The 72,089-nt window shown below is 35.0% G+C and overlaps 1 long non-coding RNA gene across 2 annotated transcripts; it reads right to left on the bottom strand.

Annotated features, from left to right (window-relative positions):
* Positions 1 to 38,496: 38,496 nt before the first annotated feature.
* LOC142528084 (uncharacterized) lies at positions 38,497 to 53,773 on the bottom strand. 2 transcript variants are annotated; one of them, XR_012815604.1, is made up of 3 exons: positions 53,395 to 53,773; positions 52,882 to 52,951; positions 38,497 to 39,252 (listed from the first exon to the last, which is right to left on the bottom strand). It is a non-coding gene; the product is annotated as an uncharacterized LOC142528084 (long non-coding RNA). The 2 variants fall into 2 exon arrangements; XR_012815603.1 differs by lacking the exon at positions 38,497 to 39,252 and adding an exon at positions 48,854 to 52,799.
* Between the last annotated feature and the right edge of the window lie 18,316 nt (positions 53,774 to 72,089).

Below are 72,089 nucleotides of genomic sequence, written 5' to 3'. Positions count from 1 at the left end.
AAACTGATGAAATATCATCGAGTTGGAATTTTATCCACCAAGAATGTTTTCGTTGGGGATTCTCGTATATAAGAATAGTATCACATGCCAAAATATAATCATGATAATTGAACATATTCGGCATTGCCTGAAAAGTGTTCAATTGCCGAGCTTGGCCGAGAGGTAATGCCCAATTAGCTGCTAGAATAATTTTCTTAATAATCATTTTAGAAAAGGCAAAATCTCGATTGCGATCCATATGTTGAATCTCAACAGAGCCAGTTTCAACTAAAATTGTTTCAAAATATTCTCTGGTTTACTTCCCAATATAGTTGTAGATCTTTAATCAAATAGCTTTGAGCTATATGGATAGTGATAGACCTTTTAATTCTTTATCTATGGGACAACAATTAAGAGATTCTGAAAATAAGTAAGGATATTTTAATTCTTCTTTAGATCCTTTTAATGCAAATATTGCATTATTATAATAATGAATATCATATGCAGGTAGGATCCTCAGCAAATTCTTTAATATGATCAAATTTTTCTTCTTCAATATTCATTTTAGGTTGAGGAATATTTGTGCTTTTTTTAAAGGGTGGTTTATTCATTGGCTTTTTGCCTGTTGCTGGCCTCATTAGGACTGTCTTCCAAGGTTGATCCTTGCAAAAATTCTCTGGTTAGAAAATCAGGTAAAGAATTAGATTTTCTAGAGATATGTTCGATATCAAAGTCAAAACATGATAATATAGCTTGCCATCTAGCAAATATTTGTTTAGATGCTATTATTTTAATGTCTTTTAGAAGAATATCTTTGGCAGATTTGCAATCAACTCTCAATAAAAACTTTTATTTAAAATATCACTTTAAAATTTTGTAATACATTTAACAATTGAAAGAATTTCTTTCTTTATTGTAGAATAATTCTTTTGTGTATCATTTCAAGTTTCAGAGGTGTATCCAACAAGAATTTCTTTAGATTTAATATCTGTTTTTTGTTTAAGTATACCTCCATATCCATTATCAGAGACGTCTGTTTCAACTATTTTGAATGCTTCTGGATTAGCAATAGATAAACAAGGGAGTTCTTTAACTCTTTCTTTTATTTTTTTATATTGCTAACGTATGATTATTAGTCCATGGTTGATGGTTTTTTTTCAACCTTTGAAACAATAATTTACAGTCTTGAGCGAGATCTTTATAAAAATCTCCTATGTAATTAAGACTACCAAGAAATCTTTGTAATTCATTTATATCAGTGATTTTATCAGGAATTTATCAGCAAAAACAATTTCTCTTTATATAGGAATCAATATTCCATTTTTTTTATAAGATCAATATTCCATTTTCAATGTAATGTCCTAAGAATTTTATCTTGGTTTGGAAAGGTTTTACTTTTTTCTGATTTACTGCTAAACCAGCTTTTTTAGTGGCTTGAATAAATATATTAAGATGTTTAAGATGCTGATAAATATTATCAAAATAAATAAGGACATTATCTATATAGACTATAATATAATTTATATATGAATTATAAATTTCATTAATTATATTTTGAAATTCCATTGGAGCATTTTTTAATTCAAATGGCATTACATTCCATTCGTAATGTCAAAATGGTACAGTAAAAGCTGTTTTATATTTATCTTCTTCTTTTAGAAGAATTTGATAAAACCCTGATTTTAATCGAAAGAAGAAAATACTTTTCCTTTAAATAATCTATTTACTAGATCTCTTTTATTTGGTAATGGATGTTTTATCTATTTTAATGTTTCATTAAGTGGTTTATAATTAATAACAAGTCTACGAGCTCCTCTTTCTATCTCTGCTGCATTTTCTACATAAAATGCTGGACAACTCCAAGGACTATGACTTGGTCTGATCAATTATTTTTTAAGAAGACTATCAATTTCTTCTTTACAATAGTTTAAAAGTCTAGATCCCATTGCAATAGGTCTTGCTTTTGTAGGAATTTTATATTCCGTAAAATTGTCTGTATAAGGTAAACCTACTTGATGTTTTTTTTTTTGCACATATTTCTTTAAATATAATTTCTGAAATAATTTTTATTTTTTCTTGAATTTTCTCAGAATTTATTTTTTCTTTAATATTTTTAAAGAGAATTTCATCTTTTAAAGAAGTAACAAATTTTTTTTATTGATTACTATTTTTTGTAAAATATTAATAGATTTTGATACTGGTATAGTTGTGAAAGGGAAAAATAAATCATTTCCTTTAATATTGGTATATAATCCTTTTTCATTAATTTTATTAATCAGAAACAACATTTGGAAAAAAATGTGTTCCTAATATAACAGGAGTAGAAATATTTTTAATAAGAATGAAAGTAGTATTAAGACAAACTCTAGAATTACATATTGCCACATCAGACAATTTGTATAACCATAAGAGGTTGCTTATTAGCAGCTGTTATAAATTGAGTAGTCTTTTATAGTATTTAGAAGGAACAATTCCTTCACTGATGCAATTTACATCAGCTCCTGTATCTAAAAGTGCTTCAATAGTAATTTTAAATTTTTTATTAACAATAAGTGCTACTTTTGAGCACCACTTTTGAGAAATAATTTGATCAATTTTATTGACTCATATCATTTGATTTATTTTATTATTGTCTTCTGGTAAAATACTTTCATCTTCTTTTTCGTCTGAAGTGGAATCTTTATCCCAACTATGATTGTTATTAATACTAAGATTATTTAATCTTTCTTTTAAATATTTTATCTCAGGTTTTATCTGATCTATTTCTCTTTTTAATTCTGAGATAGTGGGTTATCTTTCTTTTTGTTTTGCTTTTTCTAATATTTTATTATAAGAATATAATTCATTTTCTTGTACCGTGTTTTGTACAAGTTTAGTAGGCTTATGATTTGCCATATTTAGATAATGTTCTATAGTTTTTCTTTTTCGATAGAATCTTTTATTTGATCTATAATATCTAAAATGAAAGTTTTTTCATTTGATATAACATTTATTTGTAATCCCATAAAATTTATGAGACATGTGTCATAATCACAATTTGGATCACATATTTTATTTTCTGATATTTCAGAATCATTATCTGAACTATTATTAGAGTATTCAGATATATCTTCATCAATAATGTTAATATATAAATCTTTCGGCTTTAGATTTTCTTCTTTATAAGAAGAATATTTATTAATGATTCTTTTAAATAATTATTTATATTGTTATTATTAATATTTTTCTTGACATAACACTTATTAGCTTTATGTCCAATTTTTCCACATTTCCAGCATACTAGCACTTTATTTGAATCATTATTTTTTATAGTCAGTTTAGACCTTTTCTTAAAAAAATTTTAGATTTATTTTTATCTTTTATATAATGTTTTTCTTTTTTAAAGGAAATCTTTTTCTTTTCTTCTCCCTTTTAGGATATTTTATTGGTTGAAAACCAATTTGTTCACAAAAATCACCGATAATATTTCGATTTTATTCCTTTTGCATATCAAGTTGTCTTTTTAATTTGATATCATTGCAAAGAGTTATTTCTTATGCAGTTATTTTTGCGGATAAATCTCCATAAGTATGTAAACTCCAATCCACAGAGTTTGTTGGATATTTAGATTTTAATATATTTTTAACTCTTTCAGCGAAAAGATCTGGAAGTCCAGAAATAAATTTTTCTTCCAAAAATTTGCATTGCAATCATTTCTGGTTAAAACTTTTGTTAAAAACATCTATATATCATCGGAATTCAGATAGTGTTGGACATCTCAAGTTCATTAATTGTTCCTGAGATCTAACTAATTGAAGCTCATTAGCTCCAATAAAATTAGATAGAATAGTATAAGTACGTGTATTAATTGCATATGACTCTTCTCTTCCATTAAGATCAATTATAGAGGAGTTAAAGATTTTATTCTTTGCATCTTTTGAAAGATAAAAATCCCACCAACCTTGAATTTGGCCAGTTAAACCAGTAATAATGGCTTGAGCAATTTGCCTATCATTATTGCCTTTTATTTTTGCGGCAGAAGAGTATCTTAACATTTGTTTAATAACAGTTTTTATCTGATATTCAGATTTTCCATCAATATTCTATTCAGTAATGGCTTCTCCATTAATATGAACGTAATCTTTCTTTTCTTCTATTTGAAGATCAATTGGTGTTGTATTTTTATAAAAAGATTTTACATTTGACACATTATGCATTTTATTAATTTGCATTTCATCCTCTGACGAACTTGAAAAGTTTTCAAGTTGTTCAGCTTTGGTAATTGCCGAAATAGAACCCTTTTCTTTTATATTGATTTTTTGTAATCTGTCTATTAGACCTTCCATAAAATCTTCATCATTTTTGAACTTAAAATAAATTTTTCTCTTTTAAAATTAGGAGGAGGTTTTATCTTAAAGAAAGTTCTTGAACTTTCACCACTAGAAGTTTCTTGTTTAGATTTTTATAAAATCTCTTCTATTACAGTAGTTTGATTTATTAAAGAATGTAAAGTAAGATTGGTAAAATTATTTTGCTGAATTATATGGTCGAAATTACCATTTCCTAATTCAAATTTTATAGGAGCAGCGTAAATTTCTTTATTACCCTTTTTAATTTGTAAAGTAGTGAATAGAGGATGAATTTCAAAATATTCTTCTCCAGTTTCATGAACATATAATTTATATGTTGATTCAAGAGTATTTATAAAAAATTCATTTGTAAATTTTGGAAATATTTTATTTCTTGCTGAAAAATCTAAATATAATTTAGTTTCTTCAACCCATTCGGTATATCTTAAAGAATATAAAGTTTGTTGTTTTGGGTTTAAACAACTTAAAAACCATTTTTTCTTATTTAGATTTTTAATCTTATCTAAACTTTTCTGAATAAGATTATTATTATTAATAACCATAACATTATAACCCATATCAGAAAAAGTAGGGGAATTAGAAGTTCTATTATTAACAGAATAACTTCTTTGAAATCGAGAGTACTAGATTCAGGAAGATCAACCTTGTATTCAGGTTGAGATATATTATCATTAATTTTTTGAAGACCAGAGATAGTAAATTTTTGAAAATCAGATATAGAAGAAGTAGAATTTCTACTTTCTTCAAAAAGTTTAATTCTTAAATGTTTTTGGGATGAGAATTTTATTTCAACATCACCATCAATATATTGAACTATACTTTCTAGTTTTCTAGATTCTTCTTTAATAGAAGGAGCAATATTCTACATTTTTCAGATTTCTGGCAGAGTAACTTGACTCCAATTAATTGTTTTAGGAATCATAATATTACTTTTATTAATATCGGTTATAAAAAGAGTAGTTTCTCCTCTTTTTGAACTAATTTGATTAGTATTAATTCTAAAATTAGAAATAGTTGAATTCATTACTTTATAACAAATTCTATATAATAGAACAACATTTTCTGTTCCATCTATCATATCAAAGCCTTCAGTCTTTATGTTCAAAGTAAGTGCTTTTATGATATTTGGATCAGAAAGAGAGATTGGAATATTAGGAAAACAACTAAAATGTATTGGTCCTTCGCATAATGAGGACTCTATTATTCCTAATAAGGAATCTTCAAATTTATTATGTCTTTGATCTCGTACAATTATTAAGGCTGAAGTATTTAATCCTAATCTTGTAATAGGTTTTAAACCTACTTGAATCATCCCTAGATGCATAAATTTGTAAGATTGCTTGAGAATATCAACAAGTCTTTGAGATAATAAACTAAATGAATCATATCCTCCTTTTAGAGGAATTGCTTGGGTAAGGTAGGAGTAAATCCTTGACAGTATCTACTTAATTCTTGAATGGATAAAATAATATGATCTTTTACTAAGAATAAATCTTCAAGTAATACTAAGAACAAAGAATATTGGGGATCGATAAGGAGTTTAGAGGGGCGAGGGATGAATAAACTCTTTCCTTTGTTTGAAGATTTTGCAAAGGGTGCTAGAATCCTGTTAGACGATTATAGCTGGTCTTGTTCGAATGTAAATCCAGCAGATCACAATAAGTGCGGAAACGATCCAATGGAGTAAGATGAGAAATAATAAAACAGTAAGCAGTAGAACAGTGGTTGTTTCTGGAAGTTCGAAGATAAAATCTTCTATGTCTCCCCTTCTTCTGTTTCCAAAAGGTATCACTAAAAGACTTTGGATATTACAGTACAACACTTGTACACACCTACTTCAGTAAGGCTTACTCTTAGCCTACTGAAACTATTAGTTACACAACTCCGTAAAAACAAAAACAACAAAGTTCTGGAAAAGACTCTTTTCCAGTTTACAAACTCTTCTCAATGATATAGTAAAGTGTTTAGTTTGAAGAGAGTTATGAAACAGTAACAACACAAAATGATCTCAGAAGATCGGATATGAATAATAAAGCGTGTGCTGCTTTTCTGTATGTTGAGCTTTGAAGATAAGTAGTTTATGAAAGCTCAAAACTCACGTTGGAATAATCGTTGCGTTGATAATGATAATAACGTTGTTTTCTATAAAGGATTTATCTTCGTATATATAGAAAGCTTGAGTCCAACGTAAACAAAACGACTTCTTTTGACTTATGATAGAATCAGCTTTATCACCTAAAAAGGATCCTGCAGAAAGCTTTCAGAATAATCAGTCTTTGCTTTATACCAAAATTGGTAAGGCGTATTAAATAACTTTGTACATCATTAATGGTGCAATTAATGCTAGTACTAAGTAAAGTAACGATAACATTTAAGATTGTAACGATCAAGTAAAAGACGTCAAATTACTTCTACTTATGCTAAGTTCTGCTTATAAAGCTACGTTCTGCTTCTGTTTTTCTAAGCTGATATGTGGGGCCCTTAGCTCCTAATCGTTATTACAATGCAATCTGATTAGGGTTAACTAATTACAGCGGAAAACGAGTTTAAATTTTCTTTACAATGAGCCCAAATCATTTTATTTGAATACTAAAAATAGTATTTAGTCTCACGTCATAAACATGCCCACACGTAATCATAACCAATCATATACAAACAACTCATATCCTCGGGACATGCCCCGGTATATAGATACATATACATATATACTGGGAACAAGACATAAACATAAAACCTCAGCCCAAACTGCGGCTCCCTCCAGAAGTACCCTCTCCGGTCTCCTGATATCCTGGAGTACCTGCCATTGTCCACACACAAAGACAACAACAGCCCCCCTTGGGGGTGAGCAAAGCTCCGTATGAAACAACCATCATATATACCACAAGTATCTAAACAATGATATATGGTATGCAATGCATGTATGTCGTGGAGGTATCAGGTCAAATGCCCATCCACTGATCACATGTCAGAATCAAACGAATCGCTATCAAATCAATGCTCGAGCTGGCACACCGGCCTCAATAAGGGATACTCGTATGATAGCGTCGACAAAGCGCCATCAAATCCCAAATCTCATATCCAATCATCGGGGCCACAATTGTCTATGTTTTACGGGTCATATAATACCAACATAGCAATTGTGTTCACAAACCCCAGAATCCAATCAAATCATATCAGGGTATCCAAGGATCATAGCTCAACGTGCATGTCATGTATCGATGTATGCATCAAACGATGTGTGTTAAGAAAACATTTATTTTATACATCGATATCTCAATCTCAATGTCATGTATGCCACATCAATCAACAAATAAGGCATATAGACATGTATTCTCATTCCAATCAATCAAATCAATCCGACATATATCATATAATACAGATACCTGTCGTATGTTACCCGGTCGCAACATACCTCAATTCTTCGTTTCCAATTGATGTAGCTTTAGATATCAGTATAATAAGCTATCTACATCAATAACATATTCATTCCAATCAATAACATAATCCAAAATCATTAATATGAGTTTTAAATATCTTTTGAAACTTTGAAAATTCATATTAAATCCAAATCATAACATAATTCAATTCCGACTTCGAATACGAGTTTCTTGTCGGTTATTCTACCACATAAAGGAATTTCGACTTCAAATACATGCTATTTCAGCATTTTCATATTTAGAACTGCTGAAACTAGAAGAAATTTACCTCAAATCGAAGACCTCGTGTCAACGATCCCAGATCTGAAGTCGATTCGTCGATTGGATAAACCGATAAGTCACACGGCCGAAAAGAAAAATCAAAATTATTATTATTCTCGCCTCTCTCTTCAAACTTTCAGTTAATGAATTACGTTCATTCACTGAAAGTTTGCATTTATCCTTTTTTTTATTTTTTTTAATATTATATTATATTATATTAATAATATAATATAATATATACTATTTAAAATTTTAACGCCGGTATACGTCTTTGGACCAGTCAAACGATCCAATTTTTCAAAACTCAAACTATGTCTTTGAGTTTTCTACGTTATATCCAAATCTCAAACCATTTGAACTTCATATGACCAAGATATGTCATATTTTATTCTTAAAAATTAATTCATTATTTTTCAACTTATTGACGAAAATGCCATCAAAATAAATTGAATATTTTTCAACTTATTTACCAAAATGCCATCAAAGCTATTTTATTTTCGGGGTCTCACATTTCTCCCCAACTTAAAAGATTTCGTCCTCGAAATCTCAAACATCTCTATATACATAACATTGGCAAACATATAATATGTCACCACTTATAGTACATATCAAAACTAAAATCAGTAAATGGATCACTATTCATCGAATACAATGGAATAGATGACATAGAATCAAACAAATGCGGATACGAATCTCGCATCTTGCTTTCCAATTCCTACGTTGATTCTTCAACACCATGCCGTGTCCATTGCACTCGAACTAGAGGAATCGATTTATTTCGCAATATCTTTTCCTTTCGATCCATAATACGAACAGGTTGTTCGACATAGGAAAGAGAAGGATCAAGTTCAACCTCATCAGGTGCAAGTACATGTGATGGATCTGGTTCATATTTCCTCAGCATAGAAACATGAAACACATCATGAATAGCAGATAGAGCTGGTGGCAATGTCAATCGATACGCAAGATCACCAACTCGATCCAGAATCTCGTATGGACCAACATAACGAGGAGATAATTTCCCTCGCATGCCAAATCAAACAGTGCCTCTAAAGGGAGATATTTTCAAAAATACTCTGTCACCTTTCTGGAATTCCAAGGGTCGTCTTCGTTTATTCGCATAACTCGTTTGACGATCATGAGCAGCTTTCATTCGCTGCCGAATTAACTGAACCATATCATTCATTTCCTGTATCATTTCAGGTCCAGTCAATTGTCTCTCACCAATCTCATCCCAGAATAACGGTGATCTACATCGTCTCCCATATAGAGCTTCAAACGGTGCCATACCAATACTCGTCTGAAAGCTATTATTATAAGAAAATTCAACCAATGGTAAGGCATCTTGCCATCCCATTCTGAAGTCCATCACAACAGCACGCAACATATCCTCTAACGTTTGAATCGTACGCTCAGTTTGGCCATCAGTTTGAGGATGATAGGCAGTACTCATAGCCAAACGTGTACCCATCGCTTCCTGAAAACTACCCCAGAATTTAGAAGCAAACATGGGATCACGATCAGATACAATTGAGACTGGCACACCATGCAGCCTCATAACATTCTCAATGTATAATTGGGTCATTCTCTTATAAGGATAAGTCCGTTCATACGAAATAAAATGTGCAGATTACGAAAGCCGATCAATAATCACCCAAATAGCATCACAGCCCTTGGGAGAACGAGGTAAATGAGTCACAAAATCCATAGCAATATGTTCCCAATTCCATTTCTGGATTTCAAGACTATGGAGTAATCCTCCAGGTTTCATTCTCTCGGCTTTTACTTGCTGGCAGACAAGACATTTAGAAATAAACTCAGCAATGTCCTTCTTCATACGTTTCCACCAGAATTGAGGTCTCAATGTCAAATACATCTTCCGACCTCCAGGGTGAATACTGTATTTGCTACAATGTGCTTCACGAAGAAGGGCAGATTTCAAATCAGAATCATCAGGAACTACCAGCCGACCATTAAGTTAAAAAGAACCATCAGAAGAAATCTGGAATCCAGGCTGATGTCTAGCAGATACAAGCTCTTTTGACTTTTGGATCTGAGCATCGCTTCGTTGGGCCTTTCTTATTTTAGATATCAAGTTCGGCTCAATTTGCAATGCAGAGACAGTGACAGAATTCCAATTCGAGTGAAAAGTCCAGCCAGAAGTACATATATCCTCATGTACCTTGGCGACACAAACAGAAGCTAGAACAGAATCGTAAACTTTCCGACTAAGGGCATCCGCAGTAACATTCACCTGATACAGGGTGATATTGAATCTCACAATCAAAATCCTTCAGGAGATCCATCCACCTGCGTTGCCTCATATTCAAATCAGATTGAGAAAAGAGGTATTTCAGACTTTTATGGTCCGAATATATAACAAACTTTTCTCCGTACAAATAATGGCGCCAGATCTTCAATGCAAACACAATGGCGGCCAATTCAAGATCATGAACAGGATAACGTGTTTCATGAGATTTCAATTGACGAGACGCATAAGCAACCACTTTGCCATGTTGCATCAGAACACAGCCCAAACCTTTACCAGACGCATCTGTACATACCACAAATCCTCCGGTACCTGAGGGAATAGTAAGAACAGGTGCTGTGTTCAATCTCGTCTTCAATTCAAGAAAACTAGCTTCACATTCATCTGACCAAATGAATCGCTGATTCTTCTGTGTCAGTTGAGTAATAGGTTTAGCTATTTTCGAAAATCCCTCAATAAAACGTCGATAATAGCCAGCTAAACCCATGAAGCTACGGATCTCAGGAACATTCGTAGGTCTCGGCCAATTCAATACGGCTTCAACCTTAGCAGGATCAACAGATATGCCATTTCTCGAAATGACGTGGCCTAAAAATATCACTTTGTCCATCCAAAATTCACATTTGGACAATTTAGCAGATAAATGACTAGTACGAAGAGTTTGAAGTACCAGTCTCAGATGTTCAGCATGCTCCTTTTTCGATTTCGAATACACAAGAATATCATCAATAAATACAATAACGAATCGATCAAGATAATCTCGAAAGACACGATTCATTAGATCCATAAAGACAGCAGGAGCATTCGTGAGACCAAAAGGCATAACCAAAAATTCATAATGGCCATACCTCGTACGGAAAGCAGTTTTGAGCACATCTTCGTCTCGAACTCGTACTTGATGATACCCAGAACGAAGATCAATCTTCGAGTATACAGAAGTACCCTGAAGCTGATCAAATAAGTCATCAATACGGGGAAGTGGGTACTTATTTTTCACAGTAGCCCGATTCAATTGCCTATAATCGATACACATTCGCATCGTACCATCTTTCTTTCGAACAAATAAAACCGGAGCTCCCCAAGGTGATACACTCGGTCGAATATATTCCTTATCGAGAAGATCCTGTAATTGTTCTTTCAATTCTTTCAATTCCAGAGGTGCCATGCGATATGGAGCTTTAGATATGGGAGCAGTCCCTGGCATAAGATCAATACTAAAATCAACTTCTCGATGAGGAGGAAAATCAGGAATCTCATCGGGAAATACATCTGGGAATTGTTTCGCAACAGGAATCTCAGATAAAGAAGACTCCTTCTTCGAAATATCAATAGCGTAGATAAGATAACCCTCATCTCCGCTAATCAACAATCGGGACATTTCCAAGGAAGATACCAATGGAATTTTGGCTTGGGAACCCTTGCCATAAAAATTCCACTTGGTTCCATCAATCGGTCGAAATCGAACTACTCCATGACCGCAATCCACAGTAGCTTGATTCGTCATCAAGATATCCATGCCAACAATACAATCAAAGTCGTGCATTGGGAGGACAATCAAATTCAGAAATATCACATTATCCTCGTATATCAATACACAATTATGCACAACTTGTTCAGACAAAATAATCTTCCCTGCTGGCGTGGCTATCAACAAAATATCATACAACGGGGTACACTCAATATCGTGAGATGCAACAAATGCATGAGATATGAATGAATGAGATGCTCATGTATCAAATAAAACACGTGCAGGATAATCGCAAAGCGTGAAAATACCTGCAATCACGCCACCAGGAGCTTCTCTCGCATGATCCTCGGTCATGGCATACACTCTCACTTGAGGAGAAACTTGGGCACTCTGACCACCCGGTCCTCGATATCGTGGGACACTCGACTGCTGAAAAGATGGAACAGAAACATTAGGTCTCATCATACTGGGGCCACTTCTAAATCCTTGCTGGGGTTGGGAAGAAGTCGTACCCCTGTTCGGACACACTCGAGAGAAATGGTCTTCCTACCCACATTGATAATAAGTACCAAACATACCTCGACACAGCTCGATAGTATGTTTACCCCCACAATGACTACAGTAAGGAGCAATCACAGGACTCCCTCTCTGTGATCCACTCGAACTCGAAGAAGACGAAGAAGCAGAACCAGTCTTCTTAAACTTCTTACCTCTCGGCCGCAAAGTAGGCTGCTGGGCTGACACTGGTGGTGGAGGAGTATACTGTGGACCTCCCCGCCTAAGTCCAGCCTCGGCTGCCTTAGCTCGTTCAACTGCCTCTGCGTAGCTGGTAGGCAATCCAGAAACAACATAAGTATATATAGCAGGATGAAACCATTCACAAACCTGTTATATTTTGCCTTCGCATTCCCAGCTACGTGAGGTGCATACTTCAACAAAGTAGAAAACTTTGAAGCAAACTCTGCAACAGTCATTGTTCCCTGCTGCAGACTATTGAATTCATTATCCTGGGCAGTATAATAAGAAGAAGGGGAATACTGCTCCAAAAATTGGGCCTTGAAGACATCCCAGGTGACTTCATTCCCGGATTCCTTCAATCCAAACTCAGCGGCTTCCCACCAAGATTTTGCTCGGTCTTTCAACTGATTGAGAGCAAGTTTCAGTCTCCGAGCCTTGGAATATTCAACAATATTAAACAAATGCTCGATATCCTTTAAAGCCTCTGCTTTTTCTGCACTCTCAGTGCCAAAGAACCTCGGTGGTTTCAGATCCTGGAATCGAGCCATCACTACATCCATGGACAATCCTTCAAATTGCCCAACTATTCTCTCAGTACTGCTACTCGCAGTTTCATTTGTGGGATCCATCTACAAATCAAATAATGAATATCACAAATCAATATCAATTTCACATCATCATCATCTCATATCATCAATCTCATCAGATACTTACTCGAATCAAATCAAATAGGAGCAAGTAATACAAATAATTCAAACACAAGCGCACAATTCATTTGTGCCTATTCAAGTGTACACAAGACTCAATCGAGCATTCCCAGCTATGCTCTGATACCACTCCGTGTGGGGCCCTTAGCTCCTAATCGTTATTACAATGCAATCTGATTAGGGTTAACTAATTACAGCGGAAAACGAGTTTAAATTCTCTTTACAATGAGCCCAAATCATTTTATTTGAATACTAAAAATAGTATTTAGTCTCACGTCATAAACATGCCCACACGTAATCATAATCAATCATATACAAACAACTCATATCCTCGGGACATGCCCCGATATATAGATACATATACATATATACTGGGAACAAGATATAAACATAAAACCTCAGCCCAAACTGTGGCTCCCTCTAGAAGTACCCTCTCCGGTCTCCTGATATCCTGGAGTACCTGCCATTGTCCACACACAAAGACAACAACAGCCCCCCTTGGGAGTGAACAAAGCTCCGTATGGAACAACTATCATATATAGCACAAGTATCTAAACAATGATATATGGTATGCAATGCATGTATGTCGTGGAGGTATCAGGTCAAATGCCCATCCACTGAGCACATGTCAGAATCAAACGAATCGCTATCAAATCAATGCTCGAGCTGGCACACCTGGCCTCAATAAGGGATACTCGTATGATAGCGTCGACAAAGCGCCATCAAATCCCAAATCTCATATCCAATCATCGGGGCCACAATTGTCTATGCTTTATGGGTCATATAATACCAACATAGCAATTGTGTTCACAAACCCCAGAATCCAATCAAATCATATCAGGGTATCCAAGGATCATAGCTCAACGTGCATGTCATGTATCGATGTATGCATCAAACGATGTGTGTTAACAAAACATTTATTTTATACATCGATATCTCAATCTCAATGTCATGTATGCTACATCAATCAACAAATAAGGCATATAGACATGTATTCTCATTCCAATCAATCAAATCAATCCGACATATATCATATAATACAGATACCTATCGTATGTTACCAGGTCGAAACATACCTCAATTATTCGTTTCCAATTGATGTAGCTTTAGATATCAGTACAATAAGCTATCTACATCAATAACATATTCATTCCAATCAATAACATAATCCAAAATCATTAATATGAGTTTCAAATATCTTTTGAAACTTTGAAAATTCATATTAAATTCCAAATCATAACATAATTCAATTCCGACTTCGAATACGAGTTTCTTGTCGGTTATTCTACCACATAAAGGAATTTCGACTTCAAATACATGCTATTTCAGCACTTTCATATTTAGAACTGCTGAAACTAGAAGAAATTTACCTCAAATCGAAGACCTCGTGTCAACGATCCCAGATATGAAGTCGGTTCGTCGATTGGATAAACCGATGAGTCGCACGGCCGAAAAGAAAAATCAAAATGATTATTATTCTGGCCTCTCTCTTCAAACTTTCAGTGAATGAATTACGTTCATTCACTGAAAGTTTGCATTTATCCTTTTTTTTATTTTTTTTATTTTTTTTAATATTATATTATATTATATTAATAATATAATATAAAATATACTATTTAAAATTTTAACGCCGGTATACGTCTTTGGACCAGTCAAACGATCCAATTTTCCAAAACTCAAAACATGAAACTTCTATGTCTTTGAGTTTTCTACGTTATATCCAAATCTCAAACCATTTGGACTTCATATGACCAAGATATGTCATATTTTATTCTTAAAAATTAATTCATTATTTTTCAACTTATTGACGAAAATGCCATCAAAATAAATTGAATATTTTTCAACTTATTTACTAAAATGCCATCAAAGCTATTTTATTTTCGGGGTCTCACATGATAAGTACTCGAAGAGTACTGTTTTTGTTAATGCGATACTAGAGCTTCTGCTTTTATATAGTCTTCTGATTTAGCTATCGTGACCTACTGGTTTTGACTCTCATCACCACAATTAAATCTAACAATTTTACCCTTTGCGGTGATGCCAAAACCTAGATGTTAGTATCGAAGAATATGAAAGCAAATAGCAAATAAGATAATCGATAAACAAACAAACAGTAAAACATAGTTCAAAAGAATTTAATCAACAGTTCTAATGTCACTGAACATTTTTTTCTCATCCTGAGAATCTTGGTTTCTGAAGGAGGATTCTGCATGATGTCTTCCAGATCTGTCTTCTTCTCTGCCTTCTGCTTCCCCCTTTTTGGCATCATTGGCTTGAACACGAGTGAGTAAGTCATCCACTCGACCAGTAAGAGTAAGAATGCCATTATTCAGCATATCCAGAAATGGTGCCTGATTCGAAACTCGTTCATTTAGATCAAGAATAGATTGAGATTGAGACTCAATCTTGGCATCAATAGTTACAAGTTTCGAGTCCAAGGCTTTTACTTTGGAAACTGATTGAATAGCCGAATCATGATCAGAGACAGTTTTAATATGTCAGATTGACAAGCAAGATGCTGGCGTGACTTGAGACAACATTTTGTCTGAAAAGGCTAGTTTCGACATGTAGTTTGGCCAAAGATTCTGCCGTGCGAGTGACTTCTTTTGAGATGCAGTCACGGAAGAATTTGGTGGCACTAACCTCACCAACACGTTCAAAAGACAACTGTTTAACAATCTCTTACAGATTATAAAGATTTCTCCTCAGAATATCTATCTCGAATTCAAGATCAAACTATGTTTCTGCTGGGGACGGTGTCCTTTCGAGCATACGCTGTCTGATCTCTGCGAGACAATCGTTGTGAGCAGGAGAATCAGCAGGATGGATAATCAAAGCAGTAAAAGGGGCATCTTCTGGTTGAGCAGTAGAAGGGGCCGTAGTATGTTCTGTAGAAGTGCCTCCAGCAGTAGTTGTTTCTGGAGCTGCTCTCTGATCATGGTTGGGCAGCTTCCGTGGCTTCCAGTTGCTCAGCGGCCGGAATAGATTCAGATTGAACAGTCAAAATAGCTTCCATTTCCGCCTGATGTTCAGCAGAGAATACCTCCAAATTCGGCAGTGATTGAGATGGGGCAGCATCTGATTCTGCCATGGGTTGGTCTGCTGGTCGAGCTTCTAGGTTGGACCACATCATCAGCCTGATCTACTTCTGGTGCAGTAGAGACAGTAAGAGCAATCGATTGAATGACTTCATCAACTGAAGCCAATTCTCGAACAGAAATCAAAGAGGAGGATTGAGTAGGCATCGTCAGGGATGCAAGAGTACTAGAGACCTAAGCTTCTGATGGAGCTGTGGTCCTTTCCTCAACTGGCTCATTCTGAATAAAGTCTGGGATGAAGCCTACTTGATACTATACAGGCTCTCCAAATGCTTGTTCTTGAGCAAGAAATTTCTAATTCATCAATTTCAGTCTATCGGTCAAAATTTGGATCACATTCTGATCCTGAGCAGCAGTAGGAATCATAGAGTCGAAATTAGACTTAAGAGTCTTTAAAGCAGATTCCAGCTTCTGACACTTCAGCTGCTCAAGAATGTAGCTTCGTCTGCTCATTGCCGCAATCACATTTTCGGTCTTGGCAGATTCAAAGACCTTCTTCTCATTTTTCACCATTATCGCATAAACACCTGGTGTTTTCAAATAAGTGATTGGGTGGAGAATTCTGATTTTCGGCCAATCATCAAATAAATTCATGTCTTCACTGGCAGATTTTTCAATCTCCTCCAAGTGAAGATCAATAGCAGTGAGAACATATGACTTGGCGCCAAGAGATTTTGGTTCTGCAACAAATTTACCCTTGCATTTATCTGAAGAGGAGGCAGGCAATACGGATCTAAAGTCAAAAGACCCTGCAGTAGATTCTTGAATAACGACTCCAGACGAGGGTCTGAAAGTCGGAACAGAAGTAGAGGTGGTGGCAGTAGATATGACTGCTGGTTTGGAGACTGGGACATATTCTGGTTGGGATGAGGTGGCTTCTGGAAACACTTGTCTCAAAGAGACAGTGTCTAAATCAACAACAGCTGCTGTTTTCTTGAGGCGGAGAACTGAGCGAGCTTTCTTCTTGCTAGGGGTGGCAAGGAATGATGCTTTGATTGGAGCAGCAGACTCCTCAGATACTGTTTTATCCGAATCAGTAGAGACAACCACTCTTTTTCTCTTGATTTTCTTTTGAGGCACTTGAGCCTCAGTCTGAGCATCGCCAACCTCTTTGTTTAAAGCAACAAACTCGTCTACAGTTGGTTTTGGCCTCAAAGCAAGTACATTGGCAGCATCGGCCATTGTTACAAAAGAAGCATCCTGTTCAGAAGTGTGAGGAAAACCAGCATCATTTAACATCGTGCTGATCTGAACAGCAAAACCAGTAGCATTCCCCACAACCATATCCTTCATGATTCTGAACAAGAATCGACTCCAGTCCACCTTAAAGTCAGAAGTGATAGCTACCATCACTTGTACATTCTCCTTGGCCAGTTTATCAAACGTACCAGCTTTGACCAGAAGTGTTTTTGCCACGATATCGGCAAGCACTTGATATTTCATTTTCAGAAGCTTCTTGAAGCAAGAGGGAGAGAGTTCCTCTCCAGAAGCTGAGAAGGAGGTAAGAGCAGTGGACATCTCCTCCTTAGAAATATCAGAAAAGTCAGAGATACCTGAGCATGGGAGAAAGAAAGTCGATCCCAATAGTACAACATCAATGGAGATAATGCACCTCCTTGGGAATAAATGATTTTCCCTTCCTCGACGGTTGCTTTGGCGTAGAAATCCAAGAGAGTAGTCTTGTATATGATAGCAAATGCTTCCAAAAACCTTCGGAGACCATATTTTTCAATTGCTTTGAACATCTTAACAAGATTCTCGTCTTTGATGGTCAGAACCGATGCAAAGTTGACTTAATAAGCATTTAGAGTGTAAGCTCCAACCATTTCTGCAAGCAAAAAGAATTCGGAGTATATTCTGTAGTAGATGAATGCGAGAGAAAGCAATAGCTAGTAAGCAAAAGTCTGAAATCATAAAAAGGTGAAATGAGATCGAAAATGCGGTTAATAATCAAAATGTACATCCGTCAGAGAAACATAAGGATACGTGTCAGTATGTTTGCGGTTAAGTTTTTGAAAGGTTAAACAAAAGTATCAGGTACACCAAAATTTTAAAATAAAATGAAAGAGGCGAACTGTCCAAGCGGTTATTACAGAAAATCAGAAGATGATTTGTCGTCTTATGATAATATCTACTGGAAATCATAAGTTCTTAAATATATCCAGCACTTTTATAAATACCAGCAGACACATTGTTTTATCGAAAGGCAAATCTTCTTCTGCTTATAACATGGCACGGAAACGGAATTATCAGAAAAAAATTCCACCTGAATAAATGCAAATAATAAATAAATATTAAAAGCGAAAATACGAGATCTGAAGGAAAGACATATGACTCTTGATATTCGTGCATGAAATGAACAGTCAAGTGGCTCTTTAGCTTCCCCGTGGCTTACTATAAATATCTGCAAGCTCACAAACTAAGTCATTTACACAAATAACAAATCAAAACAAATTGATGATGCAAAAATTCTCTCGGAGTCTTCTCCAGAGTCTGATTCAGCAGATGAGTTACAAAGACAACTTCCAGCTTCTCATAAGATGATGTCTGAAGACATCTTTTTCCAAGATATGAAGACTTGGAAGAAATATCTCGATCTATAATTTGAGTATTTTCTTGACAGTCTAAGGAATCATCCCGTTCACCAACCACGATCATGCAAAGAGAGGGGGATGATTCCAATAGCTCTTAGTTAGGTTCCTGTTGAAGTTCTCAGTACTGCTGAAATCAACAAATGTAATAGATTAGATAATGTAATGCATCTGGTTGTATGAATGAAATATCTCATTTTGTCATATCTCTTGTTTGTCTACTGCTTTTATTTACTACAAAAAATAAACCAGAAGATAGGAAACAGTAATTAAGATAAATCAATTAAACCGAGAACATTACGAAAATAAGAAAACTTATTCTCAGACAAAGGTTTAGTAAAGATACATGCTGCTTGCTGATCAGTATGGACATATTCCAGACGAATGTCTTTCTTCTGCACATGATCTCTAATAAAATGATGTCTGATGTCAATGTGCTTCATTCTGGAAGAAGTACTAGATTATGCGTAATTGCAATAGCACTGGTATTGTCACAGAATATAGGTGATTCAGAGGCTTAAACTTCATAGTCTTTAAGTTGTTGTTGCATCCACAGTATTTCAGAGCAGCAGCTTCCAGCAGCAAGGTATTCTGCTTCTGCAGTAGACGTAACTATGGAAGTCTGCTTTTTACTGAACCAGGAGTCAACCTATCACCAAGAAATTGACAAAAACCACTTGTGCTTTTTCTATCCAGTTTGAAACCTGCATAGTTAGCATCTGAATGTCCAATAAGATTGAAAGAAGAATCATTAGGATACCATAGGCTGACATTTTGAGTGCCCTTTAAGTATTTCAGAATACGTTTAGCAGCAATGTAATGTGATTGCTTAGGGTTAGATTGAAATCTTGCAAAAATACAAACAGCAAACATAATATCAGGTCTACTGACAGTAAGATATAATAACGAACCAATTAGACCACGATACTGAGTTACCTCTACTAAAATTCCATTTTCATCATTATCAAGTTTAGTAGATGAGCTCGTTGGAGTGTAAGCAGCAGAGCATGTTTACATGCCAAACTTTTTCAGTAGTTCCTTAGTATACTTAGCCTGATTTATGAAGATTCCAGTATCAAGTTGCTTAATCTGCAGCCCTAGGAAAAATGTCAATTCTCCCATCATGCTCATTTCAAATTGTTCCTGCATTAATTTAGAAAACTTTGCACATAATTTGGGGTTAGTTGACCCAAAGATAATGTCATCAACATAAATCTGTACCAACAGAATGTGCTTATTTTTAACTAAAGTGAATAAAGTCTTGTCTACTATGCTGATTGTAAAGTCATGATTGACAAAAAATTGTGAGAGCGTGTCATACCAAGCTCGAGGTGCCTGTTTTAAACCATACATGGCTTTGTGTAATTAAAACACATGATACAGTAAGAAATGATCAATAAAACCTGGAGGTTGTTCAACGTAGACCTTCTTCTTGCAGTAGACCATTTGGGAAGGCACTTTTCACGTCCATCTGAGAAACTTTGAAGTTTTTGAAAGCAGCAAAGGCTAAGAATATTCTGATAATTTCAAGCCTTGCTACTGGCGCATAGGTCTCATCATAGTCTATTCCTTCTTCTTGTCTGAAACCTTGAGCCACCATTCTTGCTTTATTTCTGACAACATTACTTTCTTCATTTAGCTTGTTTCTAAATACCCACCGGGTTCCAATAACAGCTTGATGAGATGGTCTAGCTACAAGAAACCAAACTTCATTTCTTTTAAATTGATTCAGCTCTTCTTGCATAGCTTCAATCCAACTGGGATTGAGAAGAGCTTTTTCAATCTTCTTTGGTTCATCCTGAGAGATAAAAGCAGCATGCATATATTCATTAATCATTTGCCTTCTGGTTCTTAATGGAGCTGATGGATTACCGATGACCAAAGATGGAGGGCGAGATTTTCTCCAAACAAAAGGGTTTAAAGAAATTTCTCCCTGGTTTGATGGATTTGGATCATGCTCAGCTAAAGCAGTAGTAGGTTTTGGAATGTCAACTTCTGGTTCTGGTATGTCCTGTGTCTGAACAATTGGTTATACCAGAGGAATGTCTGGTTCTGAATTTTGAGCATCTTTGACACTTGGTTCTGCATCATCTTCACTATCCAGTTCTAGATGAATCCTGTCTAATCTGTTACTTAGATTTGACACGTTAAAAATTTCAGGAGCACTGCTATCTTCATCAAAAACAACATGAATAGATTATTCAACATTAAGAGTTCTATTATTGAAAATTTTGCATGTTTTGCTTACTGCTGAATATCCAAGAAATAATCTAGCATCTGATTTTTAATCAAATGCAGACAAATGATTTTTACCATTATTGTGCACAAAACATTTGCAACCAAATACATGAAAATAAGATACATTAGGCTTATTCCTTTCCATATATCATATGGAGTCTGATTCTGTCTTTTGTTGATCATGGTTCTGTTTTGTGTGTAACATGCTGTGTTGATTGCTTATGCCCAGAAGCGCTGAGAGATGTCTGCATCTGCTAGCATTGTTCTAGTAGCTTCTTTAAGAGTTCTGTTTCTCCTCTCAGCTACTCCATTTTGTTGAGGCGTTCTGGCAGCTGAATATTCATGATGAATGCAGCTCTATTCATCTAAATATAACTCAAGAATCTTTTTAGTAAATTCAGTGCCCCGATCACTTCTGATTGTAATGACAGAAACTGATTTTTCATTTTGAATCCTTTTCAAAAGCTTGATCAGGAGGCTACTGGTTTGATCTTTTCCAGTAAGAAATATTACCCATGTAATAGCCAATGTTTATCACTAAGGGAGGCAACTAAACATGTAGGAACATTAACATGATCTATGTTCCAAGAAACTTTGTAAGTGTTGCCTTATCTTTTTCCCGTTAATACAGTAAGCTCATCAGCATCTTTAACTGTGCATGTGTGCTTCTGAAAAGCTACTGAATAACCATTATCACCCAGTTGACTAATACTGATTAAATTATAACAAAGATTTTCAACCAAGAGCATCATTTATAGTGATGTTACCATGGATAATTTTACCCTTACCCACGGTTTTACCTTTTGAGTTGTCCCCAAAAGTTATCTTTGGTCTAGTACAACTCATTATTTCTGAAAGTAGATTCTTTTATCCGGTCATATGTCTGGAACATCCACTGTCCAGATACCATGTGGAGCTGCTGATCTTGGATTTCCTCTCCTGTTCCTGCAAACACAAGTTTTAGTAACGGGTACCCAATCTATTTGGGTTCGAGCCTTATCAGTTCTTTAGGAACCCACATTTGTACAATTCTAGGTGACCTTCTACTTCGGGCATCCACGGGGTGTGTGCAACAGAAGGTCTGTTATCTCCAACATAATGCATCTTAGAATGATGTTATTCCCTTCTGTTTTTTTTGTCTGGTCTGTATCTCTTCTGAAAAGGTCTAGAATTATAGTACTGGTTGTTTCTAACCTTCATCGAGGGTTGTCCTCCTGAGTTGAATCCTCTACTGGATCCATAACTCTGGTGGACTCTTCCCTTAGGTTCAACATAACCCAGACCATAATGCTTTCTTCTGTTCGTCTGATCTACAAACCTTTCAACTCGAACAGTTGGTACTACTGGTTCATTTACCACACTGGATTTAACAAAACGAATGTATTTCCTTTTGCTTGTTTCAAGTTCTGGCTTAGTACTTGTTTCAGAAGTGCTTTCACTATTGCTGAATCTGATACCACTCCTGTCTCCAGATTGCTTCTGCAATTCTTGCATCTTCTCTAATGAAACAGAAGACTTGTTCCATGCATTTACCTGAACCGATAGCTTCTGATTCTCATATCTCATAGTCTGGTAATCTGAATTTACTCTGTCATTCTCAGTCTTCAACTTACTTATCTCAACTTTTAGATCACCACAGCTGTTTTCTTGCAAGCAAGTAAACTTACTGATTTGATCCTTTAAGTTTTGATTTTCAGTTTTAACTTCCTCGAATGATTGAGAAATCTTGAGTACTCTTCTACCATATCATGCAGTGCATTAACCAAATCAGTTCGTGTAAATTCATTAGAGTCAAAGTCAAATACCTCTCCAGATGTCGAGGTTGATTCAGTGTCTGCCATGAGACATTTGATCTCTTCTGAGTCGCTATAAGTGGAATGACTTTTTGTGTCAAAAGACTCAGAACTAGAATCCGCCCATTTTGACTTACTTTCTTCCACAATCATTGCTTTGTGGTCTCTTCTGGATTTCTTCTCATTCCTCCTGTATTCCTTTTTCTTTTGATCATCCTTCTTTGGCTTAGGGCAATCAGCGATGAAATGCCCGACTTTTCCACAGTTGAAACACTGCCATGTCACCAGGTGGTGAATCTTTTTAAAGTTTCGGTTAGGACCCTGGTAAGCTCGATGATTCTTCTTCATGAATCTGGAAAACTTCTTCACAAATAGAGACATTGAATCGTTGCTGATCTGTTCAGCAAGTCTTTTCAGATGTGCTTTCAATGGCAGTAGCAGGTGATGCACTTGGAACAATTGCAGCAGTAGCAGTAAGAGCCTTGGTAGGTGGATTTGATGAGGGCTCTTCTCCACTTCTCAGTTCAAGTTCAAACTCATAGGCTTTTAAGTCTGCAAACAAGTCGTGTAGTTCTAACTTGTTCAGATCTACTCTCATAGCCATAGTTTTTACATCTCATTCTCTAGGTAAAGCTCTCATAACTTTGAGTGCTTTTTCTCTGTCGCCATATTCTTTCCCCAGAGCTGCTAACTCATTAACTAAGCTGCTGAAACGTTCATCAAACTCATTCAGAGTTTCTCCAACTTTCATTTTGAGATGTTCAAATTTCTGCATTGCTACAGACAACTTATTCTTCTTTGTCTGTTCATTTCCTTCACAGATTTGGATGAGCTTTTCCCAAATCTCTTTTGCAGTAGAACACATCTTGATCTTGCTGAAGATGTTTTTATCAAGCGTTTTGTAGAGAATGTCCTTCGCAACATTGTCTAGATTGGCTTTCTTTTTATCCTCGTCAATCCATTCACTTCTGTGCTTCTCAACCATCTGAGGTGCTCCCTCAGTAACAACAATAGCAGTGTTAGGCTTTAAAATCTTCAATGGACCATCTGTGATGACAAACCACATGTCATCGTCTTGATCTGTAAGATGAGCTTGCATACGGATCTTCCAGTCATCGAAAATCTTCTTTTGAAAACATGGGTACTTTGCTGAAGTGTGCCATATAAGTTGTAAATATTTAGAACAAGAAAAATCTGCTCTGATACAACTTGTTGGGGATCGATAAGGAGTTTAGAGGGGGTGAATAAACTATTTCCTTTATTTGACGATTTTGCAAAGGGTGCTAGAATCCTTTTAGAGATTACAGCTGGTCTTGTTCAAATGTAAATCCAGCAGATCACAATAAGTGCGGAAACGATCCAATGGAGTACAATGAGAAATAATAAAACAGTAGGCAGTAGAACAATGGTTGTTTCTGGAAGTTCGAAGATAAAATCTTCTACGTCTCCTCTTCTTCTGTTTCCAGAAGGTATCACTAAAAGACTTTGGATATTACAGTACAACACTTATACACTCCTACTTCAGTAAGGCTTACTCTTAGCCTACTAAAATTCTTAGTTACACAACTCCGTAAAAATAAATACAACAAAGTTCTGGAAAAGACTCTTTTTCAGTTTACAAACTCTTCTCAATAATATAGTAAAGTGTTTAGTTTGAAGAGAGTTATGAAACAGTAACAGCAAAAAATGATCTCAGAAGATCGGATATGAATAATAAAGCGTGTGCTGCTTTTCTGTATGTTGAGCTTTGAAGATAAGTAGTTTATGAAAGCTCAAAACTCACGTTGGAATAATCGTTGCGTTGATAATGATAATAACGTTATTTTCTATAAAGGATTGATCTTCTTATATATAGAAAGCTTAAGTCCAACGTAAATAAAACGGCTTCTTTTGACTTCTGATAGAATCAGCTTTATCACCTAAAAAGGGTCATGTAGAAAGCTTTCAGAATAATCAGTCTTTGCTTTATACCAAAACTGGTAAGGCGTATTAAATAACTTTGTACAGCATTAATGGCGCAATTAATGCTAGTACTAAGTAAAGTAACGGTAATATTTAAGATTGTAACGATCAAGTAAAAGATGTTAAGTTACTTCTGCTTAAGCTAAGTTCTGCTTATAAAGCTATGTTCTGCTTCTAGTTTTTCTAAGCTGATAAATACTCGAAGAGTACTGCTTTTATTAATGCGATACGAGAGTTTCTGCTTTTATATAGTCTTCTGGTTTTAGCTATCGCGACCTACTGGTTTTGACTCTCATCACCACAATTAAATCAACAAAGAATTAATTATTTCCGTGAATTTCGAAAAAAAAATATTCAAAACTGGAAATTAGTAGTATCTTCCAATATGAAGATTTATAGATCTATTGGATTTAGATTTAAATCCGATTATATAATAAAAACAATTGAAGAATCAATTCCTCTAAAATGAGAATATGATTCATTTAGTTTATTATCTCAAAGACTTGTTGATATTCACCAGCAATCTTACAAATTTATGCATCCAAGGATGATTCAAGTAGGTTTAAAACCTCTTCCAAGATTAGGATTAAATATTTCAGCCTTAATTATTATACGAGATCAAAGGCATAATAAATTTGAAGATTCCTTATTAGGAATAATAGAGTCATCATTATGCGAAGGACCAATACATTTTAGTTGTTTTCCTAATTTTCCAATCTCTCTTTCTGATCCAAATATCATAAAAGCACTTACTTTGAACATAAAGACTGAAGGCTTTGATATGATAGATGGAACAGAAAATGTTGTTCTATTATATAGAATTTGTTATAAAATAATGAATTCAACTATTTCTAATTTTAGAATTAATACTAATCAAATTAGTTCAAAAAGAGGAGAAACTACTCTTTTTATAACGATATTAATAAAAGTAATATTATGATTCCTAAAACAATTAATTGGAGTCAAGTTACTCTGCCAGAAATCTGGAAAAATGGAGAATATTGCTCCCTCTATTAAAGAAAAATCTAGAAAACTAGAATGAAATGTCTGCTAATCTTTTTCTTAAAAAGTACTAGAAATTTTTTTTAAAACCCTTATTAGCATCGGCCGAACACTTGCATAACATAATTAAAATATTTTTGGCGTCATTTTTAAATAACCCAACCAACTGATATTTAAAAATCCAAAAGAAATAATTTAAAGCATAAAATCATCAAATGTCTTACCAATCTAAAAACATTATTTGAAAAATATAGCTCATACTATAACCTTTAAAAAACCACTCATAACCATAAATAAAATTCATAAAATATCTTTAACATACTTAAAATCATAAACATAAACCAGTGCGGAAACTAGCGTTGGTCCTCGGGTTATGTGCACATTCAGTCTAGTCAGATCAACCATCAAGACCTTCATTAACATTATTAACATAATAACCTGCATCAATCACACCTAGTGAGTCTAAAGACTCAACACACCATAATCTTGATAACAAGTAATATATATACAGATCACATACAACAGTTAAAAATACTTGTACTTAAAATATCGTTTTCATGAAGATGCATAAACTTTAAACATAACATTTTCGTAAACTTTACATGATGCATAAATCTCTAAATAACAACATTTTCATAATGATGCATCAACTTTAAACATATACATTTTTATAAACTTTTCATAATCATTTACATATCATCATAAACATATTCATATGAACATGTTTAACGTAAACCTCAACATTTTCCTTTTTCTCATTTCATAACATATATCATTTCATCATGAGTATAAACATTTTTCTTTTTTATTGAATTCAGATCGTTAATTGTGACTTTCCTCAATCCTCAAAAAGTCGATAGATCCATCTACATGTAACCATAGTACTGGGCAGTGGGGACACCAGCAACACTCTCACCGGTCAACTGGCCTTGGCCTATCCTCATCGAATAGAAATACGATCGTCAGGGCTCCCTCAGGAGCCTTCTCCCATAGACGGGTTCCCTTTGGGGCCTTTTCTCGTGCATGGGTTATCTCTGGGGCCTTCTCCCGAAAATAGGCTCCCTCTGGGGCCTTTTCCTCTCACGACATCCTCATTCTTATCATCATATCCTCAATAGTCACAATTACTTAACCTCCTTCAATGTTTCACATTTTCATGACTTTATAAAAATCATGCATTTAATAACCTTTTCTTTTAAAAACAAGCATGCAACATTTCTTTTAACGTTATCGTTTTATCATAAAAATCCATAATCGTTTAAAATAAATATTTTAGCATATTAAAAATCAATAAATATTTAAAATAACATTTTTGCATCATAAACGTTTAAAATAACATTTAAACATATTAAATCATAAACATTTAAAATAAACATTTTGACATAAAAATCCCTGAACATATAAAATTCTATAAACATCCATAACCATTGAAAATAATCATATTAGCACATAAAACAGCATTCAGAGTACTGCCATGACGTTTACTAATTTTCAGGTGTAAAATGACCGTTTTACCTCTAGACATAAAATTTCTCGATTTTGACTTTTTCTTAATTTCATTGACCCTAACATGTCCCAAATAATTATTTAAGCTTACATGAATTTTCTCATATTTTTATTGGATTAAATCGATGACTTTTAAATTAATCTTTAAATATAACATATTACTGCGTTTTAATCCCGAAATAAAATTCCCAAATTAAAAATTTATACTTTCAATAATTATTTGAGCTTAAGTATAATTTTCCATAATTTTATTAAGCTTAAATCTAGGCGTTTCAATTAATTCTTTAATTAGCGTTTCGATGCGGCGATTAAATCCTGAATAATTCCAAAAATCATTATTTTGATCCCAAATTTTAAACATAGCATTTTAATTATTTATTCTACCCTTCCAAATCATGAGCCACACCCGTGGACCCATGGATTCAATTTTAGCTTTATTATTTTCGTTTTTGACCCTTTATTGAACACACCGAGCCATCTCCCAATTTACTCGAGCCACGCCCGAGCCACATCGAGCTAAACCCGAGCCAACAGATTTAGGCACCCTCTTGGACCATTAGAACCCACTGCACCTGACCCTAAGCTCCAAAACCAAAGCAACACCTAAGCTGCAGAAACAGCCCAAAAACCCACCTAGGCACCCTTGAGCCAAACTCGTTTTTCCATGACCCAAGCTCGAACAACCATGAGCCAACCTCAAGCCAGACTCCCTATGGACCCTACTGGACCCTTAGCACCCCTAGGAACCGAACATAAGCTCGAACAAAAGCTACATCAGCAGCTGCAAGCCATGGCCGAGACTCTTACTTGGATAGGACTCTAATTTTTCTTCCCTAGCCGCCTAACCAACAATCCAGCCCTTGAACCAGCCCCCCAAGACTCATCCTAGGACCCTAATACATGTCCCAAACCGTAGCCAAGGGCCCTGGTCCAGTCCCTGACTAACACCCTAAGGCCGAACACCAACAGCCCTTCTATGAGACCCACTTCTATACAGCATACTCTTCTGGTTCCAGCCTTCTATCCAGCCAACCAGACCCTAAACCACCCTAACTAGGATCATCTTAGGACCCTAAAGAGTCGACCTAGCCCAGCCCAGAGCCCCCAGGCTGAGCCATCTCTCCTACACAAGCTGCTGCACATCTGCGCCACTTCCTTGAAACTCACGGGTTGGAGTCATAGCTTGCTAAGACTCCTCCCCAGCCCCTGGTCTCGAGTCCTAACATGGCTAAGACTCTTCCCTTGACCTCTCACGGTCCCTAGCCAAGCCCTGGTCCCATTCGAACCAAAGCCCAACCACCATGCCCAAAATACCGAGCCCAACTCCTCCACAACAGAAAGATGGTACCAGCTTGTTTTCTATCATGATGCAGCATTCTTGTGTGTGTTATTAGGACCCTAAAACTTGTGTAAAACATCCTTGATCAATACTCTAACCATGGCAGCCCCTTAACACATATTAAACACGATTTTTGGATCAAACTACATGTTTTAAAAAATCATATAAGATGCATATACGAAAATCTTCAAAAGTGCAACTTATTTTCATGCAATATCAAACATAAATTCTTAATATGGTGTGATGATTAGTAAAAGGAGAATATGGCGTGCCTTTGCGTATTTTACGCACAAATAAACGTTGACGATTGCGAAGAACGGCAGCACGAAGAAGATGGCTTGAACCCTTGCAACTTTCGAATTTCTCTCTTAATTTCATGGTTTGTGTGCCGTGTAATTTGCTAGTGGGGAAGAGTTTTACAAATCTAATGGGGTGTGGGCGTGGAATTGTGTGCGAGTTATGGGGTAATTTTAGGCTTCAAATAGTTAATTACCCCACTAACAAAGCCTTGGCCCATTAGGAAAGTTAATTAGGTCCAAAAAGCCCATTAGTGCTTAATTAACATATTTAAATTGATTAATAAACTTTGTGAATTTATAAGCCGGGTTGCCAAAACGTTCGTATATTTGTTGAAAAACCAAAACCGATAAAATTTACGTCCCGACGTATAAAATCACCTCAAAAACTCTTCATTTTCGAAAATAATAAAAAGTATCACCCATGCTTTAAATAATTAAAAACAATTATTCAATAAAACATTTTCTATTTTTCAGCCCTCGGTCTCCGTTCCTCGATCGCAACTCGAATAAACTTTTTAAAAATACATTTTAATGCAATCATGTAGAAAAATATAATTTAAACATGTCAATATGCACAACATAATTAATTAATGCAATTCAAACAATTAATTGAAATACACAAGGAATTTAATAACTTGCGCATGTGGTTTTATATCTGATTTTAAAAAATTTACTATCTCTGGTCTTCAAAAGACTAATGATATTATATCTCAACCTGAATACAAGGTTGATCTTCCTGAATCTAATACTTCTCTATTTCAAAGAAATTATTCTGTTAATAATAGAACTTCTAATTCCCCTACTTTTTCTGATATAGGTTATAATGTTATGGTTATTAATAATAATAATCTTATTCAGAAAATTTTAGATAAGATTAAAAATCTAAATAAAAAAAAGGTTTTTAAGTTGTTTAAACCCAAAACAACAAACTCTATATTCTTTAAGATATACCGAATGGGTTGAAGAAATTAAATTAAATTTAGATTTTTTCAAATGGATGGAAAACTTATATTTTCCAGTAAGAAATAAAATATTTCCAAAATTTACAGATGAGTCTTTTATAAATACTCTTGAATCAACATATAAATTATATGTTCATGAAACTGGAGAAGAATCTTTTGAAATTCATCCCTCATTCACTACTTTACAAATTAAAAAGGGTAATAAAGAAATTTACGCTGCTCCTATAAAATCTGAATTAGAAAATGGTAATTTCGACCATATAATTCAAAAAATAATTTTACCAATCTTACTTTACATTCTTTAAGAAATCAAACTACTAGAATAGAAGAGATTTTATCAAAATCTAAACAAGAAACTTCTAGTGGTGAAAGTTCAAGAACTTTAAGATAAAACCTCCTCCTAATCTTAAAAGAGAAAATTTTATTTTAAGTTCAAAAAGGATGAAGATTTTATGGAAGGTCTAATAGACAGTTTTCAAGTTCGTCAAAGAATGAAATGCAAATTAATAAAATGCATAAAGTGTCAATTGTAAAATCTTTTTATAAAAAAGCAACACCAATTGATCTTCAAATAGAAGAAAAGAAAGATTACGTTCACTTTAATGGAGAAGTCATTACTTAATGGAATATAGATGGAAAATCTGAATAACAGATAAAAACTGTTATCAAACAAATGTTAATATACTTTTCTGCCGCAAAAATAAAAGATAATAATGATAGGAAAATTGCTCAATCCATTATTATTGGTTTTACTGGCCAACTTCAAGGTTGGTGAGATTGTTATCTTTCAAAAGATGCAAAGAATAAAATCCTTAACTCCTCTATAATTGATCTTAATGGAAGAGAAGACTCAGATGCGGTTAATACACTTAGTTATACTATTCTATCTAATTTTATTGGAGCAAATGAGCTTCAATTAGATAGATCTCATGAACAATTAATGAACTTGAGATGTCCAACACTATCTGAATTCCGATGGTATAAAGATGTTTTTATGACAAAAGTTTTAACCAGAAATGATTGCAATGCAAATTTTTGGAAAGAAAAATTTATTTCTGGACTTCCAGTTCTTTTCGCTGAAAGAGTTAAAAACAGATTAAAATCGAAATCTCCAACAAAGTCTATAGATTGGAGTTTACTTACTTATGGAGATTTATCCGCATAAATAACTGGAGAAGGAATAACTCTTTGCAATGATATCAAGTTAAAAAGATAACTTGATATGCAAAAGGAAGAAAATCGAAATATTATTGGTGATTTTTGTGAACAAATTGGTTTTCTGCCAATACAATATCCTCTAAAAGATAAAAAAGGAAAAAGATTTCCTTTTAAAAAGAAAATCATTATATAAAAGATAAAAATAAATCTAAAAAATATTTTAAGAAAAGGTCTAAACAGACTATAAAAAATAATTATTCAAATAAAGTGTCAGTATGTTGGAAATGTGAAAAAATTAGACATAAAGCTAATAAGTATTATGTCAAGAAAAAGATTAATAATCTCAATATAAATAATGATTTAAAAGAATCATTAATAAATATTCTTCTTAATAAAGAAGAAAATCTAAAGCCAAAATATTTATATATTAACATTATTGATGAAGATATATCTGAATACTCTAATAGTAGTTCAGATAATGATTCTGAAATATCAGAAAATAAAATATGTGATCCAAATTGTGATCCCCTTTGTGAGGAGGCACCCCTTCTCCCGAAGTTACGGGGCTCTCATGAATTTTATGGGATTAGAAATAAATGTTATATCAAATGAAAAAACTTTCATTTTATATCTTATAGATCAAATAAAAGATCCTATAGAAAAAAAGAAAAGCTATAGAACATTTTCTAAATATTGCAAATCATAAGCCTACTAAACTTGTACAAAACACGGTACAAGAAAATGAATTATATTCTTATAATAAAATATTATAAAAAGCAAAACAAAAAGAAAGAGAACCCACTATCTCCGAATTAAAAGGAAAAATAAATCGGATAAAATCTGAGATAAAATATTTAAAAAAAAGAGTAAATACTCTTAGTATTAATAACAATCATAGTTGGGATTAAGATTCCACTTCTGACGAAGAAGAAGATGAAAGTATTTTACCTGAAGACAATAATAAAATAAATCAAATAATATGGGTCAATAAAATTGATCAAATTATTTCACAAAAGTGGTACTCAAAAGTAACACTTATTGTTAATAAAAAATTTAAAATTACTATTGAACCACTTTTAGATACAGGAGCTCATGTAAATTGCATCAGTGAAGGAATTGTTCCTTCTAAATACTATAAAAAGACTACTCAATTTATAACAGCTGCACATAAGCAACCTCTTATAGTTAATTACAAATTGTCTGATGTGGCAATATGTAATTCTGGAGTTTGTCTTAATACTACTTTCATTTTTATTAAAAATATTTCTACTCATGTTATATTAGGAACACCTTTTTTCCAAATGTTGTTTCCGATTAATAAAATAATGAAAAAAGATTATATACCAATATTAAAAGAAATAATTTATTTTTCCTTTTCACAACTATACCAGTATCAAAATCTATTAATATTTTACAAAAAATAGTAATCAATAAAGAAAATTTTGTTACTTCTTTAAAAGATGAAATTCTCTTTAAAAATATTAAAGAAAAAATAAATTTTGAGAAAGTTCAAGAAAAAATAAAAATTATTTCAGAAATTATATTTAAAAAAATATGTGCAGAAGTTCCTAATGCCTTTTGGAATAGAAAAAACATCAAGTAAGTTTACCTTATACAGACAATTTTACTGAAGATAAAATTCCTACAAAAGCAAAACCTATTGCAATGGGGCCTAGGCTTTTAAACTATTGTAAAGAAGAGATTGATAGTCTTCTTAAAAAAGAATTGATCAGACCAAGTCATAGTCCTTGGAGTTGTCCAGCATTTTATGTAGAAAATGCAGCAGAGATAGAAAGAGGAGCTCCTAGACTTGTTATTAATTATAAACCGCTTAATAAAGCATTAAAATGGATAAAACATCCATTACCAAATAAAAGAGATCTATTAAATAGATTATTTAAAAGAAAAGTATTTTATTCTTTTGATTTAAAATCAGGATTTTATCAAATTCTTCTAAAAGAAGAAAATAAATATAAAACAGATAATTTTACTGTACCATTTGGACATTACGAATGGAATGTAATGCCATTTGGAAAAATGCTCCAATGGAATTTCAAAATATAATGAATGAAATTTATAATTCATATATAGATTATATTATAGTCTATATAGATGATGTCCTTATTTATTCTGATAATATTGATCAGCATTTTAAACATCTTAATATATTTATTCAAGCCACTAAAAAAGCTGATTTAGCAGTAAATCAGAAAAAAGTAAAACTTTTCCAAACCAAGATAAAACTCTTAGGACATTATATTGAAAATGGAATAATGATTCTTATAGAAAGAGCAATTGTTTTTGCCGATAAATTTCCTGATAAAATCACTGATATAAATCAATTACAAAGATTTCTTGATAGTCTTAATTACATAGGAGATTTTTATAAAGATCTTGCTCAAGACTGTAAATTATTGTTTCAAAGGTTGAAGAAAACCCTCAACCATGGACTAATAGTCATTTTTTAACAATACAAAAAATAAAAGAAAGAGTTAAAGAACTCTCTTGTTTATTTATTGCTAATCCAGAAGCATTCAAAATAGTTGAAACAGACGCCTCTGATAATGGATATGGAGGGATCAACCTTGGAAGATAGTCCTAAAGAGGCCAGCAACTGGCAAAAAGACAATGAATAAACCACCCTTTAAAAAAGGCACAAATATTCCTCAACCTAATATGAATATTGAAGAAGAAAATTTTGATCATATTAAAGAATTTGATGAGGATCCTACTGCATATGATATTCATTATTATAATAATGCAATATTTGCATTAAAAGGATATAAAGAATAATTAAAATATCCTTACTTATTTTCAGGATCTCTTAATTGATGTCCTGTAGATAAAGACTTAAAAGGTCTATCACATATCCATATAGCTCAAAGCTATTTGATTAAAGATCTACAACCCATATTGAGAAGAAAGCGCAGAGAATATTTTGAAACAATTTTAGTTGAAACTGGCTCTGTTGAAATTCAACATATGGATCGCAATCGCGATTTTGCATTTTCTAAAATGATTATTAAGAAAATTATTCCAGCAGCTAATTGGGGATTACCTCTCGGCCAAGCTCGCAAATTGAACACTTTTCAGGCAATGCCGAATATGTTCAATTATCATGATTATATCATGGCCTGGGATACTATTCTTATATACGAGAATTCCCAACGAAAACATTCTTGGTGGATAAAATTCCAACTCGATGATATTCATCAGCTTATACCAACTTGGTTTAAAACCTTCTTTTTTTCATGGGGGGTAATGCCATCTATTCTTCCTCGAAATGTTAAAAATATATGGACCAAATTCCAACAAGACAATTCACAATTTGATGGATTAAGAGCTATGATCCAATTTGCTATTAATTATAATATTCCTTGGATAATCAGATGGGAATATGGGTTACAAGACCAAACCAAAAAAAAACTGGAAATAAAATTTACTCCTACTATCTTGGTCAGGAAAATTTTAATAAAATGGTGGGGAAAAGAAGACTTTTTTGCTGAGGGAAAAGTTTATGATCGGCAAGGAGTTATTGCCAATGGACCAGCCAGAGAAACCATGAGAAATCTAAATAAAGATACGCCTACTCAGGCTACACTGCTTAAAGAATTATTCCAACATTTGGACAAAGATACTATTACTTACATGTTAACTGAAGTATTTGGTGAAAAATCTAATTTATCTACTCAAGCATCAACTTCTTCAAAAAGAAAAGAAAAAATTGAAGAAGATACACCAATGACAGATCAAGATGATCAAGAGCAGGATGATCAAGACCCTTATGACGGAGACGATATATTTGCATTATTGAATGCATAAAAAATTGGAAAATGACCTGGATACCATTACTAAAAGCCTTTTGTATGAATTATTGATGTAATTTAAGATGGTTGTATCCTTATCGGTTAGTATGAACGTGTCAAGTTTTTATTAGTCTGAGTACTGTAGATAATGTTTGTACTGTTTAATATTGTATTCTATTTAAGAAGTGGAAGATCTTTGTGCTCCACACACTACGAACTACTCCTTCTCTTTTCTCTCTGAATAAGAATATGATAATTCGCGCAATCTCTCCAGAGTTCTAGTTTCAACCTTCTGCATTCAGAACTATGTAAGTATATGTCTTATGAATTTCATTACATATATGATCCACCGTTTGATTATATCATGCCTTCTGCCAATTATCTTGTAAAATTAAAAAAAGAAGATTAAATTAACGAAAACTCGAACTAAAGTTCTTCAAAATCAATTAAAAGATCCAGAGATCAATCATGTTTATAAACAGTGGTTTACCTTTCCAAATTTGGAAAGAATTAAACTCGCCTTAAAGGCCTTCGAGAAACAAAGCTCATAGCTAGCTGCTTAAAGCTGAAGGTTTGAAGACTTATTTTTCCTGAATACAGGTGGTTATTGTTTGTACTATTAAATTAAATTAAAGTGATAATTGTTTGTACTATTAAATTAAATGTGCATATGCTTACACCATGAGTTTTAATCAAAATGAAAAAACCAAAAACCATTCCCCAATCCCACAAAACACACTCCCCATCCCCCTAAATTTTACAAGGACTCTTCCTCCATCAGCCAACCCACACACCACACGTATTTGGTGAAGGAAAGCCATGAAATTTGAAGGAAAAATCTGCAAGGTTGCATTCCTAGTCTCTCCGCCGACGTTCATCGCATCGCAAGCCGTTTTTCGTGCGTAATATACGCAAAGGCATGCCTTAACTTTCTTTCACGCCATATTATGTATATTTGATTAAATTTGCATGAAAAATGTGAGGCCCGGGGCCGAAGAGGGCGGGGGGTGATCGCCGGTGCCATGAGGTGGCACGGACAATGAGCGGCTCCTGGCAGGCTTCTAGGTGGAGGGAACATGAATGAACCGTTCTTACACCGGAAGGAGAGGGATTCCGAGACTGTTCAATGTAATGGACTGTACAGTTGAAGAGGGCTTAAAAGATTTGATTTGTACTACTTATATCACGAAGGTGCATCTTCTTTTCGGTAGCTCATCACATAAGAACTCCAAAGTTAAGCGTGCTTGACTTGGGGCAATTTTGGGATGGGTGACCTCCTGGGAAGTTTCCCAGGGTGCGTGTGAGTGAGGACATAAGCACGCTGGAAAGACCCGTCTTGATACAGTGAGGACAGTCGTCGAATCTGGGACGTTACAAGTGGTATCAGAGCCAACCTCTCCGAGTACGGTGTGGTTCGGGGATGAACCAAGCGGAAGCTGGTGGGCATGTGAGGCCCGGAGCCGAAGACGGCGGGGGTGATCGCCGGTGCCATGAGGTGGCACGGACAATGAGCGGCTCCTGGCAGGCTTCTAGGTGGAGGGAACATGAATGAACCGTTCTTACACCGGAAGGAGAGGGATTCCGAGACTGTTCAATGTAATGGTATGTACAGTTGAAGAGGGCTTAAAAGATTTGATTGTACTACTCATATCACGAAGGTGCATTTTTTTTTCGGTAGCTCATCACATAAGAACTCCAAAGTTAAGCGTGCTTGACTTGGGGCAATTTTGGGATGGATGACCTCCTGAGAAGTTTCCCAGGGTGCGTGTGAGTGAGGACATAAGCACGCTGGAAAGACCCGTCTTGATACAGTGAGGACAGTCGTCGAATCTGGGACGTTACAAAAAATATGTTGCACAAGTTTTATTTTCGTTTTTAAGCATACATGCATATAACTCATGTTTTGATGATATAAAACTCTTCCTAATGATGCACAAAGGGGATGACATGGTAGGAGAACTTGAAGGGATGCTTTTAAACATTTTTAGGGGCCATAGATGAAGTTTTAAGGGCTGGAAAATAGGGTGATGCATGTAGAGCGAAAATAGACTCCTTAAGAGCAATGACTCTTTGACTAGGAGTCTTCGAAGGTCACACCTACTAGCTGCGGTTAGGGAGGGTCCAGTAGACTTAAGTGGGCTGCATGATGTTCCTAATATGGCGGCATGAGGGTGGCTCGAAGGGCAAGGTCGATGTGCATTCACTTGGACAGGGTTGGGGGGAAACGGGTGCATGCGTTTGGATGGGATTGAGGGGCTGTGGGTTTAGGCTTCTCAAGATTGGTCCAGTAGAGTCCATAGTGGTCCAGTAGAGTCCCATGGTGGTCAACTAGGGGCTGGCCAAGTTGCTTTAGGCCTAGGAGCGAAGGGATGGATGGAAAGTTAGACTATGGTTTTCAAAAATAAAGGGCAGAAATTAAGTAGGCTTGCAGGGCGATTCTAAGGGTGTTGGGTCAATTGATTTGGGTTTAATATGGTTTATTTAGGTGTTATTAAGCTTTGGTTCAAGTTTGGTAAAGTTTGGTTAAATTTCGAATCAATACGAGTCAAAACCAGGGATGCACATCTAAGCTTTAAAAATGATTTGGGAAATTAGTCGAGGTGCATAAGTTTACGTCTAAGAAATATTTATGGGAGTGTTTTAAGGTCATATGTTAAGTTTGGAATGATTTGTGACGTTGTTTCGAAGTCTAATGACAAATACGAAAAATTATGCTTCTTGGGGTAAAACGATCATTTTAAACCTGGAAAATGTTAGACGTCCTGGAAGTGCCTTGAATGCTGTAATATATGTTAAAATGATTATTTTAAATGTTTATGAAATTTTATGATAAAATGTTAAAGGTTAAAGACATGTTGCATGTTTGGTTTAAAATAAAAATGATTATAAATATATGCATGATTTTTATAAGTGATGAAAATATGAAACGTTGGAGGAGGTGAGGTAATATTGACTATTATGATGTTATGATGATATGATTGGGGATATCGTGAGGGAAAAGACCCCAGAGGGAGCTCATTTACGGAAAAAGGTCCTAGAGGGAGCCCGTCTATGGGAGAAGGCCCCAGATAGAGCCCGACGATCGTATTTCCATATGATGATGATAGGCCAAGGCTTAATTGACGGGTGAGAGTGTCACTGATGTCTCCGTCGTCTAGTACTGTGGTTACACGTAGATGGATCCATCGACCTTATGATGAAACGAAATTCACAATAACGATCTGAATTCAATAAAGGAAACATAAATGCTTTTGATGAAAAGTAAATGTTTATGATGAAACGATGTATGATATGAAATGATGAAAAGTTAAAATGTTTATGTTTATGCATGTTCGTGAAATGTTATTTTAAGTATAAGTATTTTCACTGTTGTATGCGATTGTATATGTATTACTTGTTATCAAAATTATGGTTTGCTGAGTCATTAGACTCACTAGGTGTGATGGATGCATGTGAGCATAATATTAATGATGATGGAGGTTTTGATGGTTGATCTTGCTGGACTGAAGGTGTGAGGGCTCGTGCTCTTAATTAATATTTAATTACCTAAAAAACAATGATTAATTGTTGTAAACAGCGAAAACGAGTTTAAAATGTTCATTTGGGCCTACAGAAATTTCGGCATGACCTCCCCGTAAGTAGGACATCCCAAAAAATTCAAAACACAACTTCAATATACGCTCGAAAATAACATCAAGTTCACAATCAACTAAACAAATATCCTACAGCCACATTGGCCAGAACTAGACCTAACATACCACAAATAAAATCCAAAACAATATAAAAACATCATCATACAGCTACACAGGGCATCACCCTAGCAAATGTATCAAACCAATATAATATCTAGATATCTGGGAACTCTGACACAAACCCAAACCACTACTGGGTACCACTTGCTGACGCTCCACCAGAAACGTCAAATCCCCTGAAATGACCCGCCTATGGCATAAAAAACAACCACAACATAAAAAGAAAACAGGGGTCGGACCACAGTACGACAAACCAGTAAATTATGACATATATAAAAAACATGTAATACAACCAAGTAAATGCAATGATATGCGATGCATGAATGGTAACAATGGAATAACGGATACCAAACGGAGTCCAAACGAATATCATCACCAATAGTAACAGTGGTCACCCGTGCCAGGAATGCAGCATCAAATCCCCGCTCGTCCATGCACGTAGCATCGGGAATGCGAGTAGCTAAGTCGCTCGTATCTAGCAGTCATCTGGGAATGTGGCTAATCCTAACACACTCGTCCCTCTGATGACTCAATATATCTAAACAGAATCAACATAAATTGCCGTCAAAGGAAGTCAAGGCTCAATATGTTATGCCAATACAATTTATGCATGAATGCATCAGAATAAACATTCAAGGCACATAATAGCAAACAACATTTACTGAATATTATTACACGTCAATATACGCGTCATAATGATATAGGTTTGAGCGTACCTCAACTATAACTTACAATACCACAGTAATTTCATAAGGACTTTCTGATGAACTCGCTCAACGATATAACATACAATATAAATTCTCTATATACTTCAATATACTGTATTCTAACCGACTAAAACAAAGTAAATCGGCTAGGTTAAAATTCAAATTCTCGGCAGCCTATAAAACCCGTCAAAATATGGAATTCAAGCTTAGTACTTCAAGAGTCAAGGCTAAAATGCACAACGGTGATCTCGCAGAGGTGGTTCGCCAGAAAAGTCGTCGGAAAACACTATTCCCACACTGGAAACTGAGCTGAAAATAGCTGGAAATCAGTTGAAAACAGGGAGGTTATAAAGGACTTCGATTCCTTGCTAATTAAACCCACATCAAAAAGAAAAATTGAAGCTAGAAGCTCACCAAATCGGACAAAGAATGAAACGCAGTTGCTGGCTCGAACGTGACAGACGGAGCTCTGATTTCTACCGATTCAGCTCAAAGACGGAACGCGTAACTTGGGAAAACGATTACTGGACCTACCGTGCTACTACTCCGGCAGCTGGCGGCGTTGCACGATTGCTGCAGAAAGAGGAGAGAAGCGACGGGTTGCAAGGCAGTGAGAAAGTTTTCTCACTTTGGCTACTGATATGCAATAATATAAAATGGGTTGGATAAGTATCAATTGGAAGTGGGAGGAGCCTATACTTATTCGGCCTCACAGAAGGTGTACACACCCCAGGAGGGTAGGAAAAAAAATTTCTAGTATATTTCTAAAAAAATGAGTAGTGGACGTTTCAATAAGCAAGTCACTAAGTCTTGTTACGCTTTTAAGAATATTTTACATGATATAATTAATAACATAGTTTGAAGTTTCATGATAAAAAGAGTCCATGGTAGAGGGTGATTATCCATTTCCTACAGCAGCTTCTATCAATGTGAACATGAGATATTTTAGACCTCTTCTTGATGATAGAAGAGGTCGAAGCCATGCAATGACAGATAGAAAGATTAAGAAATGTTGGATCCCAAAGTGCCAAATGTTTGATGCTGCTGGGAAATGTTGATCGGTTAATACCAGTTTAGCAGCGATTCTCCAAAATTGTTGGTGGATCTACGGCCTACAGGCTGAGGAATCAACATTTTCTCGAAAGACCAGTACATAGGAATCAGTGGTTCAGAAAGAAGTACCATCAGCCTCGAAGATATTGAGATAAGAGAAACATAGATGGAGTTGAATCGTGACAGATGGAAGTCAAGAAAAATTCAGTTGATCATGATAGAGATTGGCATGTAAATGAAAACTGCAATAAAAAATATTGTTGATGGTAGGGAAGAAAAGACCAGGTTAGTCCTTCCCGCCTAGAAACGAGTTTACTGAATACTGGAGAGTGGCCTGAAAAAAAATGTTCCGTGGGCCATTCACTAGGACCCAGAAAAAAAGGTTGTTGAGGCAAAAAAAGGAAGAGTTAGCTAAGTTGGAAAATGGACCCGTACTTGATATTCTAATCATTGAAGATCAATTACAGAGTAGGTCTAAGTTTGAAAGGTCAGCTATTGAATGATTTATTAATTGAAGATGATGATCAGAGAAGAAAAACAATCAACTTTAGTTTGAGAAAATTTCACATCTTATTGGATTGTGCCACAAGTGGTAATATTACCAGAAAAGTTTAAAATGATGGAAGAAGAGAGTGCGAAATTGGTGACAAAAAAATCAATGCAAAAGGAAGGTCATATAAGAAGACTCCATGAAGGAAGTACAAAAGTGATTATCAAATAATATCACCCAAAAAGGCACACACAACTGAGATTCAAGAAGCCTACATCAGCCATCAGCCATGACCAAGCACATAAGGTCGTTGTATATCAAAACTCACGTGAATGAGAAATCAGTGTCTAGGGTGTTAATTGACGACAATGACACAGCTGTGAATGTTTTTCCAGTGAGGATGTTAGGAAGTTTGGGCAAAACTAAATAAGACTTGATCCCCACAAAATTTTATGTTGCTTGCATTTACAGGGGAAATCACCAAGACCATTGGGGTATTTCCCACTAATGTTACTATGGGAAGTATGTCGTCTTTGTGCACGTTTTTCATAGTAAAATCATCTAACAACTTCCAAGTGTTGTTAGGCAGAGTTTGGATCCATGAAAACCAGAGGATCCCATCCTCGATGCACCATCTGCTATTATTTTGAAAAGAGGATGATGTGGAAATTGTAGAAGCCGATGGACAACCTTTTCAGGCCAACGCAAGTCCAGTTGAAACTAGATATTCAACGGGGATTTTGGGTCCATCAAAGTCCATAGCAAGAGTAAGAGAGTGAGTCTGGTGTACATGAAGCACCAACTCCAAGCTTGGTATTGGAAAGAATCGTTAAGCCTACTGTTATCGTGCCACTTAGGCCAATAATTCAGCCATGAGGAATTTAATGATTGAGTTCAACAAAAAGGAAAAAGAGGTAACTGCAACATCTATTTGGAAGGTACATATACAACAAGTACTGAATGAGCTAAAAAAAGAAGAAGCATGGGATGGAACTGATGTTGTCCAAGATGAAAAATCTGAAGAAGATGAACTCAAAGTTGATGAGTTGTTGATGAAACCGTCTCAAATGAAAGATGGACCAACATGAAGTTCAAGACCTGTTAGAAAAAATCAATTTTGGAGAACTTGAGGATTTTAAAGTGGTATATGTAAGTAAGTTGCTGAAAGAAGGGATGAAACAAGATTTGGTCAGCTTATTGAGGGAGTAAAAATATTGTTTTGCATCAGATTATGATGATAAGCCAAGGTTAGACAGGGATTGGTCAAACACCGACTCCCAATCAAAGAATTTTTCAAATCATTTCAATAGCCTCTTTATCGCATGTCAAAAGAAGTTAAGTTAAAAGTAAAAAGGAAGTCTGGAAACTGTTAAACGCAAGTTTTATAAAACTAATTAGATATACTGAAAGATTTTTGAACATTGTGCCAGTTATGAAAAATAATGGCAAGATCATAATATGCATCGAATTTCGAGATTTGAAATGTGCAACTCCCAAGGATGTCTATGTGATGCCTATAGCTAATATTTGTTCGATTCAGTATCTAAGCATGAGTTGTATCCTTCATTGATGGATTCTCGGGTTATAATCAGATCCAGATGGCACAGAAAGATATATCTAAGACAACATTTAGATGTCCAGGAGCTGTTGGTATGTTTGAATTGCTTGTTATTACATTCGGCTTGAAAAATGCGGGTGCCACGTATCAAAGAGCTATGAATTTGATATTTCATGATATGATAGATCATAATGTTGAAGTGTGTATGGACAATATAATTATAAAATATAAGCAAGTTGTTGATCACATTGAGTATTTGAGGAAGAGTCTCCCAAGGATAAGACAACATGAGTTAAAGATAAATCCATTGAAATGAGTATTTCGTGTGAAAGCATGGAACTTCTTGGAATTTCTAGTATAATAGAGGGGAGTCGAGGTGGATAAGAACAAAGCCAATGTTATTATGTAGGCAAATCAACCAAAGAGTAAGAAAGAGCTAAAACACTTTCTTGGGAAGTAAATTACTAGAGACATTTTATCTCTATCCTTGCAGGGAAATCGAAGGAGTTCTCAAATTTGTTGAAACTTAAAGATAGCGGGATTTCAAATGGGACGAGTCACATGAGAGGGCCTTTGATATGATCGAAGGATATCTATACAATCCTCTTGTTCTTATGCCACGCATGTATGAAATGCCTATTAAATTATATGTTTCTACTACTCATGAATCAATCAGATGTTTGCTAGTTCAAAATAATCAAGAAGGAAATGAGCATGCCATTTATTATTTGCGTAGATTCCTTACCCCATTAGAAGTGAATATTTTGTGATTGAGAAGTTATGTTTAAAGTTGTATTATGCATGTAATAAGTTATGAAATTATTTGATTCAATCAAAAATTTTCTCTTGTGGCTAAGAATTATTTGATTAAATACATGCTTAATAGACCTATTCTCTCTGGTATACTTTGTAAATGGTCTTTATCATTGACTGAATTTTCATTGATCTGTTATCCTCAAAAGTCAATGAAATGCCTACCTATCGTTGATTTTTTTAGCATATCACCCTTCAATTGATGAGTTTATTAAAGAGCATGTTGGATTTCCAATTTGTGGAATGAGAGTTCAACCATGAGAACTAAAATTTGATGAATCTAGTGTATAAACAACAGCTGGAGCTGGTATTGTGATCACCTCCTCAAGAGTTATGAAAACTACTTTGTCTTTTTATTTGGGTTTTCCATGCACCAACTAATCAAGAGGAGCACAAAGCACTTGTCATTGGATTTAAAGTTCTACAAAAATTGTGAGTAAAAGAGTTGTTGATATCAGGGAATTCACAGATGGTACCTAAGCAACTGTCAAGGGATTTCAAATGCACTAATTTATCATTAGCACCAAATTACACCAGTGCGTTCCTAACTTTTAGATGATTTTGAAGAAGTTTCATTGGTTTATGTGCCAAGTAAAAGATATTGTGAGATACATGAATTAGCTCAAATAGCCTCAAGGTAAAAATGTCTCCAAAATCTACACACCGGCTGGTCATGATTCAGAAAATGAGTCATCCTTCAATTTAACAAAGAGGGATTAAAGTAGACATACTTAACTTGAATATAACTTAGCATAACTTAGCAGGTGATTGGAGAGATGACATAAAACATGTACTAGAATCTTTTGGGATAGATAATCTCTGTGGTATGAAAATGAGAGCTCTTAACTATGTCTTAGTGTAAGAGGATTTGTACATGAAAAGACTTGATGGTTTGCTCTTGAGATGCATAAATTTTCCAGAAGCATTATAAATCATGAAACAAGTTCACGAAGGAATTTGCGGGGGCGCACCAATCTGGAAGTGAAGATGAGATGGTTGATCAGAAGGTCTGACTAATATTGGCCATCAATTGTGAAAGATTGCATCAAATATTCAAAATGATGTCAGTCTTGTCAAAATCATGGAAACATCCACAAAATTCTAGCTAATGAGCTTTATAGTGTGGTCAAACCATGGCCATTCAAGGGTTGTGCCATGGATTTAATAAGAAAAATCTACCCAACATCATCTAGGGGCCATTCGTTTATTCTTGTGACCACATATTTTTTCATAAAGTGGGCATAAATAGTACATTTAAATAAATCAGAACAAGGTGATGTCATTAAATTTGTGAAAGAAAACATCATTGATAGATTTGAGATTTCAGAGTCACTAACCAAAAATAAGGGTACTATGTTCACGAGTTCTGATATGAAAGAATTCGCAAATTATGAAATCAAGTTGATAAACTCGTCCTCGTTACCCACAGTCCAATGGGTATGCCGAAGAATCAAAAGAACTTTTGATAAAGATTCTACATAAGCTGATAGAAGATAATCCTACAGATTGGGCTAGGCTATTATCGGAAACGTCTTGAGCATATAGAACATCTAAAAATATTGCCATTGAGTAAGTCCATTTGCCCTTACCTTTGGCTACAATGCAATGTTACAATTGGAAATTATGATGCCATCAATGTGAGTGGCTAAACAGAACGAACTCTCCTTGAGCATTACAGTGGAGTAAGGATCTACATCAGCATAATCCACAAGAAGAGCTTTGAAGAGGAGAGATCGTGTAGAAAACCATTACTGACATTGGGAACGAAGGATAGAGATTTAGGAAAATGGTCCCCAAACTAGTGTTTTTTTAAAATAATATAAATTAAAAAATTATTTATTAAAATATTGTAAATTTGGGAGTCTTATAAAAGTAGTACAATCTAGAGAACAATCATCTAGATTCATTTTTTTAAAAAAATTAAATAAAAAAGATTCACGTATTCAAATGAATCCGAGAGTTATTTTTGCGCTATAAATATGTACGCATTCACTTCCGATTATGCAAAATTCATTTGCCCAAAATTCTTCCTTTCTCCGCTTTAGATTCTTCCAAAGTCCGATGCTACATTGATAATATTTTTTGTTATCGAGCATCATTGTATTTTTTAAGTATTTGACAGATATTAATTTTAATTTTATTATCATTGATATAATTTTGTTTTATAATATTTTTTTATAAAAACGTTTAACATTGTTAAGTAATAATATTGTTCGTTGATTTTGTCATTTATTTTATACGAGCGAGTCTTAAAAGGTAACGTTATTATTTTTGTTGATAATATTTAAATTATTTTTGTAGTTAGTGCTATTATTATGAGAACAATAAAAAATTTTATTTAGAGATTTGTTAGTCGTACAAGATAAATTAGTATTTTTTGACAAATAATTAATTATGAATCATTATTTTTTTTGCAATATGAGATAGACATCATACAGTTAGAAATTTTGTTTTCTTCTTGTTTGAATGGCTGTAATAATATTTGACTTAGATTAAAATATTTTGGATTAACCAATATTAATGTATGACTCAAAATGGTACACTATTAGTAAACGAATTATTGTTATGTCGTGGAACACTAAATTATAAAATTTATTTGTTTAAATTTTCATTATAATATTTTTATTGAAATGACTAATTCTTATATTTTTTAAAATATCCCAATTTTCTTACTTTTTTGGGAAGTCTTTTTTTTTTAATTAAAAGAATTGATATATATTTTTTATATTTTAAAAATCCTACAAATTGAAGAGATACATATTTTTAACTATAGAATATTGTATTGTGAAATATTTAGCAAACAATACTAATTTTAAAATAGCATATTTAGATAAGGTATAATAATCATTTTTTCAAAAAATGGCTTTTACTATATTTATCAATCATAATTAAGAATAAACGTAAATATATATATTTTTCTATAAATATAATTATATTATTTTCATATGAGAATGATTTAATATTAGTGTACTTAATACTAATGGAATATTAAAATATTTTATTACGTTTGTTAAAAAATTTATAATTGTTTAGTATGAAATAATGTATAGTTACGCTATAACTTCGGTCAATTTAATATAATATATAATATTCCAATTATGTAGAAAGTCCAGCTTGATTTAAACCTACAATTCCCAAACATTGCATTATTACAGGCATGACTGCCTCAAAATCGTATTCACTTGCGTTCTGCAACACTGGTGACGAATCAACATACAAGTACATGCAATCCAGTGTGGCAAAATCAAACATAAATTCATAATTAATTATTTTTCAAAAAATACTAATTTATCTCGTACAACTAACAGCTCTCTAAATAAATTTTTTTATTGTTCTCATAATAGTAACAATTCTAAATACAAAAATAATTTAAATATTATCAACAAAAGTAATAACGTTACCTTTTAAAACTCACTCATATGAAATAAATGATAAACTCGCTCGTATGAAATAAATGACAAAATCAACGAACATTACTATTATCGAACAATGTTAAACATTCTTATCAAAAAATAACATTATAAAAATTGTTCAATAATAATAAAAATAAATTTAATACCTATCAAATACTTCAAAAATATAAATATTACCCGTCGGACTCCGGAATAATCTAAAGCGGAGAAAGGAAGAATTTTGCTCAAATAAATTTTGCATAATCGGAAGTAGATGTGTGCATATTTATAGCGCAAAAATAACTCTCAGATTCATTTCACGGATTCTGAATCCGTGACACAGAATCTATGACAGGGTGTCACTGATTCATTTGAATCCGTGAATTTTATTTAAAAAAAAAATTTGAATCTGGATGATTTTTCTTCGGGTTGTACTATTTTATAAGACTCCCAAATTTACAATATTTTGATAAATAATTTTTTTAATTTATATTAATTTTAAAAAAAAAAAAACCCGCAAACTGGGAAGGACCATTCAAGGTACATAAGATCTTGGAAGGAAATGCATATTGATTATCAAGCCTAGATGGTCAACCACATAAAAGATGCATAAATGACAAGTATCTAAGACCATAATTTCCAAATATGAGAGAAGAGACGAACGAGGCCTCGTTCGTAAAGAGAGAAGTGAGGTTTGTATCTGGGGGAGTTGGATTTATAGCCACTATAGCTTATGTTTTTGTTCTATCACCATTACTAGAATGTACAAAATATTGTATGAAGTGGGCTCTAAAACCACTTTTGTAAATCAATGTAATGTGTGAACAGTAACATTCCAACAGGTGGGCCTTCTGGTTATAAAAAAATAAGGAAAAAACAGAGCATAATGAGAATATTATGCAACGCAACAGCAGTTCTGGAAGTTTTATTTCGTATAAAATAAGCTTTCTAGCCAGTTTTTATATTTTGTTTTTTGTTTCAAGATTTTACTTAAAGCGGGCCTTAAAGCCACTTTTGTAAATATTTGTTTTTTATTGGTTATGTTTTGTTTTCATGAGGAGAGTTCAGAAAATAATCAAGAGTGGGAGCTTTTGAGCGTTTTGGCTCATGATGAAGCTGCAATGGGGAGTTCGAGCAAACACATAGTCTGTCAATGCCCAATCTAGAAAAAATTGTGGGAATTGAAACCTGCAAACATATATACAAAAAAGAGCAATTGTATGCTAATTATAATGGATAGAAATGTAGCTGGGAAATGGACACAATTAAAGTGAAATGCATATACTTTTGCATCCTGGGAAATGGATCCAAACATATACAAAATTGAATTATCCATGATCAAAAATGGGGGCAGAGAGTCCCGGTGTAACGTTCATGGGCCATGGCATAGCATGAGCCTCGACTCATACCCACACACCATTACGCATAGGACTTATCCAGCCCAGGCACTGGAGTTTTTATCTTCCTAGGATTGCTGCCAAGATCTATCTAAGTCCAGTTGATCTTGGGTTTTAATTCTGGGAAGGTAAAAACTCTAATGTCTGGGCTGGATAAGTCATATGCGTAATGGTGCATGGGTATGGACCGAGACCCATGCTCTCAATTGATACCAGGATTGCTGCCAAGATCTATAAAAGTCCAAGAGGTCTTGGGTTCTAATCCTGGTAAGGTAAAACCTCCAGTGTCTGGGCTGGATAAGTCCTATTCATAATGGTGTGTGGGTATAGGGCCGAGGCTCATGCTATGCCATGGCCCAGTGACCGTTACAATAAAAGGCGCCTCAAATGGTACCAGGATTGCTGCCAAGATCTATATAGTCCATGAGGTCTTTGGTTCTAATCCTGGGAAGGTAAAAAACTCCAGTGCCTGGGCTGGATAAGTCCTATGCGTAATGGTGCATGTGTATGGGCCGAGGCCCATGCTATGCTATGGCCCATGACCGTTACAATAAAAGGCGCCTTTTATTGTAACGGTCATGGGCCATGGCATAGCATGAGCCTCGGCCCATACCCACGCACCATTACGCATAGGACTTATCCAGTCCAGGCACTGGAGTTTTTACACTCCCAGAATTAGAACTCAAGACCTCCTGGACTTATTTAGATCTTCGCACCAATCCTGGTAATTGTAACGGTAATGGGCCATGGCATAGCATAGGCCTCGGCCCATACTCACACACCATTAAGCATAGGACTTATCTAGCCATGGGCCATGGCATAGCATGGGCCTCGGCCCATACCCACGTACCATTACGCATAGGACTTATCCAGCCCAGGCACTGGAGTTTTTACCTTTCCATGATTAGAACCCAATACCTCCTGGACTGATGGCCAAACCGAGAGGACAATTCAAAGTGAGAACCTTAGCCCACCGACTAGCTTGCCACCGACTAGCTTGCCACCTGATACTGGAGAAAGTGAGAACCTTAGCCTACCGACTAGCTTGCCACCTGATATGTCCCGAATATATAACGTTTTTCACATCTCACAACTGAGGAAATATGTCCCGGACCCGAGTCATGTACTCAAAGTTGCACCGCTGATGATTGAAGGACATATGAATGAAGAACTCAAACATGAAGAGGTCCATATTCGAATAGTGGACACAAAAGATCAAGTGTTGAGACATCGGACAATCCCATATGTCAAAATACAGTGGTCAAATCATACTGAAAGGGAAGCAACCTGGGAACTGGAAGAGAGGATGCGCACACAATACCCTCATCTGTTCAAAATATCGAGCTGATCCAAGTTTCGAGGACGAAACTTTCAATAAGGAAGGAGGGATGTGAGAACCCGGAATTCCCGAAGCGAATCACGTAAGAAATACAAACTCGAAATTAAGCATTAACTAATCTCAAAACTTTCGTTCTAACTATAAAACTCGAATATGAACTTAAAATTTCAGCTAACCTAACTCAAGAAATTAGCTCCAAAGCTCGGGGATTAGCTCAACGGGAAGCCAAGCTGCAAGTAACACGCATCTATCGAAGAGTCGTCACTGGAAGAGTAAAACCCCAGCTCAAGGAAGATCAACCATGCTTGTCCTAAAAAGAGAGCTAAAGGTTTGGACAAACTCATTATGCAAGAAATGACCATTGAGATAACCAATGAGAGAGCCAAGGGAAGAGCTAAAGGTTTGGACAAACTTATTATGCAAAAAAAGAGCACTGAGAAAACCAATGAAGGAGCTAAGAGGCTAGGACATATTTATGATGCAGGAAATGACCTTTGGTGCTTGAGTTAACCTTGACCACATTTACTCCATTGCTTGGGCTCCAAGGGGACGGCATATGGGTAGGTGAAAAGGCAAAAATTCTCCTATAAATATGAACCCTACATGCATGAGAAACCATCCCAAAAAGCCTCAAGAAATTCGGTCTTCCCCTCACCCTAAAAGCTCTCGGCCGAAATCAAGGAAGGAGAAGGGAAAGCTCGTGCCGTTATTTTTCGTGCTGGAAATTATTGTCAACACTGTAAGGAAACTCTGCCAAAAATTCGGTCACCACCTGGTCCGAATCCAGCAAGTTCGATCAAGTCTGAACATTCAAACCGTAACTTCAAGAAACGCTGTAGTGGGTTTTAGTTACGTGCCTTCATGTATTTTAAAACTTTGTATATAAATAATATGACATGCTTGTATATATGTCCATATTTTTCAAAAATCAGTGTTGTTATATTTTAAAATTTTGATCGATGATATGTTCTTTGTGTTCTTCGAAATTCTTTGATTCCGCTGTATCCGTCTAAAATTTCGATAAAAATCTAAATTCTGTGATGCACTGTTACAACTCGAATGGAAATGGGACGAGAATTGTAATTCTGTCTGGCCCCAATTGGTGGGTATAAAACCATGTTCTGTCTGGCCCACATTGGTGGGGTATAAAACCATGTTCTGTCTGGCCCCTATCAGTGGGTATAAAACTGTGTTCTGACCTTACCCCGTAGAGTACTAACATATTGGAGACAATTTGACCATAGAAATGAGATGAGTAACAGTGTTGTGTTTGTTCTGAATTGTTCTGAATTGTTCTGATCTGTTTCTGAACTGCTCTGAATCGTCTGATAACCTTTGTCTCATGTTTGATTCGTTTCTGTTATGATAAGTTGAAAGTGATAAGATTTGAAAGTTTGTTAAAGAAATGCTTTAAAGATTAAGTGCTATATGTATCATTGGAAATCGATCGACCCCCCACTTGCTGAGTGTTTTCCAAAACACTCACCCCTTACAAATTTCAGATAAAATAAAGAGCAACTGAATGAGGAGGAACAAGAAGCTTTCTGGGGATGGTAGTCGATGAGCAAGATTCAAGAATCAAGATTTTAATTTCCTTTTGTTTAGTTCCGCTTCCGCAACTCTGATGTATTTTTATTCTTTTGTCAATGTAAAGACAATGTTTTAGTTATGAAAAAGACTGGTTATTTGGTATTTCGATACGAGGCTTAATTGTTTTCAAGTAATTGTAAGACAATGCCGGATGTCACCGACGCTTCGGACACGTCACCAATTTTGATGGTTCATTAATAGTGATGAAACTGGTGGTTCATTAATAATGATGAAGTCTTTTGATTTCATTTTTATTTTGCATTTGATGCATAAAATTATGGGGATCACAAATTTTCTTTGTCGTGCCTTGCAACAAAAATCTCTTGATAACATAAGTGCAATAAATTTGGTCTCTACGACTAAAGAACTTTTCCTGAGACTGAGAAATGATGGTTTTGATATTCTTCTTTCATATGTAAAATCATTTGCACAAGATTGGATGTCGATATACCGGATATGAGTTCTCATTATAAGCATTCTAGTCGTTCATGCCAGAAAAAGGATACAATCAAAGTTGAACATCACTTTCATTATATATTTAATGTTGCAATAAATTTCCAGTTGGAAGAGTTAAACTTTAGATTCAGTGATAAGACAGTTGAACTTCTAATTCTCAACTTTTCTTTGGATCCAAAAGATAATTTTAAATGGTTCAACATTGAAAAGATTTGGATTCTCGCAGAGAAGTATTATCATGAGGACTTCACTGAACAAGAAATGTATCATTTGAGGTGTCAGCTACAACATTTTGAACTCGATATAGTTTGTCATGAAGATTTTCAGAAAATGTCCACTATCTCAGAATTGTGCCGAGGGTTATTTGAAACAAAAAAGTTGCAACATTATAATTTGATTGACAAGTTAATATGTCTAGTTTCAACTTTGCCTATTTCAAGGGCAACTATGGAGCGTGCATTTTCGGCTATGAAGCATGTTAAAACAGTTCTTCGTAGTAAAATGAGATATTGTTTTCTGACAGATTCAGGATTCTATGATTATCTACATTGTGAGAGAGTTTGCTTCAAATATAAAATCAGATTCTATAATTGATAAATATTATACTTCGAAGAATCGTAGATCACAGCTTCAATATTGAGATTATGTCTATACAGATTATCTTTGTATATTTTAGTTTAAAAATATTTCATTTAATCATCTAACATATTAAATGAATGTTTTTAGAGATATTCGTTTTATTTGATCTTCATTAAATTTTCTTGCACTATGATAGAGATATAATATTACATTGTCAATGTTTTTTCGATTTCTGAATCTTACGAGTTCAATAACCAAAATATTGAAAATCTTGTTAATGAGAAACTTTTTGAGCCTACGATGAACATGTATCATAATTATGATTTTAATTGTTATGGATTATTTTGTTTTTTATTAAAAAAATTTAGCCCGGATAGATTTCAAATCCCGGCTCCGTTACAGCTTGTGGGGAGTAAGTGACTTTTCTCAATGGAACCCAAGATGGTATTTCACTGAAGCGGTTTTTGGTATAATGGATGGATAGAACTTGGGGTAGCTAAAATACTTGTCGAGAATACATCAAAATGATAGAAAAGAGATGCGCAAAGGAAAAAACAGACTCATAAATCATGCAAAGAAGAGAGGGCCAATTAATGGCCAGCAGTGGGTTTAGAGATAGGCATGACAACAAGAAGGGTAGCCTGAATCGGTGCAAGTGTGGCAGGAGTAGTGACCTTTATTTCCAAAGGTTGAACCAGAGAAGCCAAAGATCTACAAGTGAAAGTGGAAAATTGGGGTACGGTTGCTCCCCTTATATATATATAAAAAAAACTGAGTGGTCGAGAATTTTTACCCTGGATCAACAATAGACGGAGGAGCGGTCACCATTGCAAGTTTGGATCCACTGGGAAGATCAAGATCGGCTGCAAAACCATGTAATTTGACATCAGAAAAGAAATCTTGAAGCCAAGTGGAACACATGGACAAATCCAAAGCAGTATCTAGTGTTGGATAAACTCAAATAAAGGCCAACTAATGGCCTAAGGCCGCAAGATCATATCCTAGGCGTAATTGGATCTTGAATGACCCTAACAGATGAACCTCCTGGACAAGACAAACGACTCCGAGAGACCAAGATCAAGCTAGAAGCATCCATAGGAACAAAGAAGAACATGGGTGGTAACATACATCGTCAAAAGGAAATGGGCACGACGACATCGAAAAACTATTACAAGCACAACAATCGGGTAATTCTATTATCCCAAATAAACTTGAAATTTGTATTTTGGCGGCCGGACATTACGAGAGGGAAGAATGGGAAGGAATCAAACCCCAAATGCGGAAATCAGATAAAGGGCATAATTACCCATTCCCAAGTGGAGTCACGACAGTAGGAAGGGATGTGCCCATAGTTAATCCATCAACAAAACACATTAACTTTCGGGTGAAGCAGCGACGATAGCTTCAAGCAACCATAGTGAAAGAGGCCATAACGGTGGCAGTCGTACGGTGCATGAGTAGAGCCCCAGAAACCGCTCCAAACGAGTTGGTACCCGAAGCAGAGGCGGTGAAGTAGCAGGTAGCGAGGGCGGAACAGAGGCGGTGACCCGCGTGGAGGAAATGCTCGCAATATTGAAACTAGTCACAGAAGACCGTGACCAAAAAAAATATGAAGGAATAATTTTGGGATTAGGTTATGGGAGAAGAAGAGCAACGGGGAACTTCTGTAAAATGAAGGTGAACGAGCACTTGTCGTATAAGTCCGTTGGAAATGAGGACTCTATTATCATAATAATTATTTTAATTTCAAAGTATAAAAAATTTAAAAGAATTTATAGTTTGAGTTTCTCAAAGTTTTTGGCCAAATACAATATTTCAAATCAATTGTTTAAATTCCATTTTGAAAATTATGTTCATCCAAAAATGGAATTTAATAAAGAATAAATTTCAAATTCCATAAATCCAAATTCTTCATCCAAACACAATCTAGGGTATTTTTGTCAAATTATATAAGATTTCTCCAAATTGATTGTAAATTAGTTAGTAAATTGTACTCAATTTTAGTTGGGTAGACGTTGGGGTGTTCATTAAACGGTTTACATCGAAAAAACCGATCGGACCATAAATTTCGGTTTTTTTGGTTCGGTTTAAACAGTTTTTCGGTTGGTTATGGTTTTGATTTATTCTACTTTCGGTTTTTCGGTTCGGTTATCGGTTTTTTAAAATTTAAAACCGAAAAAACCGAACCGACTATTTAAAATATAATAAATAATAAAATAATTAATATAAGTAATTTCATTAGGTTTACAATTTTATCACCTTGCTTTTCTTCTAAACTTTTCACCTTCCTCTCCAGCCGACTCTGCTACAGTGCTACCATTTTAAATATCAAAGTTCTTAACTTTTTTGTTGTTTTCTTCTTAAAATATTGAAACACATGTATGGAGTTTTTTGTTGCATTAATAAATATGTCATAGTTTGAATTAAATGCTCTGGAGTTTCAAACTGATTTCAGCTTATATTTTGGAAATACCTGGTGTGGAAGCTATCTTTTTTGTTTCTTCTTTTTTTTTTGAAGAAAATCATATTAGAGTGGGTGTATTTTGTCTTGTTTAGGGTTTGAAGGCTCGTTTAGCTATGATATTGCTCAACAAATTATTTTTTATCAGTTTTGATGCCTCGTGAGTCTACTAGCATCCTTGTTTTTACTTATTTTTTTACCTTGAACAGGCGCATTCAATCAGCATCAACATCTTTTGAAGATAACATGTGATAAAAACAAGTAAAAAAAATCAAAAAAATTTGATTGTGGTTTTTTATTATATTTTTTAAAAAATTTATAACGTACAACTTTATTTATAACTTAATTTATTACACAAACCGTAATAACCGACCGTAATAACCAACCCGTAATACAAAAAAATCAAACCGGACCGAATTAAAATGGTTTGGTTTAGGATTAGGCATTCGAAAAACCGTGAACCGAAAAACCAAACCGAAGTTTATTAAAATCGAACCAAACCAACCGTTGCACACCCCTAGGTAGACGGATAGATAGACATATACCTAAATGTTAACTAAATGTACTGTGAGTAGATCTCTTGTGAGACGATATCACGAATCTTTATCTGTGAGACGGATCAACCCTACCGATATTTACAATAAAAAATAATACTTTTAGCATAAAAATTAATATTTTTCATGGATGACCCAAGTAAGAGATCCGTGATAGACTTAATTTAGTTGTGGTGATGAGAATTAAAAACAGTAGGAATAGCAAATACCAGAAGATAATGCAAAGCAGAAGCTAGCGATTTTTAGCTTAGAAAAACAGAAGCAGTAATAAGCAGAACTTGGCTTCACTAAGAACAATACTTAAAGGCTTTTACTCGGTTGTTTCAATCTTAAATATTACCGTTACTTTATCAAGTACGAGTATTAAATGCTTCATTAAATGCTGAACAAAGTCATTTAATACGCATTACCTTTTTTGATATGAAACAAGACTGATTGTTTTATAGTCTTTTTGCAGGAACCTTTTTTAAGCATTAAAGATGTTTCTATCACATGTCAAAGAGGCCGTTCTAATTATAGACATTGGATTCAAGTTATCTATATATATGGATCAAACCCTTTTAGAAAACAACGCTGATTATTTTATCAAGAAACCTATTATCTATCCAACGTTAGTTTGAGCAACCGCGAACAAATCGTTATCTTCCAAGCTCAATTTGCAGAAAAACAGTACACGCTTCATATCTTACATCTGATCTTTGGAGATCATTTTGTACTGCTATTTCGTCACCTCTTCAAGCAAAACACTTTACGATAATTTTCGAAGAAGAGTTTGTAATCTGGAAAAGAGTCTTTTCCAGAACCTTGTTGTATTGAATTATATTGTGTTGAGTTACTAAGAGTTTCAGTAGGCAAAAAATAAGTCCTGCTGAAGTAGGTGTGTACAAGTGTGTACTATAAAATCCAAAGTCTTTTAGTGATACTTTCTGGAAACAGAAGAAGGGGAGACGTAGAAGATTTTATCTTCGAACTTCCAGAAACAACTACTGTTCTACTGTCTACTGTTATTACTGTTTTTCACCTTACTCCATCGGATCGTTTCCGCAATTATATTTTTGATCTGCTGGATTTACGCTTAAACAAGAACACCTACAATCTCTAACAGGATTCTAGCACCCTTTGCAAAAACTATCGTCAAAGGAAAGAGTTTATTCATCCCCCCTCTAAACTCTACATCGATCCCCAACAAGTGGTATCAGAGCAGATTTCTCTTGTTCTGAAAAATTTACAACAGTTAAGGCACATTTTAGCAAGGTTCCCATGTTCTCAAAAGAAGACTTTGATGACTGGAAGATCCGGATGCAAGCTCACCTTGCAGCTTAAGATGATGACATGTGGTATGTCATCACAGATGGTCCATTAAAGATTTTAAAGTCTAATACAGCTATTGCTGTTACTGATGGTGCGCCGCAAATGGTTGAAAAACCAAGAAGCGAATGGACTGGCGAAGATAACAAGAAAGCCAATCTTGATAATGTTGCGAAGGACATTCTTTACAAAACCCTCGACAAAAATACCTTCAGCAAAATCAAGATGTGCTCTACCGCGAAAGAAATCTGGGAAAAGCTCATTCAAATATGTGAAGGAAATGAGCAGACGAAGGAAAATAAACTGTCTATAGCAATGCAGAAGTTTGAAAATCTGAAAATTAAAGCTGGAGCTCTGAATGAGTTTGATGAACGGTTCAGCAGCCTGGTTAATGATCTAGCAGCTCTTGGTAAAGAGCATGGCAACAGGGAAATAGCACTCAAGGTGATGAGAGCTTTACCCAGGGAATGGGACGTCAAAACGATGGCCATGAGAGTCTCTAAAGATCTAAACAAGTTGGAGCTACACGACTTGTTTGCTGACTTGAAAGCCTATGAGTTCGAGCTAGAAGTGAGAAGCGGAGAAGAGCCCTCAACAAATCTACCAACCAAGGCTCTTGCTGCTACTGCTGCTACTACTTCTACTGCTGCTGCTGCTGTAGTTATTCCACAAGCAGTACCTGCTACCATCATTGAGAGCACTTCTGAAAATACTGCTGAAAAGATCAGCAATGATGCTATGTCTCTCTTTGTAAAAAAGTTCTTCAGGTTCATGAAAAGGAATCACCGAGCTTACCAAAGCCCTAATCGGAACTTCAAGAAGGATACTGAAACGTCTGCTTATTCGTTGTCTTAAAAAGTACCAGAAATTTTTTTTTTTAAACCTCCCTTAGCATCGGCCGAACCATAAAATATTTTTGACATCATTTTAAAAATAAATCAACCATCTAACATTTAAAAATCCAAAGAAAAATATTTTAAAGCATAAAATCGTCAAACAATTTACTAACCTAAAAGCATTATTTGAAAAGTATAGCCCATACTATAACCTCTCAAAAATCTCTCATAACATAAATAAAAGTCATAAAAATATCTTTAATATAACTTAAAATCATAAATCATAAACTAGTGCGGAAAACTAGCGTCGGTCCTCGGGTTATGTGCACCTTCAGTCCAGCAAAGTAAACCATCAAGACCTCCATTATCATATTATCATAATCACATGCATCAATCACACCTAGTGAGTCTAAAGACTCAACACGTCATATCCTTGATAACAAGTAATACGTAATACAGTTAACATATAACAGTGAAAAATACTTGTACTTAAAATATCATTTTCATGAAGATGCATAAACTTAAACATTTTCGTAAACATTTTCATGATGCATAAAAATATTTTCAAAAGACATAAACATATCACTTAAACATATTCATATTCATGTCCATATTCGTATTCATATTCATGTTCGTATTCATGTTCATGTTCGTGTTTGTTGAATTCAGATCGTGATTGTGACTCGTATTCTTGATCGTATTGGGCGATGGATCCATCTAAAGAAACCACAGTACTTGGCGGCGGGGGACACCAGCAACACTCTCACCGGTCAACTGGGCCCTGGCCTACGTATTAACATATCATGGCATTGGAAATACGATCGTCGGGGCTCCCTCTGGGGCCTTTTCCCATAAATGGGCTCCCTCTGGGGCCTTCTCCCCTCACGACATCTCCAATCATATTCATCATATTCGTATTTCTATTCGTATCCGTATCCAAGGAAACACGATCGTCGGGCTCCCACTGGGACCATAACCCTCACGATATTTCCAACATATTCAGTAGTCACAATCCCTTCACATCCTTCAACATGTCGTATTTCCATCACTTATAAAAATATGCATATAATATCATTTTTATTTTGAAACCAAGCATGCAACATATCTTTTAAATGCCCAATTTAAATCATAAAAAAAATCATAGACATTTAAAAATCATAACTTAACATATTAAAAATCATAAACATCCATTAACATTTTAAAAATCATATATTAACGTATAAAAATTCATAAACATGTGAAATAATCATATTAGCATATTCAACAGCAAATAGGGCACTGTCATGACGTTTACTAATTTCTAGGTGTAAATTGATCGTTTTACCCCTGGACATAAAATTTCCCGTTTTTGAAATTTTCTTAATTTCATTGACTCTAACATGTCCTAAATAATTATTTAACCTTACATGAATTTTTTCATATTTTTATTTAGCGTAATTCGAGGACTTTTAAATTAATCTTTAAATATAACGTATTAATGCGTTTTAATCCCGAATTAAACCAAACCTTAATATAAAATTCCCAAATTGAAAACTTAGACTTCTAATAATTATTTAAGCTTAACCCTAATTTTTCATAATTTTATAAAGCTTAAACTAGGCGTTTCAATTAACTCGTTAATTAGCGTTTCGTGCGGCTATTAAATCCCTAATAAATACAAAACTCGATATTTTGATCCCAAACTTTTAACATAGCATTTTTATGATTTATCCTACCCTTAAAAGTCATGAGGCACCCCCGTGGACCCATGCATTTAAATTTAGCTTTATTATTTTCGTTTTGACACCTTATCGAACGCACCGAGCTATCTCCTAATTTACCCGAGCCACGCCCGAGCCACCTTGAACCAAAACCTAGCCAACCCATCTAGGGACCCTACTGTGCAAGCCCAGCCCGAAAAACAAGACTTGGTTTGCCCAAAACACTTCTGAAACTTGACCCCAAAATCTGCTTGTGTGTGTGTTTGTAGTGTCCTTGTTGCATTGGGACTCCTAGCCGCCTAGGACTCTACCAACCCTTAACCACCGACCACCCATGACCCTAACCTTCCCTGGACCACGCCCAGACCAACCCAAGCCCTTGAACACAAGCAGCGAAGCTTCTGAATTCTGCCCTACAGCCTGTGCGCATGGCTACTCTCCTTGGTTTCATGTTTTTCCTCGGCCCTCCTGAACCAAACCATACCAGACCTTGAACCAGCCCCTTGTGCCCCTTCTTAGGACCCTAAGGACCTAACCTAGCCCAGCCCAAAGCCCATGGTCGAGCCTCTTTCTTCTTGCACAGCAGCAACAGCCTGCGCTGTTTCCTTCAAGCTCTTGGGTAGGAGTCCTTCTTGGATAGGACTCCTCCCAGCCCACTTGTCTCGAGTCCTAGCATGGCTAGGACTCTTCCCCTGACTCACACATGACCCTAGCCCAGCTTGGTCCGGCCCCAGCCAAGCCAAGCGACAAGCACCCATCAACCGAGCCCTCAAGATTCACATATTCGTAAATGGGTTTCCAGCTTCTGTTAATTTTTGTGCAGCTTATTGTGCATGTTTCTAGGCCCTTAAAATTGTATAAAACAACCCTTAATTCATACCCTAATTATGGCAGCCCCTTAGACAATACAAATACATGATTTTGGTAAACAAAAACTCAAGTTTAGAACTCATGTGCATGAAATTTCGAAAATAATTATCATGGCCCTTGATTTTTCATTCAAAACATGCAATAAATCATATTATGGTGTGATGATGTTTGAAAGAAAGAATAGGCGTGCCTTTGCGTTTTAAACGCACGAAAAACCGTTGACGACGAAGAACGACGACGACGAGGGCCTACACTTGATTTCTCTTCAAGCTTTTCGAAAACTTTCTCTTCCAAAAATCTAGTGTGTGCCGTGTAAAACTTTGCAAGGGAGAGTTTGATTTGTTGGGGGAAGTGAGACGTGTGCTTTAGGGATTAGAGGGTGGGTTATGGGGTTTAATTGTATAACATATAGTTTAATTAAACACTAATCAAGCCTTGGCCTACATAGAGGTTAATTAGGCCCATTAGTACTTAATTAAAATATTAAAAATAATTTAATTTAACTAAGTTTGTGAATTTATTAGCCGGGTTGCCAAAACGCTCGCATTTTTGTTAAAAATCCAACACCAATAAAAATTACGTCCCGGCGTAGAAAATCACCTCAAAACCCCATATTTTCAAAATTAATAAAAAAAGCATCACCCATATTTTAAATAATTAAAAACATTTATTTAATAAAATCATTTTCCATTTTTTAGCCATCGGTTTTCGTTCCTCGATCGCAACTCGAATAACCTTTTAAAAATAAATTTTAATGCAACCATGTAGAAAAATATATTTTAAACATGTAAAAATGCACCACATAATTAATTAATGCAATTAAATCATTTAATTAAAATACAAGAGAATTTAATAATTGCATGCATGTGGTTTGCGTGGACCTTTAAATTTTCGGGGCGTTACAATCTCTCCCCCCCCCCCCCCCCCCCCCCCCCCCCCCTTAAATTGAATTTCGTCCTCAAAATTCGCTTATCCTTGGTAACCCAAATTTTAGACTTAGTTCTAGGATCCCAACAATCCACGCTTCTGCTGCACTACTCTGATAAAACTTAAATTCTAGAATGTTCTTACGTCTCTTTGATCCCAATTAATTTTACCTTCTAAATCTTTATTTTCAAATCGCAACTTAAAAAGACCAAAATGACTTAGTGCTATTACTATTATAACCTCGAATTTCAATTTTTCTTACAATTCTCAATATTAAAAGATGGATGACCATACTTATCGTATTTTGTTTTCCTTATTTTAAACCCAAAATATTTATCAACTTATCAAATTTCAACCTTAAATTCCCAAACGCATCCACTAACACTTAGATTTTCAAGCCTAATATTGTTTCATCCTTAAAAACCCATGATCAACATTCCTTATAATAATATAACCAAGGTATCCCAAAGTTTCAAATATTCTTAAAAGTCTAAATCCTCAAAATTCTTATCATTTAAACCATTTAATTATCGCTTATTGCTACACTAGTCCCCAAATTCCTTAATATTTGCAAAATAAATTCTTAATTTCCTCAAAAATTATTTTAATTGGTCCTTAATTTCGAAAATCTTACGATTAACCCATAAGTTCTTGGTATTCTTAACTCCATTCTACGGGTTTCTCATAAAATAAATTTTGATAATTTAAACTTAATCATCCAAAAATCAATTCCTATAAACAATATTACCTTTCATCAAAACTTAAAATCTCAATTTATACATTTCTATACTCCCAAATATCATTGCAGTCTTCGAATCATTATTCCTTACGTCTAATTCCCAAAAATTAATTCAACTAATAACCACGAATCATAAGTATTTTCTTAGAAAATCTACGTGTCCCAAAAGCATTCATAATAATCACGATTGACTTATGGCCCCAAAAGTAGAACGTCAATACTAAAACCCAAAAATCAACATTGTCCAATTCCACCACGTAGCCAACATGCGTTAAAATCAAATAATCGCGTATAAAAGTTCTAGAGCATATAAAACATTTATCATCATAATGCTATTAAACATGAGACGTGAGCATATAAGCCATGTACTTATGCAGGTAACATCATAAAATCATATAAAGCATGTAAACTTACAAATTGAGGCTTGGCGACTGATCTTTCTGGCGCTGATGGTGGCACAACCCTTTACAGGACCTTTGCTCTGATACCAATTGAAACGTCTGCTTATTCGTTTTCTTAAAAAGTACCAGAATTTTTTTTTAAACCTCCCTTAGCATCGGCCGAACCATAAAATATTTTTGACATCATTTTAAAAATAAATCAACCATCTAACATTTAAAAATCCAAAGAAAAATATTTTAAAGCATAAAATCGTCAAACAATTTACTAACCTAAAAGCATTATTTGAAAAGTATAGCCCATACTATAACCTCTCAAAAATCTCTCATAACATAAATAAAAGTCATAAAAATATCTTTAATATAACTTAAAATCATAAATCATAAACTAGTGCGGAAAACTAGCGTCGGTCCTCGGGTTATGTGCACCTTCAGTCCAGCAAAGTCAACCATCAAGACCTCCATTATCATATTATCATAATCACATGCATCAATCACACCTAGTGAGTCTAAAGACTCAACACGTCATATCCTTGATAACAAGTAATACGTAATACAGTTAACATATAACAGTGAAAAATACTTGTACTTAAAATATCATTTTCATGAAGATGCATAAACTTAAACATTTTCGTAAACATTTTCATGATGCATAAAAATATTTTCAAAAGACATAAACATATCACTTAAACATATTCATATTCATGTCCATATTCGTATTCATATTCATGTTCGTATTCATGTTCATGTTCGTGTTTGTTGAATTCAGATCGTGATTGTGACTCGTATTCTTGATCGTATTGGGCGATGGATCCATCTAAAGAAACCACAGTACTTGGCGGCGGGGGACACCAGCAACACTCTCACCGGTCAACTGGGCCCTGGCCTACGTATTAACATATCATGGCATTGGAAATACGATCGTCGGGGCTCCCTCTGGGGCCTTTTCCCATAAATGGGCTCCCTCTGGGGCCTTCTCCCCTCACGACATCTCCAATCATATTCATCATATTCGTATTCCTATTCGTATCCGTATCCAAGGAAACACGATCGTCGGGCTCCCACTGGGACCATAACCCTCACGATATTTCCAACATATTCAGTAGTCACAATCCCTTCACATCCTTCAACATGTCGTATTTCCATCACTTATAAAAATATGCATATAATATCATTTTTATTTTGAAACCAAGCATGCAACATATCTTTTAAATGCCCAATTTAAATCATAAAAAAAAATCATAGACATTTAAAAATCATAACTTAACATATTAAAAATCATAAACATCCATGAACATTTTAAAAATCATATATCAACGTATAAAAATTCATCAAACATGTGAAATAATCATATTAGCATATTCAACAGCAAATAGGGCACTGCCATGACGTTTACTAATTTCTAGGTGTAAATTGACCGTTTTACCCCTGGACATAAAATTTCCCGTTTTTGAAATTTTCTTAATTTCATTGACTCTAACATGTCCTAAATAATTATTTAACCTTACATGAATTTTTTCATATTTTTATTTAGCGTAATTCGACGACTTTTAAATTAATCTTTAAATATAACGTATTAATGCGTTTTAATCCTGAATTAAACCAAACCTTAATATAAAATTCCCAAATTAAAACTTAGACTTCTAATAATTATTTAAGCTTAACCCTAATTTTTCATAATTTTATAAAGCTTAAACTAGGCGTTTCAATTAACTCGTTAATTAGCGTTTCGTGCGGCTATTAAATTCCGAATAAATACAAAACTCAATATTTTGATCCCAAATTTTTAACATAGCATTTTTATGATTTATCCTACCCTTAAAAGTCATGAGCCACCCCCGTGGACCCATGCATTTAAATTTAGCTTTATTATTTTCGTTTTGACACTTATCGAACGCACCGAGCTATCTCCTAATTTACCCGAGCAGCCACCTTGAACCAAAACCTAGCTAACCATCTAGGAACCCTACTGTGCAAGCCCAGCCCGAAAAACAAGACTTGGCCCGCCCAAAACACTTCTGAAACTTGACCCCAAAATCTGCTTGTGTGTGTGTTTGTAGTGTCCTTGTTGCATTGGGACTCCTAGTCGCCTAGGACTCTACCAACCCTTAACCACCGACCATCCATGACCCTAACCTTCCCTGGACCACGCCCAGACCAACCCAAGCCCTTGAACACAAGCAGCGAAGCTTCTGAATTCTGCCCTACAGCCTGTGCGCATGGCTACTCTCCTTGGTTTCATGTTTTTCCTCGGCCCTCCTGAACCAAACCATACCAGACCTTGAACCAGCCCCTTGTGCCCCTTCTTAGGACCCTAAGGACCTAACCTAGCCCAGCCCAAAGCCCATGGCCGAGCCTCTTTCTTCTTGCACAGCAGCAACAGCCTGCGCTGTTTCCTTCAAGCTCTTGGGTAGGAGTCCTTCTTGGATAGGACTCCTCCCAGCCCACTTGTCTCGAGTCCTAGCATGGCTAGGACTCTTCCCCTGACTCACACATGACCCTAGCCCAGCTTGGTCCGGCCCCAGCCAAGCCAAGCGACAAGCACCCATCAACCGAGCCCTCAAGATTCACATATTCGTAAATGGGTTTCCAGCTTCTGTTAATTTTTGTGCAGCTTATTGTGCATGTTTCTAGGCCCTTAAAATTGTATAAAACAACCCTTAATCCATACCCTAATCATGGCAGCCCCTTAGACAATACAAATACATGATTTTGGTAAACAAAAACTCAAGTTTAGAACTCATGTGCATGAAATTTCGAAAATAATTATCATGGCCCTTGATTTTTCATTCAAAACATGCAATAAATCATATTATGGTGTGATGATGTTTGAAAGAAAGAATAGGCGTGCCTTTGCGTTTTAAACGCACGAAAAACCGTTGACGACGAAGAACGACGACGACGAGGGCCTACACTTGATTTCTCTTCAAGCTTTTCGAAAACTCTCTCTTCCAAAAATCTAGGTGTGTGCCGTGTAAAACTTTGCAAGGGAGAGTTTGATTTGTTGGGGGAAGTGAGACGTGTGCTTTAGGGATTAGAGGGTGGGTTATGGGGTTTAATTGTATAACATATAGTTTAATTAAACACTAATCAAGCCTTGGCCTACATAGAGGTTAATTAGGCCCATTAGTACTTAATTAAAATATTAAAAATAATTTAATTTAACTAAGTTTGTGAATTTATTAGCCGGGTTGCCAAAACGCTCGCATTTTTGTTAAAAATCCAACACCAATAAAAATTACGTCCCGGCGTAGAAAATCACCTCAAAACCCCATATTTTCAAAATTAATAAAAAAAGCATCACCCATATTTTAAATAATTAAAAACATTTATTTAATAAAATCATTTTCCATTTTTTAGCCATCGGTTTTCGTTCCTCGATCGCAACTCGAATAACCTTTTAAAAATAAATTTTAATGCAACCATGTAGAAAAATATATTTTAAACATGTAAAAATGCACCACATAATTAATTAATGCAATTAAATCATTTAATTAAAATACAAGAGAATTTAATAATTGCATGCATGTGGTTTGCGTGGACCTTTAAATTTTCGGGGCGTTACAATCTCTCCCCCCCCCCCCCCCCCCCCCTAAATTGAATTTCGTCCTCAAAATTCGCTTATCCTTGGTAACCCAAATTTTAGACTTAGTTCTAGGATCCCAACAATCCACGCTTCTGCTGCACTACTCTGATAAAACTTAAATTCTAGAATGTTCTTACGTCTCTTTGATCCCAATTAATTTTACCTTCTAAATCTTTATTTTCAAATCGCAACTTAAAAAGACCAAAATGACTTAGTGCTATTACTATTATAACCTCGAATTTCAATTTTTCTTACAATTCTCAATATTAAAAGATGGATGACCATACTTATCGTATTTTGTTTTCCTTATTTTAAACCCAAAATATTTATCAACTTATCAAATTTCAACCTTAAATTCCCAAACGCATCCACTAACACTTAGATTTTCAAGCCTAATATTGTTTCATCCTTAAAAACCCATGATCAACATTCCTTATAATAATATAACCAAGGTATCCCAAAGTTTCAAATATTCTTAAAAGTCTAAATCCTCAAAATTCTTATCATTTAAACCATTTAATTATCGCTTATTGCTACACTAGTCCCCAAATTCCTTAATATTTGCAAAATAAATTCTTAATTTCCTCAAAAATTATTTTAATTGGTCCTTAATTTCGAAAATCTTACGATTAACCCATAAGTTCTTGGTATTCTTAACTCCCTTCTACGGGTTTCTCATAAAATAAATTTTGATAATTTAAACTTAATCATCCAAAAATCAATTCCTATAAACAATATTACCTTTCATCAAAACTTAAAATCTCAATTTATACATTTCTATACTCCCAAATATCATTGCAGTCTTCGAATCATTATTCCTTACGTCTAATTCCCAAAAATTAATTCAACTAATAACCACGAATCATAAGTATTTTCTTAGAAAATCTACGTGTCCCAAAAGCATTCATAATAATCACGATTGACTTATGGCCCCAAAAGTAGAATGTCAATACTAAAACCCAAAAATCAACATTGTCCAATTCCACCACGTAGCCAACATGCGTTAAAATCAAATAATCGCGTATAAAAGTTCTAGAGCATATAAAACATTTATCATCATAATGCTATTAAACATGAGACGTGAGCATATAAGTCATGTACTTATGCAGGTAACATCATAAAATCATATAAAGCATGTGAACTTACAAATTGAGGCTTGGCGACTGATCTTTCTGGCGCTGATGGTGGCACAACCCTTTACAGGACCTTTGCTCTGATACCAATTGAAACGTCTGCTTATTCGTTTTCTTAAAAAGTACCAGAATTTTTTTTTTAAACCTCCCTTAGCATCGGCCGAACCATAAAATATTTTTGACATCATTTTAAAAATAAATCAACCATCTAACATTTAAAAATCCAAAGAAAAATATTTTAAAGCATAAAATCGTCAAACAATTTACTAACCTAAAAACATTATTTGAAAAGTATAGCTCATACTATAACCTCTCAAAAATCTCTCATAACATAAATAAAAGTCATAAAAATATCTTTAATATAACTTAAAATCATAAATCATAAACTAGTGCGGAAAACTAGCGTCGGTCCTCGGGTTATGTGCACCTTCAGTCCAGCAAAGTCAACCATCAAGACCTCCATTATCATATTATCATAATCACATGCATCAATCACACCTAGTGAGTCTAAAGACTCAACACGTCATATCTTTGATAACAAGTAATACGTAATACAGTTAACATATAACAGTGAAAAATACTTGTACTTAAAATATCATTTTCATGAAGATGCATAAACTTAAACATTTTCGTTAACATTTTCATGATGCATAAAAATATTTTCAAAAGACATAAACATATCACTTAAACATATTCATATTCATGTCCATATTCGTATTCATATTCATGTTCGTATTCATGTTCATGTTCGTGTTTGTTGAATTCAGATCGTGATTGTGACTCGTATTCTTGATCGTATTGGGCGATGGATCCATCTAAAGAAACCACAGTACTTGGCGGCGGGGGACACCAGCAACACTCTCACCGGTCAACTGGGCCCTGGCCTACGTATTAACATATCATGGCATTGGAAATACGATCGTCGGGGCTCCCTCTGGGGCCTTTTCCCATAAATGGGCTCCCTCTGGGGCCTTCTCCCCTCACGACATCTCCAATCATATTCGTATTCCTATTCGTATCCGTATCCAAGGAAACACGATCGTCGGGCTCCCACTGGGACCATAACCCTCACGATATTTCCAACATATTCAGTAGTCACAATCCCTTCACATCCTTCAACATGTCGTATTTCCATCACTTATAAAAATATGCATATAATATCATTTTTATTTTGAAACCAAGCATGCAACATATCTTTTAAATGCCCAATTTAAATCATAAAAAAAAAAATCATAGACATTTAAAAATCATAACTTAACATATTAAAAAGCATAAACATCCATGAACATTTTAAAAATCATATATCAACGTATAAAAATTCATAAACATGTGAAATAATCATATTAGCATATTCAACAGCAAATAGGGCACTGCCATGACGTTTACTAATTTCTATGTGTAAATTGACCGTTTTATCCCTGGACATAAAATTTCCCGTTTTTGAAATTTTCTTAATTTCATTGACTCTAACATGTCCTAAATAATTATTTAACCTTACATGAATTTTTTCATATTTTTATTTAGCGTAATTCGACGACTTTTAAATTAATCTTTAAATATAACGTATTAATGCGTTTTAATCCTGAATTAAACCAAACCTTAATATAAAATTCCCAAAATTAAAACTTAGACTTCTAATAATTATTTAAGCTTAACCCTAATTTTTCATAATTTTATAAAGCTTAAACTAGGCGTTTCAATTAACTCGTTAATTAGCGTTTCGTGCGGCTATTAAATCCCGAATAAATACAAAACTCAATATTTTGATCCCAAATTTTTAACATAGCATTTTTATGATTTATCCTACCCTTAAAAGTCATGAGCCACCCCCGTGGACCCATGCATTTAAATTTAGCTTTATTATTTTCGTTTTGACACTTTATCGAACGCACCGAGCTATCTCCTAATTTACCCGAGCCACCTTGAACCAAAACCTAGCTAACCATCTAGGGACCCTACTGTGCAAGCCCAGCCCGAAAAACAAGACTTGGCCCGCCCAAAACACTTCTGAAACTTGACCCCAAAATCTGCTTGTGTGTGTGTTTGTAGTGTCCTTGTTGCATTGGGACTCCTAGCCGCCTAGGACTCTACCAACCCTTAACCACCGACCATCCATGACCCTAACCTTCCCTGGACCACGCCCAGACCAACCCAAGCCCTTGAACACAAGCAGCGAAGCTTCTGAATTCTGCCCTACAGCCTGTGCGCATGGCTACTCTCCTTGGTTTCATGTTTTTCCTCGGCCCTCCTGAACCAAACCATACCAGACCTTGAACCAGCCCCTTGTGCCCCTTCTTAGGACCCTAAGGACCTAACCTAGCCCAGCCCAAAGCCCATGGCCGAGCCTCTTTCTTCTTGCACAGCAGCAACAGCCTGCGCTGTTTCCTTCAAGCTCTTGGGTAGGAGTCCTTCTTGGATAGGACTCCTCCCAGCCCACTTGTCTCGAGTCCTAGCATGGCTAGGACTCTTCCCCTGACTCACACATGACCCTAGCCCAGCTTGGTCCGGCCCCAGCCAAGCCAAGCGACAAGCACCCATCAACCGAGCCCTCAAGATTCACATATTCGTAAATGGGTTTCCAGCTTCTGTTAATTTTTGTGCAGCTTATTGTGCATGTTTCTAGGCCCTTAAAATTGTATAAAACAACCCTTAATCCATACCCTAATCATGGCAGCCCCTTAGACAATACAAATACATGATTTTGGTAAACAAAAACTCAAGTTTAGAACTCATGTGCATGAAATTTCGAAAATAATTATCATGACCCTTGATTTTTCATTCAAAACATGCAATAAATCATATTATGGTGTGATGATGTTTGAAAGAAAGAATAGGCGTGCCTTTGCGTTTTAAACGCACGAAAAACCGTTGACGACGAAGAACGACGACGACGAGGGCCTACACTTGATTTCTCTTCAAGCTTTTCGAAAACTCTCTCTTCCAAAAATCTGGTGTGTGCTGTGTAAAACTTTGCAAGGGAGAGTTTGATTTGTTGGGGGAAGTGGGACGTGTGCTTTAGGGATTAGAGGGTGGGTTATGGGGTTTAATTGTATAATATATAGTTTAATTAAACACTAATCAAGCCTTGGCCTACTAAGAGGTTAATTAGGCCCATTAGTACTTAATTAAAATATTAAAAATAATTTAATTTAACTAAGTTTGTGAATTTATTAGCCGGGTTGCCAAAACGCTCGTATTTTTGTTAAAAATCCAACACCAATAAAAATTACGTCCCGGCGTATAAAATCACCTCAAAACCCCATATTTTCAAAATTAATAAAAAAGCATCACCCATATTTTAAATAATTAAAAACATTTATTTAATAAAATCATTTTCCATTTTTTAGCCATCGGTCTTCGTTCTTCAATCGCAACTCGAATAACCTTTTAAAAATAAATTTTATTGCAACCATGTAGAAAAATATATTTTAAACATGTAATAATGCACCACATAATTAATTAATGCAATTAAATCATTTAATTAAAATACAAGAGAATTTAATAATTGCATGCATGTGGTTTGCGTGGACCTTTAAATTTTCGGGGCGTTACAGGTCTCTTTATTGCTGATTGTCCGAAGCCCAAGAAGGATGACCAAAAGAAAAAGGAATACAAGAGGAATGAAAAGAAATTCAGAAGAGACCGCAAAGCGATGATTGCTGAGGAAAGCATGTCTAAATGGGCGGACTCTAGCTCTGAGTCTTCTGACTCAGAAAGTCGCGAAAGTGATGCAGAAGAGATCAAATGTCTCATGGCAGATATTGAACCAACCTCGACATCTGGAGAGGTACTAGACTTTGACTCTGACAAATTTACACGAACTGATTTAATTAAAGCACTGCATGACATGGTGGGATAGTACTTGAGACTTTCTCAATCATTCGAGGAAGTTAAGATTGAAAATCTAAACTTAAAGGATCAAGTCAGTAAGTTCATTTGTTTACAAGAAAACATCTGCAATGATTTAAAGATTGAGATGAGTAAGTTGAGAACTGAGAATGAAAGAGTAAATGCAGATTACCAGACAATGAGATCTGAAAATCAGAAGCTGTCTGCTCTGGTAAATGCATAGAATAAGTCGTCTGTTTCTTTAGAGAAGATGCAAGAATTGCATAAGCAATCCGGTGACAGAAGTGGTCTCGGATTTAGCAATAATGAAAATACTTCCGAAACTAGTACCAAGCCAGAACTGGATAAAGGCAAAGTGAAAGTCATTCACTTTGTCAAATCCAGTGTGGTATATGAACCTGAAGTACCAACTGTTCGAGTTTAAATGAATGTAAATCATATGAACAGAAGAAAGAATTATGGTTTGGGTTATGTTGAACCTAAGGGGAGAGTTCACCAGAGTCCTGAATCCAGTAGAGGATTCAACTCAGGAGGAAAACCCTCTAGGCCTGTTTAGAAGAAATACAGGCCAGACAACACAAACAGAAGGGAAGAACAACATTCCAAAATGCATACTTTTAGAAATAACATACCTTCTGTTGCACACACCTTTGGATACCCAAAGTACAAGGTCACCAAGAATTGTACAAATGTGGGTCCTTAAAGGACTGATAAGGCTTGGACCCAAATAGATTTGGGTACCAGATACTAAAATTTGCGTTTGCATGAGCAACAGAAGAAAATCAAAATCGGCAGCTCCACATGGAATCTGGACAGTGGATTCTCCAGACACATGACTGGACAGAAAAATCTACTATCATAAGTAATGAGTTGTACTGGACCAGAGATAACTTTTGGGGACAACTCAAAAGGTAAAACCGTGGGTAACGGTAAGATTATTCATGGTAACATAACTATTAATGATGTACTACTGGTTGAGAATCTCTGTTATAATTTGATTAGCATTAGTCAACTGTGTGATAATGGTTATTCTGTAGCTTTTCAGAAGCACACATGCTCAGTTAAAGATTCTGCTGAGTCTACTTATTAACTGGAAAGAGAGAAGGCAACACCTACGAAGTTTCATGGAACTTAGATCATGTTGTTGTTCCTACATTTTTAGTTGCCTCTCTTACTGATAAGCATTGGCTCTGGCAAAAGAGATTGAATCACCTGAATTTCAAGTCAATCAACAATCTCAAGAAGCAGAATTTAGTTGATGGTTTGCCCGATATTAACTTTGTTAAGAATCATTTTTGTTCTGCATGTCAACTTGGCAATCAGGTGAGATCTAGCTTCAAGAACAAAGGTAGTAAATCAACTTCAAGGTGTTTGGAATTATTGCATATGGACTTATTTGGTCCAATCCCTATCATGAGCTTAGGGGGAATGAAGTATACATTTGTTGTTGTTGATGAATTTTCTAGATTTACATGGGTAATATTTCTTACTGGAAAAAATCAAACCAGTAGCCTCCTGATCAAGCTTCTGAAAAAGATTAAAAATGAAAAATCAGTTTCTATCATTAAAATCAGAAGTGATCGGGGTACTTAGTTTACTAACAAGATTTTTGAGTTGTACTTAGATGAACATGACATTCA

Source organism: Primulina tabacum, chromosome 15 (assembly GCF_025594145.1).
Source record: "Primulina tabacum isolate GXHZ01 chromosome 15, ASM2559414v2, whole genome shotgun sequence".
Taxonomy (NCBI): domain Eukaryota; kingdom Viridiplantae; phylum Streptophyta; class Magnoliopsida; order Lamiales; family Gesneriaceae; genus Primulina; species Primulina tabacum.
This window is presented reverse-complemented; position numbering and strand designations above follow the sequence as displayed.